Source organism: Pelophylax lessonae, assembly GCF_965119305.1.
Source record: "Pelophylax lessonae genome assembly, chromosome: 13".
In the NCBI taxonomy this organism is placed as follows: Eukaryota; Metazoa; Chordata; class Amphibia; order Anura; family Ranidae; genus Pelophylax; species Pelophylax lessonae.
The window spans coordinates 75568667-75638895 of NC_138780.1; positions in this window are offsets into that span (position 1 = coordinate 75568667).

Genomic DNA, 70229 nt, shown 5'->3' on the forward strand with positions numbered 1-70229 from the left:
CCGTCATTTTCTCTCTACCCACCCTTGCCTCCTTCTCCGCGCAGCTCTCGATTCCCTCCTCTCTCTCGCACCCTCCATATTACATCCAGCTCCAGGAGCTCCATCATAGCTCCTCGCTGTCGCTGGGAGGATGTTTTCTCCTCTGCTCGCCGCTTCCGCCGTCATTTTCTCTCCACCCACCCTTGCCTCCTTCTCCGCGCCGCTCTCGATTCCCCCCTCTCTCTCGCACCCACCATGTCATATCCCGCTCCAGGAGCTCCATCATAGCTCCTCGCTGTCGCTGGGAGGATGTTTTCTCCTCCGCTCGCCTCTTCCCACCGTCATTTTCTCTCTACCCACCCTTGCCTCCTCCGCGCAGCTCTCGATTCCCCCTCTCTTTCGCACCCTCCATGTCATATTCCGCTCCAGGAGTTCCATCATAGCTCCTCACTGTCGCTGGGAGGATGTTTTCTCCTCCGCTCGCCCCTTCCACCGTCATTTTCTCTCTACCCACCTTTGCCTCCTTCTCCGCGCAGCTCTCGATTCCCCCCTCTCTTTCGAACCCTCCATGTCATATTCCGCTCCAGGAGCTCCATCATAGCTCCTCGCTGTCGCTGGGAGGATGTTTTCTCCTCCGCTCGCCCCTTCCACCGTCATTTTCTCTCTACCCACCCTTTTCTCCTTTTCCGCGCAGCTCTCGATTCCCCCCTCTCTTTCGCACCCTCCATGTCATATTCCGCTCCAGGAGCTCCATCATAGCTCCTCGCTGTCGCTGGGAGGATGTTTTCTCCTCCGCTCGCCCCTTCCACCGTCATTTTCTCTCTACCCACCCTTGCCTCCTTTTCCGCGCAGCTCTCGATTCCCCCCTCTCTTTCGCACCCTCCATGTCATATTCCGCTCCAGGAGTTCCATCATAGCTCCTCACTGTCGCTGGGAGGATGTTTTCTCCTCCGCTCGCCCCTTTCACCGTCATTTTCTCTCTACCCACCCTTGCCTCCTTCTCTGCGCAGCTCTCGATTCCCCTCTCTCTTTCGCACCCTCCATGTCATATTCCGCTCCAGGAGCTCCATCATAGCTCCTCGCTGTCGCTGGGAGGATGTTTTCTCCTCCGCTCGCCCCTTCCACCGTCATTTTCTCTCTACCCACCCTTGCCTCCTTTTCCGCGCAGCTCTCGATTCCCCCATCTCTTTCGCACCCTCCATGTCATATTCCGCTCCAGGAGCTCCATCATAGCTCCTCGCTGTCGCTGGGAGGATGTTTACTCCTCCGCTCGCCCCTTCCACCGTCATTTTCTCTATACCCACCCTTGCCTCCTTCTCCGCGCCGCTCTCGATTCCCCCCTCTCTCTCGAACCCACCATGTCATATCCCGCTCCAGGAGCTCCATCATAGCTCTTCGCTGTCGCTGGGAGGATGTTTTCTCCTCCGCTCGCCCCTTCCACCGTCATTTTCTCTCTACCCACCCTTGCCTCCTTTTCCGCGCAGCTCTCGATTCCCCCATCTCTTTCGCACCCTCCATGTCATATTCCGCTCCAGGAGCTCCATCATAGCTCCTCGCTGTCGCTGGGAGGATGTTTTCTCCTCCGCTCGCCCCTTCCACCGTCATTTTCTCTCTACCCACCCTTGCCTCCTTTTCCGCGCAGCTCTCGATTCCCCCATCTCTTTCGCACCCTCCATGTCATATTCCGCTCCAGGAGCTCCATCATAGCTCCTCGCTGTCGCTGGGAGGATGTTTTCTCCTCCGCTCGCCCCTTCCACCGTCATTTTCTCTCTACCCACCCTTGCCTCCTTCTCCGCGCAGCTCACGATTCCCTCCTCTCTCTCGCCCCCTCCATATTACATCCAGCTCCAGGAGCTCCATCATAGCTCCTCGCTGTCGCTGGGAGGATGTTTTCTCCTCCGCTCGCCCCTTCCACCGTCATTTTCTCTCTACCCACCCTTGCCTCCTTCTCCGCGCAGATCTCGATTCCCCCCTCTCTTTCGCACCCTCCATGTCATATCCCGCTCCAGGAGTTCCATCATAGCTCCTCACTGTCGCTGGGAGGATGTTTTCTCCTCCGCTCGCCCCTTTCACCGTCATTTTCTCTCTACCCACCCTTGCCTCCTTCTCTGCGCAGCTCTCGATTCCCCCCTCTCTTTCGCACCCTCCATGTCATATTCCGCTCCAGGAGCTCCATCATAGCTCCTCGCTGTCGCTGGGAGGATGTTTTCTCCTCCGCTCGCCCCTTCCACCGTCATTTTCTCTCTACCCACCCTTGCCTCCTTCTCCGCGCAGCTCTCGATTCCCTCCTCTCTCTCGCACCCTCCATATTACATCCAGCTCCAGGAGCTCCATCATAGCTCCTCGCTGTCGCTGGGAGGATGTTTTCTCCTCTGCTCGCCGCTTCCGCCGTCATTTTCTCTCCACCCACCCTTGCCTCCTTCTCCGCGCCGCTCTCGATTCCCCCCTCTCTCTCGCACCCACCATGTCATATCCCGCTCCAGGAGCTCCATCATAGCTCCTCGCTGTCGCTGGGAGGATGTTTTCTCCTCCGCTCGCCCCTTCCACCGTCATTTTCTTTCTACCCACCCTTGCCTCCTTCTCCGCGCAGCTCTCGATTCCCTCCTCTCTCTCGCACCCTCCAAATTACATCCAGCTCCAGGAGCTCCATCATAGCTCCTCGCTGTCGCTGGGAGGATGTTTTCTCCTCTGCTCGCCGCTTCCGCCGTCATTTTCTCTCCACCCACCCTTGCCTCCTTCTCCGCGCCGCTCTCGATTCCCCCCTCTCTCTCGAACCCACCATGTCATATCCCGCTCCAGGAGCTCCATCATAGCTCCTCGCTGTCGCTGGGAGGATGTTTTCTCCTCCGCTCGCCCCTTCCACCGTCATTTTCTCTCTACCCACCCTTGCCTCCTTTTCCGCGCAGCTCTCGATTCCCCCCTCTCTTTCGCACCCTCCATGTCATATTCCGCTCCAGGAGTTCCATCATAGCTCCTCACTGTCGCTGGGAGGATGTTTTCTCCTCCGCTCGCCCCTTCCACCATCATTTTCTCTCTACCCATCCTTGCCTCCTTCTCCGCGCAGCTCTCGATTCCCCCTCTCTTTCGCACCCTCCATGTCATATTCCGCTCCAGGAGCTCCATCATAGCTCCTCGCTGTCGCTGGGAGGATGTTTTCTCCTCCGCTCGCCCCTTCCACCGTCATTTTCTCTCTACCCACCCTTGCCTCCTTTTCCGCGCAGCTCTCGATTCCCCCATCTCTTTCGCACCCTCCATGTCATATTCCGCTCCAGGAGCTCCATCATAGCTCCTCGCTGTCGCTGGGAGGATGTTTTCTCCTCCGCTCGCCCCTTCCACCGTCATTTTCTCTCTACCCACCCTTGCCTCCTTCTCCGCTCAGCTCTCGATTCCCCCCTCTCTTTCGCACCCTCTATGTCATATTCCGCTCCAGGAGCTCCATCATAGCTCCTCGCTGTCGCTGGGAGGATGTTTTCTCCTCCGCTCGCCCCTTCCACCGTCATTTTCTCTCTACCCACCCTTGCCTCCTTCCCCGCGCAGCTCTCGATTCCCTCCTCTCTCTCGCACCCTCCATATTACATCCAGCTCTAGGAGCTCCATCATAGCTCCTCGCTGTCGCTGGGAGGATGTTTTCTCCTCTGCTCGCTGCTTCCGCCGTCATTTTCTCTCCACCCACCCTTGCCTCCTTCTCCGCGCCGCTCTCGATTCCCCCCTCTCTTTCGCACCTTCCATGTCATATCCCACTCCAGGAGCTCCATCATAGCTCCTCGCTGTCGCTGGGAGGATGTTTTCTCCTCCGCTCGCCCCTTCCACCGTCATTTTCTCTCTACCCACCCTTGCCTCCTTCTCTGCGCAGCTCTCGATTCCCCCCTCTCTTTCGCACCCTCCATGTCATATTCCGCTGCAGGAGCTCCATCATAGCTCCTCGCTGTCGCTGGGATGATGTTTTCTCCTCCGCTCGCCCCTTCCACCGTCATTTTCTCTCTGCCCACCCTTGCCTCCTTCTCCGAGCAGCTCTCGATTCCCTCCACTCTCTCGCACCCTCCATATTACATCCAGCTCCAGGAGCTCCATCATAGCTCCTCGCTGTCGCTGGGAGGATGTTTTCTTCTCTGCTCGCCGCTTCCGCCGTCATTTTCTCTCCACCCACCCTTGCCTCCTTCTCCGCGCCGCTCTCGATTCCCCCCTCTCTTTCGCACCCACCATGTCATATCCCGCTCCAGGAGCTCCATTATAGCTCCTCACTGTCGCTGGGAGGATGTTTTCTCCTCCGCTCGCCCCTTCCACCGTCATTTTCTCTCTACCCACCCTTGCCTCCTTCTCCGCGCAGCTCTCGATTCCCTCCTCTCTCTCGCACCCTCCATATTACATCCAGCTTCAGGAGCTCCATCATAGCTCCTCGCTGTCGCTGGGAGGATGTTTTCTCCTCAGCTCGCCCCTTCCACCGTCATTTTCTCTCTACCCACCCTTGCCTCCTTCTCTGCGCAGCTCTCGATTCCCCCCTCTCTTTCGCACCCTCCATGTCATATTCCGCTCCAGGAGCTCCATCATAGCTCCTCGCTGTCACTTGGAGGATGTTTTCTCCTCCGCTCGCCCCTTCCACCTTCATTTTCTCTCTACCCACCCTTGCCTCCTTCTCCGCGCAGCTCTCGATTCCCTCCTCTCTCTCGCACCCTCCATATTACATCCAGCTCCAGGAGCTTCATCATAGCTCCTCGCTGTCGCTGGGAGGATGTTTTCTCCTCTGCTCGCCGCTTCCGCCGTCATTTTCTCTCCACCCACCCTTGCCTCCTTTTCCGCGCAGCTCTCGATTCCCCCCTCTCTTTCGCACCCTCCATGTAATATCCCGCTCCAGGAGCTCCATCATAGCTCCTCGCTGTCGCTGGGAGGATGTTTTCTCCTCCGCTCGCCTCTTCCCACCGTCATTTTCTCTCTACCCACCCTTGCCTCCTTCTCCGCGCAGCTCTCGATTCCCCCCTCTCTTTCGCACCCTCCATGTCATATTCCGCTCCAGGACTTCCATCATAGCTCCTCACTGTCGCTGGGAGGATGTTTTCTCCTCCGCTCGCCCCTTCCACCGTCATTTTCTCTCTACCCACCTTTGCCTCCTTCTCCGCGTAGCTCTCGATTCCCCCCTCTCTTTCGAACCCTCCATGTCATATTCCGCTCCAGGAGCTCCATCATAGCTCCTCGCTGTCGCTGGGAGGATGTTTTCTCCTCCGCTCGCCCCTTCCACCGTCATTTTCTCTCTACCCACCCTTTCCTCCTTTTCCGCGCAGCTCTCGATTCCCTCCTCTCTTTCGCACCCTCCATGTCATATTCCGCTCCAGGAGCTCCATCATAGCTCCTCGCTGTCGCTGGGAGGATGTTTTCTCCTCCGCTCGCCCCTTCCACCGTCATTTTCTCTCTACCCACCCTTGCCTCCTTTTCCGCGCAGCTCTCGATTCCCCCCTCTCTTTCGCACCCTCCATGTAATATTCCGCTCCAGGAGTTCCATCATAGCTCCTCACTGTCGCTGGGAGGATGTTTTCTCCTCCGCTCGCCCCTTCCACCATCATTTTCTCTCTACCCACCCTTGCCTCCTTCTCCGCGCAGCTCTCGATTCCCCCCTCTCTTTCGCACCCTCCGTGTCATATTCCGCTCCAGGAGCTCCATCATAGCTCCTCGCTGTCGCTGGGAGGATGTTTTCTCCTCCGCTCGCCCCTTCCACCGTCATTTTCTTTCTACCCACCCTTGCCTCCTTCTCCGCGCAGCTCTCGATTCCCTCCTCTCTCTCGCACCCTCCATATTACATCCAGCTCCAGGAGCTCCATCATAGCTCCTCGCTGTCACTGGGAGGATGTTTTCTCCTCTGCTCGCCGCTTCCGCCGTCATTTTCTCTCCACCCACCCTTGCCTCCTTCTCCGCGCAGCTCTCGATTCCCTCCTCTCTCTCGCACCCTCCATATTACATCCAGCTCCAGGAGCTCCATCATAGCTCCTCGCTGTCACTGGGAGGATGTTTTCTCCTCTGCTCGCCGCTTCCGCCGTCATTTTCTCTCCACCCACCCTTGCCTCCTTCTCCGCGCCGCTCTCGATTCCCCCCTCTCTCTCGCACCCACCATGTCATATCCCGCTCCAGGAGCTCCATCATAGCTCCTCGCTGTCGCTGGGAGGATGTTTTCTCCTCCGCTCGCCCCTTCCACCGTCATTTTCTCTCTACCCACCCTTGCCTCCTTTTCCGCGCAGCTCTCGATTCCCCCCTCTCTTTCGCACCCTCCATGTCATATTCCGCTCCAGGAGTTCCATCATAGCTCCTCACTGTCGCTGGGAGGATGTTTTCTCCTCCGCTCGCCCCTTCCACCATCATTTTCTCTCTACCCACCCTTGCCTCCTTCTCCGCGCAGCTCTCGATTCCCCCCTCTCTTTCGCACCCTCCATGTCATATTCCGCTCCAGGAGCTCCATCATAGCTCCTCGCTGTCGCTGGGAGGATGTTTTCTCCTCCGCTCGCCCCTTCCACCGTCATTTTCTCTCTACCCACCCTTGCCTCCTTTTCCGCGCAGCTCTCGATTCCCCCCTCTCTTTCGCACCCTCCATGTCATATCCCGCTCCAGGAGTTCCATCATAGCTCCTCGCTGTCGCTGGGAGGATGTTTTCTCCTCCGCTCGCCCCTTCCACCGTCATTTTCTCTATACCCACCCTTGCCTCCTTCTCCGCTCAGCTCTCGATTCCCCCCTCTCTTTCGCACCCTCTATGTCATATTCCGCTCCAGGAGCTCCATCATAGCTCCTCGCTGTCGCTGGGAGGATGTTTTCTCCTCCGCTCGCCCCTTCCACCGTCATTTTCTCTCTACCCACCCTTGCCTCCTTCCCCGCGCAGCTCTCGATTCCCTCCTCTCTCTCGCACCCTCCATATTACATCCAGCTCCAGGAGCTCCATCATAGCTCCTCGCTGTCACTGGGAGGATGTTTTCTCCTTTTCTCGCCGCTTCCGCCGTCATTTTCTCTCCACCCACCCTTGCCTCCTTCTCCGCGCCGCTCTCGATTCCCCCCTCTCTCTCGCACCCACCATGTCATATCCCGCTCCAGGAGCTCCATCATAGCTCCTCGCTGTCGCTGGGAGGATGTTTTCTCCTCCGCTCGCCCCTTCCACCGTCATTTTCTCTCTACCCACCCTTGCCTCCTTTTCCGCGCAGCTCTCGATTCCCCCCTCTCTTTCGCACCCTCCATGTCATATTCCGCTCCAGGAGTTCCATCATAGCTCCTCACTGTCGCTGGGAGGATGTTTTCTCCTCCGCTCGCCCCTTCCACCATCATTTTCTCTCTACCCACCCTTGCCTCCTTCTCCGCGCAGCTCTCGATTCCCCCCTCTCTTTCGCACCCTCCATGTCATATTCCGCTCCAGGAGCTCCATCATAGCTCCTCGCTTTCGCTGGGAGGATGTTTTCTCCTCCGCTCGCCCCTTCCACCGTCATTTTCTCTCTACCCACCCTTGCCTCCTTTTCCGCGCAGCTCTCGATTCCCCCATCTCTTTCGCACCCTCCATGTCATATTCCGCTCCAGGAGCTCCATCATAGCTCCTCGCTGTCGCTGGGAGGATGTTTTCTCCTCCGCTTGCCCCTTCCACCATCATTTTCTCTATACCCACCCTTGCCTCCTTCTCCGCTCAGCTCTCGATTCCCCCCTCTCTTTCGCACCCTCTATGTCATATTCCGCTCCAGGAGCTCCATCATAGCTCCTCGCTGTCGCTGGGAGGATGTTTTCTCCTCCGCTCGCCCCTTCCACCGTCATTTTCTCTCTACCCACCCTTGCCTCCTTCCCCGCGCAGCTCTCGATTCCCTCCTCTCTCTCGCACCCTCCATATTACATCCAGCTCTAGGAGCTCCATCATAGCTCCTCGCTTTCGCTGGGAGGATGTTTTCTCCTCTGCTCGCCGCTTCCGCCGTCATTTTCTCTCCACCCACCCTTGCCTCCTTCTCCGCGCCGCTCTCGATTCCCCCCTCTCTTTCGCACCTTCCATGTCATATCCCACTCCAGGAGCTCCATCATAGCTCCTCGCTGTCGCTGGGAGGATGTTTTCTCCTCCGCTCGCCCCTTCCACCGTCATTTTCTCTCTACCCACCCTTGCCTCCTTTTCCACGCAGCTCTCGATTCCCTCCTCTCTCTCGCACCCTCCATATTACATCCAGCTCCAGGAGCTCTATCATAGCTCCTCGCTGTTGCTGGGAGGATGTTTTCTCCTCCGCTCGCCCCTTCCACCGTCATTTTCTCTCTACCCACCCTTGCCTCCTTCTCCGCGCAGCTCTCGATTCCCTCCTCTCTCTCGCACCCTCCATATTACATCCAGCTCCAGGAGCTCCATCATAGCTCCTCGCTGTCGCTGGGAGGATGTTTTCTCCTCCGCTCGCCCCTTCCACCGTCATTTTCTCTCTACCCACCCTTGCCTCCTTCTCCGCGCAGATCTCGATTCCCCCCTCTCTTTCGCACCCTCCATGTCATATCCCGCTCCAGGAGTTCCATCATAGCTCCTCACTGTCACTGGGAGGATGTTTTCTCCTCCGCTCGCCCCTTCCACCGTCATTTTCTCTCTACCCACCCTTGCCTCCTTCTCCGCGCAGCTCTCGATTCCCTCCTCTCTCTCGCACCCTCCATATTACATCCAGCTCCAGGAGCTCCATCAAAGCTCCTCGCTGTCGCTGGGAGGATGTTTTCTCCTCCGCTCGCCCCTTCCACCGTCATTTTCTCTCTACCCACCCTTGCCTCCTTCTCCGTGCAGCTCTCGATTCCCCCCTCTCTTTCGCACCCTCCATGTCATATCCTGCTCCAGGAGCTAAAATCATAGCTCCTCACTGTCGCTGGGAGGATGTTTTCTCCTCCGCTCGCCCCTTCCACCATCATTTTCTCTCTACCCACCCTTGCCTCCTTCTCTGCGCAGCTCTCGATTCCACCCTCTCTTTCGCACCCTCCATGTCATATTCCGCTCCAGGAGCTCCATCATAGCTCCTCGCTGTCGCTGGGAGGATGTTTTCTCCTCCGCTCGCCCCTTCCACCGTCATTTTCTCTCTACCCACCCTTGCCTCCTTCTCCGCGCAGCTCTCGATTCCCTCCTCTCTCTCGCACCCTCCATATTACATCCAGCTCCAGGAGCTCCATCATAGCTCCTCGCTGTCGCTGGGAGGATGTTTTCTCCTCTGCTCGCCGCTTCCGCCGTCATTTTCTCTCCACCCACCCTTGCCTCCTTCTCCGCGCCGCTCTCGATTCCCCCCTCTCTCTCGCACCCACCATGTCATATCCCGCTCCAGGAGCTCCATCATAGCTCCTCGCTGTCGCTGGGAGGATGTTTTCTCCTCCGCTCGCCTCTTCCCACCGTCATTTTCTCTCTACCCACCCTTGCCTCCTCCGCGCAGCTCTCGATTCCCCCTCTCTTTCGCACCCTCCATGTCATATTCCGCTCCAGGAGTTCCATCATAGCTCCTCACTGTCGCTGGGAGGATGTTTTCTCCTCCGCTCGCCCCTTCCACCGTCATTTTCTCTCTACCCACCTTTGCCTCCTTCTCCGCGCAGCTCTCGATTCCCCCCTCTCTTTCGAACCCTCCATGTCATATTCCGCTCCAGGAGCTCCATCATAGCTCCTCGCTGTCGCTGGGAGGATGTTTTCTCCTCCGCTCGCCCCTTCCACCGTCATTTTCTCTCTACCCACCCTTTTCTCCTTTTCCGCGCAGCTCTCGATTCCCCCCTCTCTTTCGCACCCTCCATGTCATATTCCGCTCCAGGAGCTCCATCATAGCTCCTCGCTGTCGCTGGGAGGATGTTTTCTCCTCCGCTCGCCCCTTCCACCGTCATTTTCTCTCTACCCACCCTTGCCTCCTTTTCCGCGCAGCTCTCGATTCCCCCCTCTCTTTCGCACCCTCCATGTCATATTCCGCTCCAGGAGTTCCATCATAGCTCCTCACTGTCGCTGGGAGGATGTTTTCTCCTCCGCTCGCCCCTTTCACCGTCATTTTCTCTCTACCCACCCTTGCCTCCTTCTCTGCGCAGCTCTCGATTCCCCTCTCTCTTTCGCACCCTCCATGTCATATTCCGCTCCAGGAGCTCCATCATAGCTCCTCGCTGTCGCTGGGAGGATGTTTTCTCCTCCGCTCGCCCCTTCCACCGTCATTTTCTCTCTACCCACCCTTGCCTCCTTTTCCGCGCAGCTCTCGATTCCCCCATCTCTTTCGCACCCTCCATGTCATATTCCGCTCCAGGAGCTCCATCATAGCTCCTCGCTGTCGCTGGGAGGATGTTTACTCCTCCGCTCGCCCCTTCCACCGTCATTTTCTCTATACCCACCCTTGCCTCCTTCTCCGCGCCGCTCTCGATTCCCCCCTCTCTCTCGCACCCACCATGTCATATCCCGCTCCAGGAGCTCCATCATAGCTCCTCGCTGTCGCTGGGAGGATGTTTTCTCCTCCGCTCGCCCCTTCCACCGTCATTTTCTCTCTACCCACCCTTGCCTCCTTTTCCGCGCAGCTCTCGATTCCCCCCTCTCTTTCGCACCCTCCATGTCATATTCCGCTCCAGGAGTTCCATCATAGCTCCTCACTGTCGCTGGGAGGATGTTTTCTCCTCCGCTCGCCCCTTCCACCATCATTTTCTCTCTACCCACCCTTGCCTCCTTCTCCGCGCAGCTCTCGATTCCCCCCTCTCTTTCGCACCCTCTATGTCATATTCCGCTCCAGGAGCTCCATCATAGCTCCTCGCTGTCGCTGGGAGGATGTTTTCTCCTCTGCTCGCCGCTTCCGCCGTCATTTTCTCTCCACCCACCCTTGCCTCCTTCTCCGCGCCGCTCTCGATTCCCCCCTCTCTCTCGCACCCACCATGTCATATCCCGCTCCAGGAGCTCCATCATAGCTCCTCGCTGTCGCTGGGAGGATGTTTTCTCCTCCGCTCGCCCCTTCCACCGTCATTTTCTCTCTACCCACCCTTGCCTCCTTTTCCGCGCAGCTCTCGATTCCCCCCTCTCTTTCGCACCCTCCATGTCATATTCCGCTCCAGGAGTTCCATCATAGCTCCTCACTGTCGCTGGGAGGATGTTTTCTCCTCCGCTCGCCCCTTTCACCGTCATTTTCTCTCTACCCACCCTTGCCTCCTTCTCTGCGCAGCTCTCGATTCCCCCCTCTCTTTCGCACCCTCCATGTCATATTCCGCTCCAGGAGCTCCATCATAGCTCCTCGCTGTCGCTGGGAGGATGTTTTCTCCTCCGCTCGCCCCTTCCACCGTCATTTTCTCTCTACCCACCCTTGCCTCCTTTTCCGCGCAGCTCTCGATTCCCCCATCTCTTTCGCACCCTCCATGTCATATTCCGCTCCAGGAGCTCCATCATAGCTCCTCGCTGTCGCTGGGAGGATGTTTACTCCTCCGCTCGCCCCTTCCACCGTCATTTTCTCTATACCCACCCTTGCCTCCTTCTCCGCGCCGCTCTCGATTCCCCCCTCTCTCTCGCACCCACCATGTCATATCCCGCTCCAGGAGCTCCATCATAGCTCCTCGCTGTCGCTGGGAGGATGTTTTCTCCTCCGCTCGCCCCTTCCACCGTCATTTTCTCTCTACCCACCCTTGCCTCCTTTTCCGCGCAGCTCTCGATTCCCCCCTCTCTTTCGCACCCTCCATGTCATATTCCGCTCCAGGAGTTCCATCATAGCTCCTCACTGTCGCTGGGAGGATGTTTTCTCCTCCGCTCGCCCCTTCCACCATCATTTTCTCTCTACCCACCCTTGCCTCCTTCTCCGCGCAGCTCTCGATTCCCCCCTCTCTTTCGCACCCTCTATGTCATATTCCGCTCCAGGAGCTCCATCATAGCTCCTCGCTGTCGCTGGGATGATGTTTTCTCCTCTGCTCGCCGCTTCCGCCGTCATTTTCTCTCCACCCACCCTTGCCTCCTTCTCCGCGCCGCTCTCGATTCCCCCCTCTCTCTCGCACCCACCATGTGATATCCCGCTCCAGGAGCTCCATCATAGCTCCTCGCTGTTGCTGGGAGGATGTTTTCTCCTCCGCTCGCCTCTTCCCACCGTCATTTTCTCTCTACCCACCCTTGCCTCCTCCACGCAGCTCTCGATTCCCCCCTCTCTTTCGCACCCTCCATGTCATATTCCGCTCCAGGAGTTCCATCATAGCTCCTCACTGTCGCTGGGAGGATGTTTTCTCCTCCGCTCGCCCCTTCCACCGTCATTTTCTCTCTACCCACCTTTGCCTCCTTCTCCGCGCAGCTCTCGATTCCCCCCTCTCTTTCGAACCCTCCATGTCATATTCCGCTCCAGGAGCTCCATCATAGCTCCTCGCTGTCGCTGGGAGGATGTTTTCTCGTCCGCTCGCCCCTTCCACCGTCATTTTCTCTCTACCCACCCTTGCCTCCTTTTCCGCGCAGCTCTCGATTCCCCCCTCTCTTTCGCACCCTCCATGTCATATTCCGCTCCAGGAGTTCCATCATAGCTCCTCACTGTCGCTGGGAGGATGTTTTCTCCTACGCTCGCCCCTTCCACCATCATTTTCTCTCTACCCACCCTTGCCTCCTTCTCCGCGCAGCTCTCGATTCCCCCCTCTCTTTCGCACCCTCCATGTCATATTCCGCTCCAGGAGCTCCATCATAGCTCCTCGCTGTCGCTGGGAGGATGTTTTCTCCTCTGCTCGCTGCTTCCGCCGTCATTTTCTCTCCACCCACCCTTGCCTCCTTCTCCGCGCCGCTCTCGATTCCCCCCTCTCTCTCGCACCCACCATGTCATATCCCGCTCCAGGAGCTCCATCATAGCTCCTCGCTGTCGCTGGGAGGATGTTTTCTCCTCCGCTCGCCTCTTCCCACCGTCATTTTCTCTCTACCCACCCTTGCCTCCTCCGCGCAGCTCTCGATTCCCCCCTCTCTTTCGCACCCTCCATGTCATATTCCGCTCCAGGAGTTCCATCATAGCTCCTCACTGTCGCTGGGTGGATGTTTTCTCCTCCGCTCGCCCCTTCCACCATCATTTTCTCTCTACCCACCTTTGCCTCCTTCTCCGCGCAGCTCTCGATTCCCCCCTCTCTTTCGAACCCTCCATGTCATATTCCGCTCCAGGAGCTCCATCATAGCTCCTCGCTGTCGCTGGGAGGATGTTTTCTCCTCTGCTCGCCGCTTCCGCCGTCATTTTCTCTCCACCCACCCTTGCCTCCTTCTCCGCGCCGCTCTCGATTCCCCCCTCTCTCTCGCACCCACCATGTCATATCCCGCTCCAGGAGCTCCATCATAGCTCCTCGCTGTCGCTGGGAGGATGTTTTCTCCTCCGCTCGCCCCTTCCACCGTCATTTTCTCTCTACCCACCCTTGCCTCCTTTTCCGCGCAGCTCTCGATTCCCCCCTCTCTTTCGCACCCTCCATGTCATATTCCGCTCCAGGAGTTCCATCATAGCTCCTCACTGTCGCTGGGAGGATGTTTTCTCCTCCGCTCGCCCCTTTCACCGTCATTTTCTCTCTACCCACCCTTGCCTCCTTCTCTGCGCAGCTCTCGATTCCCCCCTCTCTTTCGCACCCTCCATGTCATATTCCGCTCCAGGAGCTCCATCATAGCTCCTCGCTGTCGCTGGGAGGATGTTTTCTCCTCCGCTCGCCCCTTCCACCGTCATTTTCTCTCTACCCACCCTTGCCTCCTTTTCCGCGCAGCTCTCGATTCCCCCATCTCTTTCGCACCCTCCATGTCATATTCCGCTCCAGGAGCTCCATCATAGCTCCTCGCTGTCGCTGGGAGGATGTTTACTCCTCCGCTCGCCCCTTCCACCGTCATTTTCTCTATACCCACCCTTGCCTCCTTCTCCGCGCCGCTCTCGATTCCCCCCTCTCTCTCGCACCCACCATGTCATATCCCGCTCCAGGAGCTCCATCATAGCTCCTCGCTGTCGCTGGGAGGATGTTTTCTCCTCCGCTCGCCCCTTCCACCGTCATTTTCTCTCTACCCACCCTTGCCTCCTTTTCCGCGCAGCTCTCGATTCCCCCCTCTCTTTCGCACCCTCCATGTCATATTCCGCTCCAGGAGTTCCATCATAGCTCCTCACTGTCGCTGGGAGGATGTTTTCTCCTCCGCTCGCCCCTTCCACCATCATTTTCTCTCTACCCACCCTTGCCTCCTTCTCCGCGCAGCTCTCGATTCCCCCCTCTCTTTCGCACCCTCTATGTCATATTCCGCTCCAGGAGCTCCATCATAGCTCCTCGCTGTCGCTGGGAGGATGTTTTCTCCTCTGCTCGCCGCTTCCGCCGTCATTTTCTCTCCACCCACCCTTGCCTCCTTCTCCGCGCCGCTCTCGATTCCCCCCTCTCTCTCGCACCCACCATGTCATATCCCGCTCCAGGAGCTCCATCATAGCTCCTCGCTGTCGCTGGGAGGATGTTTTCTCCTCCGCTCGCCTCTTCCCACCGTCATTTTCTCTCTACCCACCCTTGCCTCCTCCGCGCAGCTCTCGATTCCCCCCTCTCTTTCGCACCCTCCATGTCATATTCCGCTCCAGGAGTTCCATCATAGCTCCTCACTGTCGCTGGGAGGATGTTTTCTCCTCCGCTCGCCCCTTCCACCGTCATTTTCTCTCTACCCACCTTTGCCTCCTTCTCCGCGCAGCTCTCGATTCCCCCCTCTCTTTCGAACCCTCCATGTCATATTCCGCTCCAGGAGCTCCATCATAGCTCCTCGCTGTCGCTGGGAGGATGTTTTCTCCTCCGCTCGCCCCTTCCACCGTCATTTTCTCTCTACCCACCCTTGCCTCCTTTTCCGCGCAGCTCTCGATTCCCCCCTCTCTTTCGCACCCTCCATGTCATATTCCGCTCCAGGAGTTCCATCATAGCTCCTCACTGTCGCTGGGAGGATGTTTTCTCCTCCGCTCGCCCCTTTCACCGTCATTTTCTCTCTACCCACCCTTGCCTCCTTCTCTGCGCAGCTCTCGATTCCCCCCTCTCTTTCGCACCCTCCATGTCATATTCCGCTCCAGGAGCTCCATCATAGCTCCTCGCTGTCGCTGGGAGGATGTTTTCTCCTCCCCTCGCCCCTTCCACCGTCATTTTCTCTCTACCCACCCTTGCCTCCTTCTCCGCGCAGCTCTCGATTCCCTCCTCTCTCTCGCACCCTCCATATTACATCCAGCTCCAGGAGCTCCATCATAGCTCCTCGCTGTCGCTGGGAGGATGTTTTCTCCTCTGCTCGCCGCTTCCGCCGTCATTTTCTCTCCACCCACCCTTGCCTCCTTCTCCGCGCCGCTCTCGATTCCCCCCTCTCTCTCGCACCCACCATGTCATATCCCGCTCCAGGAGCTCCATCATAGCTCCTCGCTGTCGCTGGGAGGATGTTTTCTCGTCCGCTCGCCCCTTCCACCGTCATTTTCTCTCTACCCACCCTTGCCTCCTTTTCCGCGCAGCTCTCGATTCCCCCCTCTCTTTCGCACCCTCCATGTCATATTCCGCTCCAGGAGTTCCATCATAGCTCCTCACTGTCGCTGGGAGGATGTTTTCTCCTCCGCTCGCCCCTTCCACCATCATTTTCTCTCTACCCACCCTTGCCTCCTTCTCCGCGCAGCTCTCGATTCCCCCCTCTCTTTCGCACCCTCCATGTCATATTCCGCTCCAGGAGCTCCATCATAGCTCCTCGCTGTCGCTGGGAGGATGTTTTCTCCTCTGCTCGCTGCTTCCGCCGTCATTTTCTCTCCACCCACCCTTGCCTCCTTCTCCGCGCCGCTCTCGATTCCCCCCTCTCTCTCGCACCCACCATGTCATATCCCGCTCCAGGAGCTCCATCATAGCTCCTCGCTGTCGCTGGGAGGATGTTTTCTCCTCCGCTCGCCTCTTCCCACCGTCATTTTCTCTCTACCCACCCTTGCCTCCTCCGCGCAGCTCTCGATTCCCCCCTCTCTTTCGCACCCTCCATGTCATATTCCGCTCCAGGAGTTCCATCATAGCTCCTCACTGTCGCTGGGTGGATGTTTTCTCCTCCGCTCGCCCCTTCCACCGTCATTTTCTCTCTACCCACCTTTGCCTCCTTCTCCGCGCAGCTCTCGATTCCCCCCTCTCTTTCGAACCCTCCATGTCATATTCCGCTCCAGGAGCTCCATCATAGCTCCTCGCTGTCGCTGGGAGGATGTTTTCTCCTCCGCTCGCCCCTTCCACCGTCATTTTCTCTCTACCCACCCTTTCCTCCTTTTCCGCGCAGCTCTCGATTCCCCCCTCTCTTTCGCACCCTCCATGTCATATTCCGCTCCAGGAGCTCCATCATAGCTCCTCGCTGTCGCTGGGAGGATGTTTTCTCCTCCGCTCGCCCCTTCCACCGTCATTTTCTCTCTACCCACCCTTGCCTCCTTTTCCGCGCAGCTCTCGATTCCCCCCTCTCTTTCGCACCCTCCATGTCATATTCCGCTCCAGGAGTTCCATCATAGCTCCTCACTGTCGCTGGGAGGATGTTTTCTCCTCCGCTCGCCCCTTTCACCGTCATTTTCTCTCTACCCACCCTTGCCTCCTTCTCCGCGCAGCTCTCGATTCCCTCCTCTCTCTCGCACCCTCCATATTACATCCAGCTCCAGGAGCTCCATCATAGCTCCTCGCTGTCGCTGGGAGGATGTTTTCTCCTCTGCTCGCCGCTTCCGCCGTCATTTTCTCTCCACCCACCCTTGCCTCCTTCTCCGCGCCGCTCTCGATTCCCCCCTCTCTCTCGCACCCACCATGTCATATCCTGCTCCAGGAGCTCCATCATAGCTCCTCGCTGTCGCTGGGAGGATGTTTTCTCCTCCGCTCGCCCCTTCCACCGTCATTTTCTCTCTACCCACCCTTGCCTCCTTTTCCGCGCAGCTCTCGATTCCCCCCTCTCTTTCGCACCCTCCATGTCATATTCCGCTCCAGGAGTTCCATCATAGCTCCTCACTGTCGCTGGGAGGATGTTTTCTCCTCTGCTCGCCGCTTCCGCCGTCATTTTCTCTCCACCCACCCTTGCCTCCTTTTCCGCGCAGCTCTCGATTCCCCCCTCTCTTTCGCACCCTCCATGTCATATTCCACTCCAGGAGCTCCATCATAGCTCCTCGCTGTCGCTGGGAGGATGTTTTCTCCTCCGCTCGCCCCTTCCACCGTCATTTTCTCTCTACCCACCCTTGCCTCCTTTTCCGCGCAGCTCTCGATTCCCCCATCTCTTTCGCACCCTCCATGTCATATTCCGCTCCAGGACCTCCATCATAGCTACTCGCTGTCGCTGGGAGGATGTTTTCTCCTCCGCTCGCCCCTTCCACCGTCATTTTCTCTCTACCCACCCTTGCCTCCTTCTCCGCTCAGCTCTCGATTCCCCCCTCTCTTTCGCACCCTCTATGTCATATTCCGCTCCAGGAGCTCCATCATAGCTCCTCGCTGTCGCTGGGAGGATGTTTTCTCCTCCGCTCGCCCCTTCCACCGTCATTTTCTCTCTACCCACCCTTGCCTCCTTCCCCGCGCAGCTCTCGATTCCCTCCTCTCTCTCGCACCCTCCATATTACATCCAGCTCTAGGAGCTCCATCATAGCTCCTCGCTGTCGCTGGGAGGATGTTTTCTCCTCTGCTCGCCGCTTCCGCCGTCATTTTCTCTCCACCCACCCTTGCCTCCTTCTCCGCGCCGCTCTCGATTCCCCCCTCTCTTTCGCACCTTCCATGTCATATCCCGCTCCAGGAGCTCCATCATAGCTCCTCGCTGTCGCTGGGAGGATGTTTTCTCCTCCGCTCGCCCCTTCCACCGTCATTTTCTCTCTACCCACCCTTGCCTCCTTTTCCACGCAGCTCTCGATTCCCTCCTCTCTCTCGCACCCTCCATATTACATCCAGCTCCAGGAGCTCTATCATAGCTCCTCGCTGTCGCTGGGAGGATGTTTTCTCCTCCGCTCGCCCCTTCCACCGTCATTTTCTCTCTACCCACCCTTGCCTCCTTCTCCGCGCAGCTCACGATTCCCTCCTCTCTCTCGCCCCCTCCATATTACATCCAGCTCCAGGAGCTCCATCATAGCTCCTCGCTGTCGCTGGGAGGATGTTTTCTCCTCCGCTCGCCCCTTCCACCGTCATTTTCTCTCTACCCACCCTTGCCTCCTTCTCCGCGCAGATCTCGATTCCCCCCTCTCTTTCGCACCCTCCATGTCATATCCCGCTCCAGGAGTTCCATCATAGCTCCTCACTGTCGCTGGGAGGATGTTTTCTCCTCCGCTCGCCCCTTTCACCGTCATTTTCTCTCTACCCACCCTTGCCTCCTTCTCTGCGCAGCTCTCGATTCCCCCCTCTCTTTCGCACCCTCCATGTCATATTCCGCTCCAGGAGCTCCATCATAGCTCCTCGCTGTCGCTGGGAGGATGTTTTCTCCTCCGCTCGCCCCTTCCACCGTCATTTTCTCTCTACCCACCCTTGCCTCCTTCTCCGCGCAGCTCTCGATTCCCTCCTCTCTCTCGCACCCTCCATATTACATCCAGCTCCAGGAGCTCCATCATAGCTCCTCGCTGTCGCTGGGAGGATGTTTTCTCCTCTGCTCGCCGCTTCCGCCGTCATTTTCTCTCCACCCACCCTTGCCTCCTTCTCCGCGCCGCTCTCGATTCCCCCCTCTCTCTCGCACCCACCATGTCATATCCCGCTCCAGGAGCTCCATCATAGCTCCTCGCTGTCGCTGGGAGGATGTTTTCTCCTCCGCTCGCCCCTTCCACCGTCATTTTCTTTCTACCCACCCTTGCCTCCTTCTCCGCGCAGCTCTCGATTCCCTCCTCTCTCTCGCACCCTCCAAATTACATCCAGCTCCAGGAGCTCCATCATAGCTCCTCGCTGTCGCTGGGAGGATGTTTTCTCCTCTGCTCGCCGCTTCCGCCGTCATTTTCTCTCCACCCACCCTTGCCTCCTTCTCCGCGCCGCTCTCGATTCCCCCCTCTCTCTCGAACCCACCATGTCATATCCCGCTCCAGGAGCTCCATCATAGCTCCTCGCTGTCGCTGGGAGGATGTTTTCTCCTCCGCTCGCCCCTTCCACCGTCATTTTCTCTCTACCCACCCTTGCCTCCTTTTCCGCGCAGCTCTCGATTCCCCCCTCTCTTTCGCACCCTCCATGTCATATTCCGCTCCAGGAGTTCCATCATAGCTCCTCACTGTCGCTGGGAGGATGTTTTCTCCTCCGCTCGCCCCTTCCACCATCATTTTCTCTCTACCCATCCTTGCCTCCTTCTCCGCGCAGCTCTCGATTCCCCCTCTCTTTCGCACCCTCCATGTCATATTCCGCTCCAGGAGCTCCATCATAGCTCCTCGCTGTCGCTGGGAGGATGTTTTCTCCTCCGCTCGCCCCTTCCACCGTCATTTTCTCTCTACCCACCCTTGCCTCCTTTTCCGCGCAGCTCTCGATTCCCCCATCTCTTTCGCACCCTCCATGTCATATTCCGCTCCAGGAGCTCCATCATAGCTCCTCGCTGTCGCTGGGAGGATGTTTTCTCCTCCGCTCGCCCCTTCCACCGTCATTTTCTCTCTACCCACCCTTGCCTCCTTCTCCGCTCAGCTCTCGATTCCCCCCTCTCTTTCGCACCCTCTATGTCATATTCCGCTCCAGGAGCTCCATCATAGCTCCTCGCTGTCGCTGGGAGGATGTTTTCTCCTCCGCTCGCCCCTTCCACCGTCATTTTCTCTCTACCCACCCTTGCCTCCTTCCCCGCGCAGCTCTCGATTCCCTCCTCTCTCTCGCACCCTCCATATTACATCCAGCTCTAGGAGCTCCATCATAGCTCCTCGCTGTCGCTGGGAGGATGTTTTCTCCTCTGCTCGCTGCTTCCGCCGTCATTTTCTCTCCACCCACCCTTGCCTCCTTCTCCGCGCCGCTCTCGATTCCCCCCTCTCTTTCGCACCTTCCATGTCATATCCCACTCCAGGAGCTCCATCATAGCTCCTCGCTGTCGCTGGGAGGATGTTTTCTCCTCCGCTCGCCCCTTCCACCGTCATTTTCTCTCTACCCACCCTTGCCTCCTTCTCTGCGCAGCTCTCGATTCCCCCCTCTCTTTCGCACCCTCCATGTCATATTCCGCTGCAGGAGCTCCATCATAGCTCCTCGCTGTCGCTGGGATGATGTTTTCTCCTCCGCTCGCCCCTTCCACCGTCATTTTCTCTCTGCCCACCCTTGCCTCCTTCTCCGAGCAGCTCTCGATTCCCTCCACTCTCTCGCACCCTCCATATTACATCCAGCTCCAGGAGCTCCATCATAGCTCCTCGCTGTCGCTGGGAGGATGTTTTCTTCTCTGCTCGCCGCTTCCGCCGTCATTTTCTCTCCACCCACCCTTGCCTCCTTCTCCGCGCCGCTCTCGATTCCCCCCTCTCTTTCGCACCCACCATGTCATATCCCGCTCCAGGAGCTCCATTATAGCTCCTCACTGTCGCTGGGAGGATGTTTTCTCCTCCGCTCGCCCCTTCCACCGTCATTTTCTCTCTACCCACCCTTGCCTCCTTCTCCGCGCAGCTCTCGATTCCCTCCTCTCTCTCGCACCCTCCATATTACATCCAGCTTCAGGAGCTCCATCATAGCTCCTCGCTGTCGCTGGGAGGATGTTTTCTCCTCTGCTCGCCGCTTCCGCCGTCATTTTCTCTCCACCCACCCTTGCCTCCTTCTCCGCGCAGCTCTCAATTCCCTCCTCTCTCTCGCACCCTCCATATTACATCCATCTCCAGGAGCTCCATCATAGCTCCTCGCTGTCGCTGGGAGGATGTTTTCTCCTCTGCTCGCCGCTTCCGCCGTCATTTTCTCTCCACCCACCCTTGCCTCCTTCTCCGCGCCGCTCTCGATTCCCCCCTCTCTTTCGCACCCACCATGTCATATTCCGCTCCAGGAGCTCCATTATAGCTCCTCACTGTCGCTGGGAGGATGTTTTCTCCTCCGCTCGCCCCTTCCACCGTCATTTTCTCTCTACCCACCCTTGCCTCCTTCTCCGCGCCGCTCTCGATTCCCCCCTCTCTTTCGCACCCTCCATGTCATATTCCGCTCCAGGAGCTCCATCATAGCTCCTCGCTGTCGCTGGGAGGATGTTTTCTCCTCTGCTCGCCGCTTCCGCCGTCATTTTCTCTCTACCCACCCTCGCCTCCTTTTCCGCGCAGCTCTCGATTCCCCCCTCTCTTTCGCACCCTCCATGTCATATTCCGCTCCAGGAGCTCCATCATAGCTCCTCACTGTCGCTGGGAGGATGTTTTCTCCTCCGCTCACCCCTTCCACCGTCATTTTCTCTCTACCCACCCTTGCCTCCTTCTCCGCGCAGCTCTCGAGTCCCCCCTCTCTTTCGCACCCTCCATGTCATATTCCGCTCCAGGAGCTCCATCATAGCTCCTCGCTGTCGCTGGGAGGATGTTTTCTCCTCCGCTTGCCCCTTCCACCGTCATTTTCTCTCTACCCACCCTTGCCTCCTTCTCCGCGCAGCTCTCGATTCCCTCCTCTCTCTCGCACCCTCCATATTACATCCAGCTTCAGGAGCTCCATCATAGCTCCTCGCTTTCGCTGGGAGGATGTTTTCTCCTCCGCTCGCCCATTCCACCGTCATTTTCTCTCTACCCACCCTTGCCTCCTTTTCCGCTCAGCTCTCGATTCCCCCCTCTCTTTCGCACCCTCCATGTCATATTCTGCTCCAGGAGTTCCATCATAGCTCCTCACTGTCGCTGGGAGGATGTTTTCTCCTCCGCTCGCCCCTTCCACCGTTATTTTCTCTCTACCCACCCTTGCCTCCTTCTCCGCACAACTTTCGATTCCCCCCTCTCTTTCGCACCCTCCATGTCATATTCCGCTCCAGGAGCTCCATTATAGCTCCTCACTGTCGCTGGGAGGATGTTTTCTCCTCCGCTCGCCCCTTCCACCGTCATTTTCTCTCTACCCACCCTTGCCTCCTTCTCCGCGCCGCTCTCGATTCCCCCCTCTCTTTCGCACCCTCCATGTCATATTCCGCTCCAGGAGCTCCATCATAGCTCCTCGCTGTCGCTGGGAGGATGTTTTCTCCTCCGCTCGCCCCTTCCACCGTCATTTTCTCTCTACCCACCCTCGCCTCCTTTTCCGCGCAGCTCTCGATTCCCCCCTCTCTTTCGCACCCTCCATGTCATATTCCGCTCCAGGAGTTCCATCATAGCTCCTCACTGTCGCTGGGAGGATGTTTTCTCCTCCGCTCGCCCCTTCCACCGTCATTTTCTCTCTACCCACCCTTGCCTCCTTCTCCGCGCAGCTCTCGAGTCCCCCCTCTCTTTCGCACCCTCCATGTCATATTCCGCTCCAGGAGCTCCATCATAGCTCCTCGCTGTCGCTGGGAGGATGTTTTCTCCTCCGCTTGCCCCTTCCACCGTCATTTTCTCTCTACCCACCCTTGCCTCCTTCTCCGCGCAGCTCTCGATTCCCTCCTCTCTCTCGCACCCTCCATATTACATCCAGCTTCAGGAGCTCCATCATAGCTCCTCGCTGTCGCTGGGAGGATGTTTTCTCCTCTGCTCACCGCTTCCGCCGTCATTTTCTCTCCACCCACCCTTGCCTCCTTCTCCGCGCCGCTCTCGATTCCCCCCTCTCTCTCGCACCCACCATGTCATATCCCGCTCCAGGAGCTCCATCATAGCTCCTCGCTGTCGCTGGGAGGATGTTTTCTCCTCCGCTCGCCCCTTCCACCATCATTTTCTCTCTACCCACCCTTGCCTCCTTTTCCGCTCAGCTCTCGATTCCCCCCTCTCTTTCGCACCCTCCATGTCATATTCCGCTCCAGGAGTTCCATCATAGCTCCTCACTGTCGCTGGGAGGATGTTTTCTCCTCCGCTCGCCCCTTCCACCGTTATTTTCTCTCTACCCACCCTTGCCTCCTTCTCCGCGCAACTTTCGATTCCCCCCTCTCTTTCGCACCCTCCATGTCATATTCCGCTCCAGGAGCTCCATCATAGCTCCTCGCTGTCGCTGGGAGGATGTTTTCTCCTCCGCTCGCCCCTTCCACCGTCATTTTCTCTCTACCCACGCTTGCCTCCTTTTCCGCGCAGCTCTCGATTCCCTCCTCTCTCTAGCACCCTCCATATTACATCCAGCTCCAGGAGCTCCATCATAGCTCCTCGCTGTCGCTGGGAGGATGTTTTCTCCTCCGCTCGCCCCTTCCACCGTCATTTTCTCTCTACCCACCCTTGCCTCCTTCTCTGCGCAGCTCTCGATTCCCCCCTCTCTTTCGCACCCTCCATGTCATATTCCGCTCCAGGAGCTCCATCATAGCTCCTCGCTGTCGCTGGGAGGATGTTTTCTCCTCCGCTCGCCCCTTCCACCGTCATTTTCTCTCTACCCACCCTTGCCTCCTTCTCCGCGCAGCTCTCGATTCCCTCCTCTCTCTCGCACCCTCCATATTACATCCAGCTCCAGGAGCTCCATCATAGCTCCTCGCTGTCGCTGGGAGGATGTTTTCTCCTCTGCTCGCCGCTTCCGCCGTCATTTTCTCTCCACCCACCCTTGCCTCCTTCTCCGCGCCGCTCTCGATTCCCCCCTCTCTCTCGCACCCACCATGTCATATCCCGCTCCAGGAGCTCCATCATAGCTCCTCGCTGTCGCTGGGAGGATGTTTTCTCCTCCGCTCGCCTCTTCCCACCGTCATTTTCTCTCTACCCACCCTTGCCTCCTTCTCCGCGCAGCTCTCGATTCCCCCCTCTCTTTCGCACCCTCCATGTCATATTCCGCTCCAGGAGTTCCATCATAGCTCCTCACTGTCGCTGGGAGGATGTTTTCTCCTCCGCTCGCCCCTTCCACCGTCATTTTCTCTCTACCCACCTTTGCCTCCTTCTCCGCGCAGCTCTTGATTCCCCCCTCTCTTTCGAACCCTCCATGTCATATTCCGCTCCAGGAGCTCCATCATAGCTCCTCGCTGTCGCTGGGAGGATGTTTTCTCCTCCGCTCGCCCCTTCCACCGTCATTTTCTCTCTACCCACCCTTTCCTCCTTTTCCGCGCAGCTCTCGATTCCCCCCTCTCTTTCGCACCCTTCATGTCATATTCCGCTCCAGGAGCTCCATCATAGCTCCTCGCTGTCGCTGGGAGGATGTTTTCTCCTCCGCTCGCCCCTTCCACCGTCATTTTCTCTCTACCCACCCTTGCCTCCTTTTCCGCGCAGCTCTCGATTCCCCCCTCTCTTTCGCACCCTCCATGTCATATTCCGCTCCAGGAGTTCCATCATAGCTCCTCACTGTCGCTGGGAGGATGTTTTCTCCTCCGCTCGCCCCTTTCACCGTCATTTTCTCTCTACCCACCCTTGCCTCCTTCTCTGCGCAGCTTTCGATTCCCCCCTCTCTTTCGCACCCTCCATGTCATATTCCGCTCCAGGAGCTCCATCATAGCTCCTCGCTGTCGCTGGGAGGATGTTTTCTCCTCCGCTCGCCCCTTCCACCGTCATTTTCTCTCTACCCACCCTTGCCTCCTTCTCCGCGCAGCTCTCGATTCCCTCCTCTCTCTCGCACCCTCCATATTACATCCAGCTCCAGGAGCTCCATCATAGCTCCTCGCTGTCGCTGGGAGGATGTTTTCTCCTCCGCTCGCCCCTTCCACCATCATTTTCTCTCTACCCACCCTTGCCTCCTTCTCCGCACAGCTCTCGATTCCCCCCTCTCTTTCGCACCCTCCATGTCATATTCCGCTCCAGGAGCTCCATCATAGCTCCTCGCTGTCGCTGGAAGGATGTTTTCTCCTCCGCTCGCCCCTTCCACCGTCATTTTCTTTCTACCCACCCTTGCCTCCTTCTCCGCGCAGCTCTCGATTCCCTCCTCTCTCTCGCACCCTCCATATTACATCCAGCTCCAGGAGCTGCATCATAGCTCCTCGCTGTCACTGGGAGGATGTTTTCTCCTCTGCTCGCCGCTTCCGCCGTCATTTTCTCTCCACCCACCCTTGCCTCCTTCTCCGCGCCGCTCTCGATTCCCCCCTCTCTCTCGCACCCACCATGTCATATCCCGCTCCAGGAGCTCCATCATAGCTCCTCGCTGTCGCTGGGAGGATGTTTTCTCCTCCGCTCGCCTCTTCCCACCGTCATTTTCTCTCTACCCACCCTTGCCTCCTTCTCTGCGCAGCTCTCGATTCCCCCCTCTCTTTCGCACCCTCCATGTCATATTCCGCTCCAGGAGCTCCATCATAGCTCCTCGCTGTCGCTGGGAGGATGTTTTCTCCTCCGCTCGCCCCTTCCACCGTCATTTTCTCTCTACCCACCCTTGCCTCCTTCTCCGCGCAGCTCTCGATTCCCTCCTCTCTCTCGCACCCTCCATATTACATCCAGCTCCAGGAGCTCCATCATAGCTCCTCGCTGTCGCTGGGAGGATGTTTTCTCCTCTGCTCGCCGCTTCCGCCGTCATTTTCTCTCCACCCACCCTTGCCTCCTTCTCCGCGCCGCTCTCGATTCCCCCCTCTCTCTCGCACCCACCATGTCATATCCCGCTCCAGGAGCTCCATCATAGCTCCTCGCTGTCGCTGGGAGGATGTTTTCTCCTCCGCTCGCCTCTTCCCACCGTCATTTTCTCTCTACCCACCCTTGCCTCCTTCTCCGCGCAGCTCTCGATTCCCCCCTCTCTTTCGCACCCTCCATGTCATATTCCGCTCCAGGAGTTCCATCATAGCTCCTCACTGTCGCTGGGAGGATGTTTTCTCCTCCGCTCGCCCCTTCCACCGTCATTTTCTCTCTACCCACCTTTGCCTCCTTCTCCGCGCAGCTCTTGATTCCCCCCTCTCTTTCGAACCCTCCATGTCATATTCCGCTCCAGGAGCTCCATCATAGCTCCTCGCTGTCGCTGGGAGGATGTTTTCTCCTCCGCTCGCCCCTTCCACCGTCATTTTCTCTCTACCCACCCTTTCCTCCTTTTCCGCGCAGCTCTCGATTCCCCCCTCTCTTTCGCACCCTTCATGTCATATTCCGCTCCAGGAGCTCCATCATAGCTCCTCGCTGTCGCTGGGAGGATGTTTTCTCCTCCGCTCGCCCCTTCCACCGTCATTTTCTCTCTACCCACCCTTGCCTCCTTCTCTGCGCAGCTCTCGATTCCCCCCTCTCTTTCGCACCCTCCATGTCATATTCCGCTCCAGGAGCTCCATCATAGCTCCTCGCTGTCGCTGGGAGGATGTTTTCTCCTCCGCTCGCCCCTTCCACCGTCATTTTCTCTCTACCCACCCTTGCCTCCTTCTCCGCGCAGCTCTCGATTCCCTCCTCTCTCTCGCACCCTCCATATTACATCCAGCTCCAGGAGCTCCATCATAGCTCCTCGCTGTCGCTGGGAGGATGTTTTCTCCTCCGCTCGCCCCTTCCACCATCATTTTCTCTCTACCCACCCTTGCCTCCTTCTCCGCACAGCTCTCGATTCCCCCCTCTCTTTCGCACCCTCCATGTCATATTCCGCTCCAGGAGCTCCATCATAGCTCCTCGCTGTCGCTGGAAGGATGTTTTCTCCTCCGCTCGCCCCTTCCACCGTCATTTTCTTTCTACCCACCCTTGCCTCCTTCTCCGCGCAGCTCTCGATTCCCTCCTCTCTCTCGCACCCTCCATATTACATCCAGCTCCAGGAGCTCCATCATAGCTCCTCGCTGTCACTGGGAGGATGTTTTCTCCTCTGCTCGCCGCTTCCGCCGTCATTTTCTCTCCACCCACCCTTGCCTCCTTCTCCGCGCCGCTCTCGATTCCCCCCTCTCTCTCGCACCCACCATGTCATATCCCGCTCCAGGAGCTCCATCATAGCTCCTCGCTGTCGCTGGGAGGATGTTTTCTCCTCTGCTCGCCGCTTCCGCCGTCATTTTCTCTCCACCCACCCTTGCCTCCTTCTCCGCGCCGCTCTCGATTCCCCCCTCTCTCTCGCACCCACCATGTCATATCCCGCTCCAGGAGCTCCATCATAGCTCCTCGCTGTCGCTGGGAGGATGTTTTCTCCTCCGCTCGCCTCTTCCCACCGTCATTTTCTCTCTACCCACCCTTGCCTCCTTCTCCGCGCAGCTCTCGATTCCCCCCTCTCTTTCGCACCCTCCATGTCATATTCCGCTCCAGGAGTTCCATCATAGCTCCTCACTGTCGCTGGGAGGATGTTTTCTCCTCCGCTCGCCCCTTCCACCGTCATTTTCTCTCTACCCACCTTTGCCTCCTTCTCCGCGCAGCTCTTGATTCCCCCCTCTCTTTCGAACCCTCCATGTCATATTCCGCTCCAGGAGCTCCATCATAGCTCCTCGCTGTCGCTGGGAGGATGTTTTCTCCTCCGCTTGCCCCTTCCACCGTCATTTTCTCTCTACCCACCCTTGCCTCCTTCTCCGCGCAGCTCTCGATTCCCTCCTCTCTCTCGCACCCTCCATATTACATCCAGCTTCAGGAGCTCCATCATAGCTCCTCGCTGTCGCTGGGAGGATGTTTTCTCCTCTGCTCGCCGCTTCCGCCGTCATTTTCTCTCCACCCACCCTTGCCTCCTTCTCCGCGCAGCTCTCGATTCCCTCCTCTCTCTCGCACCCTCCATATTACATCCAGCTTCAGGAGCTCCATCATAGCTCCTCGCTGTCGCTGGGAGGATGTTTTCTCCTCCGCTCGCCCCTTCCACCGTCATTTTCTTTCTACCCACCCTTGCCTCCTTCTCCGCGCAGCTCTCGATTCCCTCCTCTCTCTCGCACCCTCCAAATTACATCCAGCTCCAGGAGCTCCATCATAGCTCCTCGCTGTCGCTGGGAGGATGTTTTCTCCTCTGCTCGCCGCTTCCGCCGTCATTTTCTCTCCACCCACCCTTGCCTCCTTCTCCGCGCCGCTCTCGATTCCCCCCTCTCTCTCGAACCCACCATGTCATATCCCGCTCCAGGAGCTCCATCATAGCTCCTCGCTGTCGCTGGGAGGATGTTTTCTCCTCCGCTCGCCCCTTCCACCGTCATTTTCTCTCTACCCACCCTTGCCTCCTTCTCTGCGCAGCTCTCGATTCCCCCCTCTCTTTCGCACCCTCCATGTCATATTCCGCTCCAGGAGCTCCATCATAGCTCCTCGCTGTCGCTGGGAGGATGTTTTCTCCTCCGCTCACCCCTTCCACCGTCATTTTCTCTCTACCCACCCTTGCCTCCTTCTCCGAGCAGCTCTCGCTTCCCTCCACTCTCTCGCACCCTCCATATTACATCCATCTCCAGGAGCTCCATCATAGCTCCTCGCTGTCGCTGGGAGGATGTTTTCTCCTCCGCTCACCCCTTCCACCGTCATTTTCTCTCTACCCACCCTTGCCTCCTTCTCCGCGCAGCTCTCGAGTCCCCCCTCTCTTTCGCACCCTCCATGTCATATTCCGCTCCAGGAGCTCCATCATAGCTCCTCGCTGTCGCTGGGAGGATGTTTTCTCCTCCGCTTGCCCCTTCCACCGTCATTTTCTCTCTAACCACACTTGCCTCCTTCTCCGCGCAGCTCTCGATTCCCTCCTCTCTCTCGCACCCTCCATATTACATCCAGCTTCAGGAGCTCCATCATAGCTCCTCGCTTTCGCTGGGAGGATGTTTTCTCCTCCGCTCGCCCCTTCCACCGTCATTTTCTCTCTACCCACCCTTGCCTCCTTTTCCGCTCAGCTCTCGATTCCCCCCTCTCTTTCGCACCCTCCATGTCATATTCTGCTCCAGGAGTTCCATCATAGCTCCTCACTGTCGCTGGGAGGATGTTTTCTCCTCCGCTCGCCCCTTCCACCGTTATTTTCTCTCTACCCACCCTTGCCTCCTTCTCCGCGCAACTTTCGATTCCCCCCTCTCTTTCGCACCCTCCATGTCATATTCCGCTCCAGGAGCTCCATTATAGCTCCTCACTGTCGCTGGGAGGATGTTTTCTCCTCCGCTCGCCCCTTCCACCGTCATTTTCTCTCTACCCACCCTTGCCTCCTTCTCCGCGCCGCTCTCGATTCCCCCCTCTCTTTCGCACCCTCCATGTCATATTCCGCTCCAGGAGCTCCATCATAGCTCCTCGCTGTCGCTGGGAGGATGTTTTCTCCTCCGCTCGCCCCTTCCACCGTCATTTTCTCTCTACCCACCCTCGCCTCCTTTTCCGCGCAGCTCTCGATTCCCCCCTCTCTTTCGCACCCTCCATGTCATATTCCGCTCCAGGAGTTCCATCATAGCTCCTCACTGTCGCTGGGAGGATGTTTTCTCCTCCGCTCGCCCCTTCCACCGTCATTTTCTCTCTACCCACCCTTGCCTCCTTCTCCGCGCAGCTCTCGAGTCCCCCCTCTCTTTCGCACCCTCCATGTCATATTCCGCTCCAGGAGCTCCATCATAGCTCCTCGCTGTCGCTGGGAGGATGTTTTCTCCTCCGCTTGCCCCTTCCACCGTCATTTTCTCTCTACCCACCCTTGCCTCCTTCTCCGCGCAGCTCTCGATTCCCTCCTCTCTCTCGCACCCTCCATATTACATCCAGCTTCAGGAGCTCCATCATAGCTCCTCGCTGTCGCTGGGAGGATGTTTTCTCCTCTGCTCACCGCTTCCGCCGTCATTTTCTCTCCACCCACCTTTGCCTCCTTCTCCGCGCCGCTCTCGATTCCCCCCTCTCTCTCGCACCCACCATGTCATATCCCGCTCCAGGAGCTCCATCATAGCTCCTCGCTGTCGCTGGGAGGATGTTTTCTCCTCCGCTCGCCCCTTCCACCATCATTTTCTCTCTACCCACCCTTGCCTCCTTTTCCGCTCAGCTCTCGATTCCCCCCTCTCTTTCGCACCCTCCATGTCATATTCCGCTCCAGGAGTTCCATCATAGCTCCTCACTGTCGCTGGGAGGATGTTTTCTCCTCCGCTCGCCCCTTCCACCGTTATTTTCTCTCTACCCACCCTTGCCTCCTTCTCCGCGCAACTTTCGATTCCCCCCTCTCTTTCGCACCCTCCATGTCATATTCCGCTCCAGGAGCTCCATCATAGCTCCTCGCTGTCGCTGGGAGGATGTTTTCTCCTCCGCTCGCCCCTTCCACCGTCATTTTCTCTCTACCCACCCTTGCCTCCTTTTCCGCGCAGCTCTCGATTCCCTCCTCTCTCTAGCACCCTCCATATTACATCCAGCTCCAGGAGCTCCATCATAGCTCCTCGCTGTCGCTGGGAGGATGTTTTCTCCTCCGCTCGCCCCTTCCACCGTCATTTTCTCTCTACCCACCCTTGCCTCCTTCTCTGCGCAGCTCTCGATTCCCCCCTCTCTTTCGCACCCTCCATGTCATATTCCGCTCCAGGAGCTCCATCATAGCTCCTCGCTGTCGCTGGGAGGATGTTTTCTCCTCCGCTCGCCCCTTCCACCGTCATTTTCTCTCTACCCACCCTTGCCTCCTTCTCCGCGCAGCTCTCGATTCCCTCCTCTCTCTCGCACCCTCCATATTACATCCAGCTCCAGGAGCTCCATCATAGCTCCTCGCTGTCGCTGGGAGGATGTTTTCTCCTCTGCTCGCCGCTTCCGCCGTCATTTTCTCTCCACCCACCCTTGCCTCCTTCTCCGCGCCGCTCTCGATTCCCCCCTCTCTCTCGCACCCACCATGTCATATCCCGCTCCAGGAGCTCCATCATAGCTCCTCGCTGTCGCTGGGAGGATGTTTTCTCCTCCGCTCGCCTCTTCCCACCGTCATTTTCTCTCTACCCACCCTTGCCTCCTTCTCCGCGCAGCTCTCGATTCCCCCCTCTCTTTCGCACCCTCCATGTCATATTCCGCTCCAGGAGTTCCATCATAGCTCCTCACTGTCGCTGGGAGGATGTTTTCTCCTCCGCTCGCCCCTTCCACCGTCATTTTCTCTCTACCCACCTTTGCCTCCTTCTCCGCGCAGCTCTTGATTCCCCCCTCTCTTTCGAACCCTCCATGTCATATTCCGCTCCAGGAGCTCCATCATAGCTCCTCGCTGTCGCTGGGAGGATGTTTTCTCCTCCGCTCGCCCCTTCCACCGTCATTTTCTCTCTACCCACCCTTTCCTCCTTTTCCGCGCAGCTCTCGATTCCCCCCTCTCTTTCGCACCCTTCATGTCATATTCCGCTCCAGGAGCTCCATCATAGCTCCTCGCTGTCGCTGGGAGGATGTTTTCTCCTCCGCTCGCCCCTTCCACCGTCATTTTCTCTCTACCCACCCTTGCCTCCTTTTCCGCGCAGCTCTCGATTCCCCCCTCTCTTTCGCACCCTCCATGTCATATTCCGCTCCAGGAGTTCCATCATAGCTCCTCACTGTCGCTGGGAGGATGTTTTCTCCTCCGCTCGCCCCTTTCACCGTCATTTTCTCTCTACCCACCCTTGCCTCCTTCTCTGCGCAGCTCTCGATTCCCCCCTCTCTTTCGCACCCTCCATGTCATATTCCGCTCCAGGAGCTCCATCATAGCTCCTCGCTGTCGCTGGGAGGATGTTTTCTCCTCCGCTCGCCCCTTCCACCGTCATTTTCTCTCTACCCACCCTTGCCTCCTTCTCCGCGCAGCTCTCGATTCCCTCCTCTCTCTCGCACCCTCCATATTACATCCAGCTCCAGGAGCTCCATCATAGCTCCTCGCTGTCGCTGGGAGGATGTTTTCTCCTCCGCTCGCCCCTTCCACCATCATTTTCTCTCTACCCACCCTTGCCTCCTTCTCCGCACAGCTCTCGATTCCCCCCTCTCTTTCGCACCCTCCATGTCATATTCCGCTCCAGGAGCTCCATCATAGCTCCTCGCTGTCGCTGGAAGGATGTTTTCTCCTCCGCTCGCCCCTTCCACCGTCATTTTCTTTCTACCCACCCTTGCCTCCTTCTCCGCGCAGCTCTCGATTCCCTCCTCTCTCTCGCACCCTCCATATTACATCCAGCTCCAGGAGCTCCATCATAGCTCCTCGCTGTCACTGGGAGGATGTTTTCTCCTCTGCTCGCCGCTTCCGCCGTCATTTTCTCTCCACCCACCCTTGCCTCCTTCTCCGCGCCGCTCTCGATTCCCCCCTCTCTCTCGCACCCACCATGTCATATCCCGCTCCAGGAGCTCCATTATAGCTCCTCGCTGTCGCTGGGAGGATGTTTTCTCCTCTGCTCGCCGCTTCCGCCGTCATTTTCTCTCCACCCACCCTTGCCTCCTTCTCCGCGCCGCTCTCGATTCCCCCCTCTCTCTCGCACCCACCATGTCATATCCCGCTCCAGGAGCTCCATCATAGCTCCTCGCTGTCGCTGGGAGGATGTTTTCTCCTCCGCTCGCCTCTTCCCACCGTCATTTTCTCTCTACCCACCCTTGCCTCCTTCTCTGCGCAGCTCTCGATTCCCCCCTCTCTTTCGCACCCTCCATGTCATATTCCGCTCCAGGAGCTCCATCATAGCTCCTCGCTGTCGCTGGGAGGATGTTTTCTCCTCCGCTCGCCCCTTCCACCGTCATTTTCTCTCTACCCACCCTTGCCTCCTTCTCCGCGCAGCTCTCGATTCCCTCCTCTCTCTCGCACCCTCCATATTACATCCAGCTCCAGGAGCTCCATCATAGCTCCTCGCTGTCGCTGGGAGGATGTTTTCTCCTCTGCTCGCCGCTTCCGCCGTCATTTTCTCTCCACCCACCCTTGCCTCCTTCTCCGCGCCGCTCTCGATTCCCCCCTCTCTCTCGCACCCACCATGTCATATCCCGCTCCAGGAGCTCCATCATAGCTCCTCGCTGTCGCTGGGAGGATGTTTTCTCCTCCGCTCGCCTCTTCCCACCGTCATTTTCTCTCTACCCACCCTTGCCTCCTTCTCCGCGCAGCTCTCGATTCCCCCCTCTCTTTCGCACCCTCCATGTCATATTCCGCTCCAGGAGTTCCATCATAGCTCCTCACTGTCGCTGGGAGGATGTTTTCTCCTCCGCTCGCCCCTTCCACCGTCATTTTCTCTCTACCCACCTTTGCCTCCTTCTCCGCGCAGCTCTTGATTCCCCCCTCTCTTTCGAACCCTCCATGTCATATTCCGCTCCAGGAGCTCCATCATAGCTCCTCGCTGTCGCTGGGAGGATGTTTTCTCCTCCGCTCGCCCCTTCCACCGTCATTTTCTCTCTACCCACCCTTTCCTCCTTTTCCGCGCAGCTCTCGATTCCCCCCTCTCTTTCGCACCCTTCATGTCATATTCCGCTCCAGGAGCTCCATCATAGCTCCTCGCTGTCGCTGGGAGGATGTTTTCTCCTCCGCTCGCCCCTTCCACCGTCATTTTCTCTCTACCCACCCTTGCCTCCTTCTCTGCGCAGCTCTCGATTCCCCCCTCTCTTTCGCACCCTCCATGTCATATTCCGCTCCAGGAGCTCCATCATAGCTCCTCGCTGTCGCTGGGAGTATGTTTTCTCCTCCGCTCGCCCCTTCCACCGTCATTTTCTCTCTACCCACCCTTGCCTCCTTCTCCGCGCAGCTCTCGATTCCCTCCTCTCTCTCGCACCCTCCATATTACATCCAGCTCCAGGAGCTCCATCATAGCTCCTCGCTGTCGCTGGGAGGATGTTTTCTCCTCCGCTCGCCCCTTCCACCATCATTTTCTCTCTACCCACCCTTGCCTCCTTCTCCGCACAGCTCTCGATTCCCCCCTCTCTTTCGCACCCTCCATGTCATATTCCGCTCCAGGAGCTCCATCATAGCTCCTCGCTGTCGCTGGAAGGATGTTTTCTCCTCCGCTCGCCCCTTCCACCGTCATTTTCTTTCTACCCACCCTTGCCTCCTTCTCCGCGCAGCTCTCGATTCCCTCCTCTCTCTCGCACCCTCCATATTACATCCAGCTCCAGGAGCTCCATCATAGCTCCTCGCTGTCACTGGGAGGATGTTTTCTCCTCTGCTCGCCGCTTCCGCCGTCATTTTCTCTCCACCCACCCTTGCCTCCTTCTCCGCGCCGCTCTCGATTCCCCCCTCTCTCTCGCACCCACCATGTCATATCCCGCTCCAGGAGCTCCATCATAGCTCCTCGCTGTCGCTGGGAGGATGTTTTCTCCTCTGCTCGCCGCTTCCGCCGTCATTTTCTCTCCACCCACCCTTGCCTCCTTCTCCGCGCCGCTCTCGATTCCCCCCTCTCTCTCGCACCCACCATGTCATATCCCGCTCCAGGAGCTCCATCATAGCTCCTCGCTGTCGCTGGGAGGATGTTTTCTCCTCCGCTCGCCTCTTCCCACCGTCATTTTCTCTCTACCCACCCTTGCCTCCTTCTCCGCGCAGCTCTCGATTCCCCCCTCTCTTTCGCACCCTCCATGTCATATTCCGCTCCAGGAGTTCCATCATAGCTCCTCACTGTCGCTGGGAGGATGTTTTCTCCTCCGCTCGCCCCTTCCACCGTCATTTTCTCTCTACCTACCTTTGCCTCCTTCTCCGCGCAGCTCTTGATTCCCCCCTCTCTTTCGAACCCTCCATGTCATATTCCGCTCCAGGAGCTCCATCATAGCTCCTCGCTGTCGCTGGGAGGATGTTTTCTCCTCCGCTTGCCCCTTCCACCGTCATTTTCTCTCTACCCACCCTTGCCTCCTTCTCCGCGCAGCTCTCGATTCCCTCCTCTCTCTCGCACCCTCCATATTACATCCAGCTTCAGGAGCTCCATCATAGCTCCTCGCTGTCGCTGGGAGGATGTTTTCTCCTCTGCTCGCCGCTTCCGCCGTCATTTTCTCTCCACCCACCCTTGCCTCCTTCTCCGCGCAGCTCTCGATTCCCTCCTCTCTCTCGCACCCTCCATATTACATCCAGCTTCAGGAGCTCCATCATAGCTCCTCGCTGTCGCTGGGAGGATGTTTTCTCCTCCGCTCGCCCCTTCCACCGTCATTTTCTTTCTACCCACCCTTGCCTCCTTCTCCGCGCAGCTCTCGATTCCCTCCTCTCTCTCGCACCCTCCAAATTACATCCAGCTCCAGGAGCTCCATCATAGCTCCTCGCTGTCGCTGGGAGGATGTTTTCTCCTCTGCTCGCCGCTTCCGCCGTCATTTTCTCTCCACCCACCCTTGCCTCCTTCTCCGCGCCGCTCTCGATTCCCCCCTCTCTCTCGAACCCACCATGTCATATCCCGCTCCAGGAGCTCCATCATAGCTCCTCGCTGTCGCTGGGAGGATGTTTTCTCCTCCGCTCGCCCCTTCCACCGTCATTTTCTCTCTACCCACCCTTGCCTCCTTCTCTGCGCAGCTCTCGATTCCCCCCTCTCTTTCGCACCCTCCATGTCATATTCCGCTCCAGGAGCTCCATCATAGCTCCTCGCTGTCGCTGGGAGGATGTTTTCTCCTCCGCTCACCCCTTCCACCGTCATTTTCTCTCTACCCACCCTTGCCTCCTTCTCCGAGCAGCTCTCGATTCCCTCCACTCTCTCGCACCCTCCATATTACATCCATCTCCAGGAGCTCCATCATAGCTCCTCGCTGTCACTGGGAGGATGTTTTCTCCTCTGCTCGCCGCTTCCGCCGTCATTTTCTCTCCACCCACCCTTGCCTCCTTCTCCGCGCCGCTCTCGATTCCCCCCTCTCTTTCGCACCCACCATGTCATATTCCGCTCCAGGAGCTCCATTATAGCTCCTCACTGTCGCTGGGAGGATGTTTTCTCCTCCGCTCGCCCCTTCCACCGTCATTTTCTCTCTACCCACCCTTGCCTCCTTCTCCGCGCCGCTCTCGATTCCCCCCTCTCTTTCGCACCCTCCATGTCATATTCCGCTCCAGGAGCTCCATCATAGCTCCTCGCTGTCGCTGGGAGGATGCTTTCTCCTCTGCTCGCCGCTTCCGCCGTCATTTTCTCTCTACCCACCCTCGCCTCCTTTTCCGCGCAGCTCTCGATTCCCCCCTCTCTTTCGCACCCTCCATGTCATATTCCGCTCCAGGAGCTCCATCATAGCTCCTCACTGTCGCTGGGAGGATGTTTTCTCCTCCGCTCGCCCCTTCCACCGTCATTTTCTCTCTACCCACCCTTGCCTCCTTCTCCGCGCAGCTCTCGAGTCCCCCCTCTCTTTCGCACCCTCCATGTCATATTCCGCTCCAGGAGCTCCATCATAGCTCCTCGCTGTCGCTGGGAGGATGTTTTCTCCTCCGCTTGCCCCTTCCACCGTCATTTTCTCTCTACCCACCCTTGCCTCCTTCTCCGCGCAGCTCTCGATTCCCTCCTCTCTCTCGCACCCTCCATATTACATCCAGCTTCAGGAGCTCCATCATAGCTCCTCGCTGTCGCTGGGAGGATGTTTTCTCCTCCGCTCGCCCCTTCCACCGTCATTTTCTCTCTACCCACCCTTGCCTCCTTTTCCGCTCAGCTCTCGATTCCCCCCTCTCTTTCGCACCCTCCATGTCATATTCTGCTCCAGGAGTTCCATCATAGCTCCTCACTGTCGCTGGGAGGATGTTTTCTCCTCCGCTCGCCCCTTCCACCGTTATTTTCTCTCTACCCACCCTTGCCTCCTTCTCCACGCAACTTTCGATTCCCCCCTCTCTTTCGCACCCTCCATGTCATATTCCGCTCCAGGAGCTCCATTATAGCTCCTCACTGTCGCTGGGAGGATGTTTTCTCCTCCGCTCGCCCCTTCCACCGTCATTTTCTCTCTACCCACCCTTGCCTCCTTCTCCGCGCCGCTCTCGATTCCCCCCTCTCTTTCGCACCCTCCATGTCATATTCCGCTCCAGGAGCTCCATCATAGCTCCTCGCTGTCGCTGGGAGGATGTTTTCTCCTCCGCTCGCCCCTTCCACCGTCATTTTCTCTCTACCCACCCTCGCCTCCTTTTCCGCGCAGCTCTCGATTCCCCCCTCTCTTTCGCACCCTCCATGTCATATTCCGCTCCAGGAGTTCCATCATAGCTCCTCACTGTCGCTGGGAGGATGTTTTCTCCTCCGCTCGCCCCTTCCACCGTCATTTTCTCTCTACCCACCCTTGCCTCCTTCTCCGCGCAGCTCTCGAGTCCCCCCTCTCTTTCGCACCCTCCATGTCATATTCCGCTCCAGGAGCTCCATCATAGCTCCTCGCTGTCGCTGGGAGGATGTTTTCTCCTCCGCTTGCCCCTTCCACCGTCATTTTCTCTCTACCCACCCTTGCCTCCTTCTCCGCGCAGCTCTCGATTCCCTCCTCTCTCTCGCACCCTCCATATTACATCCAGCTTCAGGAGCTCCATCATAGCTCCTCGCTGTCGCTGGGAGGATGTTTTCTCCTCTGCTCACCGCTTCCGCCGTCATTTTCTCTCCACCCACCCTTGCCTCCTTCTCCGCGCCGCTCTCGATTCCCCCCTCTCTCTCGCACCCACCATGTCATATCCCGCTCCAGGAGCTCCATCATAGCTCCTCGCTGTCGCTGGGAGGATGTTTTCTCCTCCGCTCGCCCCTTCCACCGTCATTTTCTCTCTACCCACCCTTGCCTCCTTTTCCGCTCAGCTCTCGATTCCCCCCTCTCTTTCGCACCCTCCATGTCATATTCCGCTCCAGGAGTTCCATCATAGCTCCTCACTGTCGCTGGGAGGATGTTTTCTCCTCCGCTCGCCCCTTCCACCGTTATTTTCTCTCTACCCACCCTTGCCTCCTTCTCCGCGCAACTTTCGATTCCCCCCTCTCTTTCGCACCCTCCATGTCATATTCCGCTCCAGGAGCTCCATCATAGCTCCTCGCTGTCGCTGGGAGGATGTTTTCTCCTCCGCTCGCCCCTTCCACCGTCATTTTCTCTCTACCCACCCTTGCCTCCTTTTCCGCGCAGCTCTCGATTCCCTCCTCTCTCTAGCACCCTCCATATTACATCCAGCTCCAGGAGCTCCATCATAGCTCCTCGCTGTCGCTGGGAGGATGTTTTCTCCTCCGCTCGCCCCTTCCACCGTCATTTTCTCTCTACCCACCCTTGCCTCCTTCTCTGCGCAGCTCTCGATTCCCCCCTCTCTTTCGCACCCTCCATGTCATATTCCGCTCCAGGAGCTCCATCATAGCTCCTCGCTGTCGCTGGGAGGATGTTTTCTCCTCCGCTCGCCCCTTCCACCGTCATTTTCTCTCTACCCACCCTTGCCTCCTTCTCCGCGCAGCTCTCGATTCCCTCCTCTCTCTCGCACCCTCCATATTACATCCAGCTCCAGGAGCTCCATCATAGCTCCTCGCTGTCGCTGGGAGGATGTTTTCTCCTCTGCTCGCCGCTTCCGCCGTCATTTTCTCTCCACCCACCCTTGCCTCCTTCTCCGCGCCGCTCTCGATTCCCCCCTCTCTCTCGCACCCACCATGTCATATCCCGCTCCAGGAGCTCCATCATAGCTCCTCGCTGTCGCTGGGAGGATGTTTTCTCCTCCACTCGCCTCTTCCCACCGTCATTTTCTCTCTACCCACCCTTGCCTCCTTCTCCGCGCAGCTCTCGATTCCCCCCTCTCTTTCGCACCCTCCATGTCATATTCCGCTCCAGGAGTTCCATCATAGCTCCTCACTGTCGCTGGGAGGATGTTTTCTCCTCCGCTCGCCCCTTCCACCGTCATTTTCTCTCTACCCACCTTTGCCTCCTTCTCCGCGCAGCTCTTGATTCCCCCCTCTCTTTCGAACCCTCCATGTCATATTCCGCTCCAGGAGCTCCATCATAGCTCCTCGCTGTCGCTGGGAGGATGTTTTCTCCTCCGCTCGCCCCTTCCACCGTCATTTTCTCTCTACCCACCCTTTCCTCCTTTTCCGCGCAGCTCTCGATTCCCCCCTCTCTTTCGCACCCTTCATGTCATATTCCGCTCCAGGAGCTCCATCATAGCTCCTCGCTGTCGCTGGGAGGATGTTTTCTCCTCCGCTCGCCCCTTCCACCGTCATTTTCTCTCTACCCACCCTTGCCTCCTTTTCCGCGCAGCTCTCGATTCCCCCCTCTCTTTCGCACCCTCCATGTCATATTCCGCTCCAGGAGTTCCATCATAGCTCCTCACTGTCGCTGGGAGGATGTTTTCTCCTCCGCTCGCCCCTTTCACCGTCATTTTCTCTCTACCCACCCTTGCCTCCTTCTCTGCGCAGCTCTCGATTCCCCCCTCTCTTTCGCACCCTCCATGTCATATTCCACTCCAGGAGCTCCATCATAGCTCCTCGCTGTCGCTGGGAGGATGTTTTCTCCTCCGCTCGCCCCTTCCACCGTCATTTTCTCTCTACCCACCCTTGCCTCCTTCTCCGCGCAGCTCTCGATTCCCTCCTCTCTCTCGCACCCTCCATATTACATCCAGCTCCAGGAGCTCCATCATAGCTCCTCGCTGTCGCTGGGAGGATGTTTTCTCCTCCGCTCGCCCCTTCCACCATCATTTTCTCTCTACCCACCCTTGCCTCCTTCTCCGCACAGCTCTCGATTCCCCCCTCTCTTTCGCACCCTCCATGTCATATTCCGCTCCAGGAGCTCCATCATAGCTCCTCGCTGTCGCTGGAAGGATGTTTTCTCCTCCGCTCGCCCCTTCCACCGTCATTTTCTTTCTACCCACCCTTGCCTCCTTCTCCGCGCAGCTCTCGATTCCCTCCTCTCTCTCGCACCCTCCATATTACATCCAGCTCCAGGAGCTCCATCATAGCTCCTCGCTGTCACTGGGAGGATGTTTTCTCCTCTGCTCGCCGCTTCCGCCGTCATTTTCTCTCCACCCACCCTTGCCTCCTTCTCCGCGCCGCTCTCGATTCCCCCCTCTCTCTCGCACCCACCATGTCATATCCCGCTCCAGGAGCTCCATCATAGCTCCTCGCTGTCGCTGGGAGGATGTTTTCTCCTCCGCTCGCCCCTTCCACCGTCATTTTCTCTCTACCCACCCTTGCCTCCTTTTCCGCGCAGCTCTGGATTCCCCCCTCTCTTTCGCACCCTCCATGTCATATTCCGCTCCAGGAGTTCCATCATAGCTCCTCACTGTCGCTGGGAGGATGTTTTCTCCTCCGCTCGCCCCTTCCACCATCATTTTCTCTCTACCCACCCTTGCCTCCTTCTCCGCGCAGCTCTCGATTCCCCCCTCTCTTTCGCACCCTCCATGTCATATTCCGCTCCAGGAGCTCCATCATAGCTCCTCGCTGTCGCTGGGAGGATGTTTTCTCCTCCGCTCGCCCCTTCCACCGTCATTTTCTCTCTACCCACCCTTGCCTCCTTTTCCGCGCAGCTCTCGATTCCCCCATCTCTTTCGCACCCTCCATGTCATATTCCGCTCCAGGAGCTCCATCATAGCTCCTCGCTGTCGCTGGGAGGATGTTTTCTCCTCTGCTCGCCCCTTCCACCGTCATTTTCTCTCTACCCACCCTTGCCTCCTTCTCCGCTCAGCTCTCGATTCCCCCCTCTCTTTTGCACCCTCTATGTCATATTCCGCTCCAGGAGCTCCATCATAGCTCCTCGCTGTCGCTGGGAGGATGTTTTCTCCTCCGCTCGCCCCTTCCACCGTCATTTTCTCTCTACCCACCCTTGCCTCCTTCCCCGCGCAGCTCTCGATTCCCTCCTCTCTCTCGCACCCTCCATATTACATCCAGCTCTAGGAGCTCCATCATAGCTCCTCGCTGTCGCTGGGAGGATGTTTTCTCCTCTGCTCGCCGCTTCCGCCGTCATTTTCTCTCCACCCACCCTTGCCTCCTTCTCCGCGCCGCTCTCGATTCCCCCCTCTCTTTCGCACCTTCCATGTCATATCCCGCTCCAGGAGCTCCATCATAGCTCCTCGCTGTCGCTGGGAGGATGTTTTCTCCTCCGCTCGCCCCTTCCACCGTCATTTTCTCTCTACCCACCCTTGCCTCCTTTTCCGCTCAGCTCTCGATTCCCCCCTCTCTTTCGCACCCTCCATGTCATATTCCGCTCCAGGAGTTCCATCATAGCTCCTCACTGTCGCTGGGAGGATGTTTTCTCCTCCGCTCGCCCCTTCCACCGTTATTTTCTCTCTACCCACCCTTGCCTCCTTCTCCGCGCAACTTTCGATTCCCCCCTCTCTTTCGCACCCTCCATGTCATATTCCGCTCCAGGAGCTCCATCATAGCTCCTCGCTGTCGCTGGGAGGATGTTTTCTCCTCCGCTCGCCCCTTCCACCGTCATTTTCTCTCTACCCACCCTTGCCTCCTTTTCCGCGCAGCTCTCGATTCCCTCCTCTCTCTAGCACCCTCCATATTACATCCAGCTCCAGGAGCTCCATCATAGCTCCTCGCTGTCGCTGGGAGGATGTTTTCTCCTCCGCTCGCCCCTTCCACCGTCATTTTCTCTCTACCCACCCTTGCCTCCTTCTCTGCGCAGCTCTCGATTCCCCCCTCTCTTTTGCACCCTCCATGTCATATTCCGCTCCAGGAGCTCCATCATAGCTCCTCGCTGTCGCTGGGAGGATGTTTTCTCCTCCGCTCGCCCCTTCCACCGTCATTTTCTTTCTACCCACCCTTGCCTCCTTCTCCGCGCAGCTCTCGATTCCCTCCTCTCTCTCGCACCCTCCATATTACATCCAGCTCCAGGAGCTCCATCATAGCTCCTCGCTGTCGCTGGGAGGATGTTTTCTCCTCTGCTCGCCGCTTCCGCCGTCATTTTCTCTCCACCCACCCTTGCCTCCTTCTCCGCGCCGCTCTCGATTCCCCCCTCTCTCTCGCACCCACCATGTCATATCCCGCTCCAGGAGCTCCATCATAGCTCCTCGCTGTCGCTGGGAGGATGTTTTCTCCTCCACTCGCCTCTTCCCACCGTCATTTTCTCTCTACCCACCCTTGCCTCCTTCTCCGCGCAGCTCTCGATTCCCCCCTCTCTTTCGCACCCTCCATGTCATATTCCGCTCCAGGAGTTCCATCATAGCTCCTCACTGTCGCTGGGAGGATGTTTTCTCCTCCGCTCGCCCCTTCCACCGTCATTTTCTCTCTACCCACCTTTGCCTCCTTCTCCGCGCAGCTCTTGATTCCCCCCTCTCTTTCGAACCCTCCATGTCATATTCCGCTCCAGGAGCGCCATCATAGCTCCTCGCTGTCGCTGGGAGGATGTTTTCTCCTCCGCTCGCCCCTTCCACCGTCATTTTCTCTCTACCCACCCTTTCCTCCTTTTCCGCGCAGCTCTCGATTCCCCCCTCTCTTTCGCACCCTTCATGTCATATTCCGCTCCAGGAGCTCCATCATAGCTCCTCGCTGTCGCTGGGAGGATGTTTTCTCCTCCGCTCGCCCCTTCCACCGTCATTTTCTCTCTACCCACCCTTGCCTCCTTTTCCGCGCAGCTCTCGATTCCCCCCTCTCTTTCGCACCCTCCATGTCATATTCCGCTCCAGGAGTTCCATCATAGCTCCTCACTGTCGCTGGGAGGATGTTTTCTCCTCCGCTCGCCCCTTTCACCGTCATTTTCTCTCTACCCACCCTTGCCTCCTTCTCTGCGCAGCTCTCGATTCCCCCCTCTCTTTCGCACCCTCCATGTCATATTCCGCTCCAGGAGCTCCATCATAGCTCCTCGCTGTCGCTGGGAGGATGTTTTCTCCTCCGCTCGCCCCTTCCACCGTCATTTTCTCTCTACCCACCCTTGCCTCCTTCTCCGCGCAGCTCTCGATTCCCTCCTCTCTCTCGCACCCTCCATATTACATCCAGCTCCAGGAGCTCCATCATAGCTCCTCGCTGTCACTGGGAGGATGTTTTCTCCTCTGCTCGCCGCTTCCGCCGTCATTTTCTCTCCACCCACCCTTGCCTCCTTCTCCGCGCCGCTCTCGATTCCCCCCTCTCTCTCGCACCCACCATGTCATATCCCGCTCCAGGAGCTCCATCATAGCTCCTCGCTGTCGCTGGGAGGATGTTTTCTCCTCCGCTCGCCCCTTCCACCGTCATTTTCTCTCTACCCACCCTTGCCTCCTTTTCCGCGCAGCTCTCGATTCCCCCCTCTCTTTCGCACCCTCCATGTCATATTCCGCTCCAGGAGTTCCATCATAGCTCCTCACTGTCGCTGGGAGGATGTTTTCTCCTCCGCTCGCCCCTTCCACCATCATTTTCTCTCTACCCACCCTTGCCTCCTTCTCCGCGCAGCTCTCGATTCCCCCCTCTCTTTCGCACCCTCCATGTCATATTCCGCTCCAGGAGCTCCATCATAGCTCCTCGCTGTCGCTGGGAGGATGTTTTCTCCTCCGCTCGCCCCTTCCACCGTCATTTTCTCTCTACCCACCCTTGCCTCCTTTTCCGCGCAGCTCTCGATTCCCCCATCTCTTTCGCACCCTCCATGTCATATTCCGCTCCAGGAGCTCCATCATAGCTCCTCGCTGTCGCTGGGAGGATGTTTTCTCCTCCGCTCGCCCCTTCCACCATCATTTTCTCTCTACCCACCCTTGCCTCCTTCTCCGCGCAGCTCTCGATTCCCCCCTCTCTTTCGCACCCTCCATGTCATATTCCGCTCCAGGAGTTCCATCATAGCTCCTCACTGTCGCTGGGAGGATGTTTTCTCCTCCGCTCGCCCCTTCCACCGTCATTTTCTCTCTACCCACCTTTGCCTCCTTCTCCGCGCAGCTCTTGATTCCCCCCTCTCTTTCGAACCCTCCATGTCATATTCCGCTCCAGGAGCTCCATCATAGCTCCTCGCTGTCGCTGGGAGGATGTTTTCTCCTCCGCTCGCCCCTTCCACCGTCATTTTCTCTCTACCCACCCTTTCCTCCTTTTCCGCGCAGCTCTCGATTCCCCCCTCTCTTTCGCACCCTTCATGTCATATTCCGCTCCAGGAGCTCCATCATAGCTCCTCGCTGTCGCTGGGAGGATGTTTTCTCCTCCGCTCGCCCCTTCCACCGTCATTTTCTCTCTACCCACCCTTGCCTCCTTTTCCGCGCAGCTCTCGATTCCCCCCTCTCTTTCGCACCCTCCATGTCATATTCCGCTCCAGGAGTTCCATCATAGCTCCTCACTGTCGCTGGGAGGATGTTTTCTCCTCCGCTCGCCCCTTTCACCGTCATTTTCTCTCTACCCACCCTTGCCTCCTTCTCTGCGCAGCTCTCGATTCCCCCCTCTCTTTCGCACCCTCCATGTCATATTCCGCTCCAGGAGCTCCATCATAGCTCCTCGCTGTCGCTGGGAGGATGTTTTCTCCTCCGCTCGCCCCTTCCACCGTCATTTTCTCTCTACCCACCCTTGCCTCCTTCTCCGCGCAGCTCTCGATTCCCTCCTCTCTCTCGCACCCTCCATATTACATCCAGCTCCAGGAGCTCCATCATAGCTCCTCGCTGTCACTGGGAGGATGTTTTCTCCTCTGCTCGCCGCTTCCGCCGTCATTTTCTCTCCACCCACCCTTGCCTCCTTCTCCGCGCCGCTCTCGATTCCCCCCTCTCTCTCGCACCCACCATGTCATATCCCGCTCCAGGAGCTCCATCATAGCTCCTCGCTGTCGCTGGGAGGATGTTTTCTCCTCCGCTCGCCCCTTCCACCGTCATTTTCTCTCTACCCACCCTTGCCTCCTTTTCCGCGCAGCTCTCGATTCCCCCCTCTCTTTCGCACCCTCCATGTCATATTCCGCTCCAGGAGTTCCATCATAGCTCCTCACTGTCGCTGGGAGGATGTTTTCTCCTCCGCTCGCCCCTTCCACCATCATTTTCTCTCTACCCACCCTTGCCTCCTTCTCCGCTCAGCTCTCGATTCCCCCCTCTCTTTCGCACCCTCTATGTCATATTCCGCTCCAGGAGCTCCATCATAGCTCCTCGCTGTCGCTGGGAGGATGTTTTCTCCTCCGCTCGCCCCTTCCACCGTCATTTTCTCTCTACCCACCCTTGCCTCCTTCCCCGCGCAGCTCTCGATTTCCTCCTCTCTCTCGCACCCTCCATATTACATCCAGCTCTAGGAGCTCCATCATAGCTCCTCGCTGTCGCTGGGAGGATGTTTTCTCCTCTGCTCGCCGCTTCCGCCGTCATTTTCTCTCCACCCACCCTTGCCTCCTTCTCCGCGCCGCTCTCGATTCCCCCCTCTCTTTCGCACCTTCCATGTCATATCCCGCTCCAGGAGCTCCATCATAGCTCCTCGCTGTCGCTGGGAGGATGTTTTCTCCTCCGCTCGCCCCTTCCACCGTCATTTTCTCTCTACCCACCCTTGCCTCCTTTTCCACGCAGCTCTCGATTCCCTCCTCTCTCTCGCACCCTCCATAATACATCCAGCTCCAGGAGCTCTATCATAGCTCCTCGCTGTCGCTGGGAGGATGTTTTCTCCTCCGCTCGCCCCTTCCACCGTCATTTTCTCTCTACCCACCCTTGCCTCCTTCTCCGCGCAGCTCTCGCTTCCCTCCTCTCTTTCGCACCCTCCATATTACATCCAGCTCCAGGAGCTCCATCATAGCTCCTCGCTGTCGCTGGGAGGATGTTTTCTCCTCCGCTCGCCCCTTCCACCGTCATTTTCTCTCTACCCACCCTTGCCTCCTTCTCCGTGCAGATCTCGATTCCCCCCTCTCTTTCGCACCCTCCATGTCATGTCCCGCTCCAGGAGTTCCATCATAGCTCCTCACTGTCACTGGGAGGATGTTTTCTCCTCCGCTCGCCCCTTCCACCGTCATTTTCTCTCTACCCACCCTTGCCTCCTTCTCCGCGCAGCTCTCGATTCCCTCCTCTCTCTCGCACCCTCCATATTACATCCAGCTCCAGGAGCTCCATCATAGCTCCTCGCTGTCGCTGGGAGGATGTTTTCTCCTCCGCTCGCCCCTTCCACCGTCATTTTCTCTCTACCCACCCTTGCCTCCTTTTCCACGCAGCTCTCGATTCCCCCCTCTCTTTCGCACCCTCCATGTCATATCCTGCTCCAGGAGCTAAAATCATAGCTCCTCACTGTCGCTGGGAGGATGTTTTCTCCTCCGCTCGCCCCTTCCACCGTCATTTTCTCTCTACCCACCCTTGCCTCCTTCTCCGCGCAGCTCTCGATTCCCTCCTCTCTCTCGCACCCTCCATATTACATCCAGCTCCAGGAGCTCCATCATAGCTCCTCGCTGTCGCTGGGAGGATGTTTTCTCCTCCGCTCGCCCCTTCCACCGTCATTTTCTCTCTACCCACCCTTGCCTCCATTTCCGCGCAGCTCTCAATTCCCCCCTCTCTTTCGCACCCTCCATGTCATATTCCGCTCCAGGAGTTCCATCATAGCTCCTCACTGTCGCTGGGAGGATGTTTTCTCCTCCGCTCACCCCTTCCACCGTCATTTTCTCTCTACCCACCCTTGCCTCCTTCTCCGCGCAGCTCTCGAGTCCCCACTCTCTTTCGCACCCTCCATGTCATATTCCGCTCCAGGAGCTCCATCATAGCTCCTCGCTGTCGCTGGGAGGATGTTTTCTCCTCCGCTCGCCCCTTCCACCGTCATTTTCTCTCTACCCACCCTTGCCTCCTTCTCCGCGCAGCTCTCGATTCCCTCCTCTCTCTCGCACCCTCCATATTACATCCAGCTTCAGGAGCTCCATCATAGCTCCTCGCTGTCGCTGGGAGGATGTTTTCTCCTCTGCTCGCCGCTTCCGCCGTCATTTTCTCTCCACCCACCCTTGCCTCCTTCTCCGCGCCGCTCTCGATTCCCCCCTCTCTCTCGCACCCACCATGTCATATCCCGCTCCAGGAGCTCCATCATAGCTCCTCGCTGTCGCTGGGAGGATGTTTTCTCCTCCGCTCGCCCCTTCCACCGTCATTTTCTATCTACCCACCCTTGCCTCCTTTTCCGCTCAGCTCTCGATTCCCCCCTCTCTTTCGCACCCTCCATGTCATATTCCGCTCCAGGAGTTCCATCATAGCTCCTCACTGTCGCAGGGAGGATGTTTTCTCCTCCGCTCGCCCCTTCCACCGTCATTTTCTCTCTACCCACCCTTGCCTCCTTCTCCGCGCAGCTCTCGATTCCCTCCTCTCTCTAGCACCCTCCATATTACATCCAGCTCCAGGAGCTCCATCATAGCTCCTCGCTGTCGCTGGGAGGATGTTTTCTCCTCCGCTCGCCCCTTCCACCATCATTTTCTCTCTACCCACCCTTGCCTCCTTCTCTGCGCAGCTCTCGATTCCCCCCTCTCTTTCGCACCCTCCATGTCATATTCCGCTCCAGGAGCTCCATCATAGCTCCTCGCTGTCGCTGGGAGGATGTTTTCTCCTCCGCTCGCCCCTTCCACCGTCATTTTCTCTCTACCCACCCTTGCCTCCTTCTCCGCGCAGCTCTCGATTCCCTCCTCTCTCTGGCACCCTCCATATTACATCCAGCTCCAGGAGCTCCATCATAGCTCCTCGCTGTCGCTGGGAGGATGTTTTCTCCTCTGCTCGCCGCTTCCGCCGTCATTTTCTCTCCACCCACCCTTGCCTCCTTCTCCGCGCCGCTCTCGATTCCCCCCTCTCTCTCGCACCCACCATGTCATATCCCGCTCCAGGAGCTCCATCATAGCTCCTCGCTGTCGCTGGGAGGATGTTTTCTCCTCCGCTCGCCTCTTCCCACCGTCATTTTCTCTCTACCCACCCTTGCCTCCTCCGCGCAGCTCTCGATTCCCCCCTCTCTTTCGCACCCTCCATGTCATATTCCGCTCCAGGAGTTCCATCATAGCTCCTCACTGTCGCTGGGAGGATGTTTTCTCCTCCGCTCGCCCCTTCCACCGTCATTTTCTCTCTACCCACCTTTGCCTCCTTCTCCGCGCAGCTCTCGATTCCCCCCTCTCTTTCGAACCCTCCATGTCATATTCCGCTCCAGGAGCTCCATCATAGCTCCTCGCTGTCGCTGGGAGGATGTTTTCTCCTCCGCTCGCCCCTTCCACCGTCATTTTCTCTCTACCCACCCTTTCCTCCTTTTCCGCGCAGCTCTCGATTCCCCCCTCTCTTTCGCACCCTCCATGTCATATTCCGCTCCAGGAGCTCCATCATAGCTCCTCGCTGTCGCTGGGAGGATGTTTTCTCCTCCGCTCGCCCCTTCCACCGTCATTTTCTCTCTACCCACCCTTGCCTCCTTTTCCGCGCAGCTCTCGATTCCCCCCTCTCTTTCGCACCCTCCATGTCATATTCCGCTCCAGGAGTTCCATCATAGCTCCTCACTGTCGCTGGGAGGATGTTTTCTCCTCCGCTCGCCCCTTTCACCGTCATTTTCTCTCTACCCACCCTTGCCTCCTTCTCTGCGCAGCTCTCGATTCCCCCCTCTCTTTCGCACCCTCCATGTCATATTCCGCTCCAGGAGCTCCATCATAGCTCCTCGCTGTCGCTGGGAGGATGTTTTCTCCTCCGCTCGCCCCTTCCACCGTCATTTTCTCTCTACCCACCCTTGCCTCCTTCTCCACGCAGCTCTCGATTCCCTCCTCTCTCTCGCACCCTCCATATTACATCCAGCTCCAGGAGCTCAATCATAGCTCCTCGCTGTCGCTGGGAGGATGTTTTCTCCTCTGCTCGCCGCTTCCGCCGTCATTTTCTCTCCACCCACCCTTGCCTCCTTCTCCGCGCCGCTCTCGATTCCCCCCTCTCTCTCGCACCCACCATGTCATATCCCGCTCCAGGAGCTCCATCATAGCTCCTCGCTGTCGCTGGGAGGATGTTTTCTCCTCCGCTCGCCCCTTCCACCGTCATTTTCTCTCTACCCACCCTTGCCTCCTTTTCCGCGCAGCTCTCGATTCCCCCCTCTCTTTCGCACCCTCCATTTCATATTCCGCTCCAGGAGTTCCATCATAGCTCCTCACTGTCGCTGGGAGGATGTTTTCTCCTCCGCTCGCCCCTTCCACCATCATTTTCTCTCTACCCACCCTTGCCTCCTTCTCCGCGCAGCTCTCGATTCCCCCCTCTCTTTCGCACCCTCCATGTCATATTCCGCTCCAGGAGCTCCATCATAGCTCCTCGCTGTCGCTGGGAGGATGTTTTCTCCTCCGCTCGCCCCTTCCACCGTCATTTTCTTTCTACCCACCCTTGCCTCCTTCTCCGCGCAGCTCTCGATTCCCTCCTCTCTCTCGCACCCTCCATATTACATCCAGCTCCAGGAGCTCCATCATAGCTCCTCGCTGTCGCTGGGAGGATGTTTTCTCCTCTGCTCGCCGCTTCCGTCGTCATTTTCTCTCCACCCACCCTTGCCTCCTTTTCCGCGCAGCTCTCGATTCCCCCCTCTCTTTCGCACCCTCCATGTCATATTCCACTCCAGGAGCTCCATCATAGCTCCTCGCTGTCGCTGGGAGGATGTTTTCTCCTCCGCTCGCCCCTTCCACCGTCATTTTCTCTCTACCCACCCTTGCCTCCTTTTCCGCGCAGCTCTCGATTCCCCCATCTCTTTCGCACCCTCCATGTCATATTCCGCTCCAGGAGCTCCATCATAGCTCCTCGCTGTCGCTGGGAGGATGTTTTCTCCTCCGCTCGCCCCTTCCACCGTCATTTTCTCTCTACCCACCCTTGCCTCCTTCTCCGCTCAGCTCTCGATTCCCCCCTCTCTTTCGCACCCTCCATGTCATATTCCGCTCCAGGAGCTCCATCATAGCTCCTCGCTGTCGCTGGGAGGATGTTTTCTCCTCCGCTCGCCCCTTCCACCGTCATTTTCTCTCTACCCACCCTTGCCTCCTTCTCCGCGCAGCTCTCGATTCCCTCCTCTCTCTCGCACCCTCCATATTACATCCAGCTCCAGGAGCTCCATCATAGCTCCTCGCTGTCGCTGGGAGGATGTTTTCTCCTCCGCTCGCCCCTTCCACCATCATTTTCTCTCTACCCACCCTTGCCTCCTTCTCCGCGCAGCTCTCGATTCCCCCCTCTCTTTCGCACCCTCCATGTCATATTCCGCTCCAGGAGCTCCATCATAGCTCCTCGCTGTCGCTGGAAGGATGTTTTCTCCTCCGCTCGCCCCTTCCACCATCATTTTCTTTCTACCCACCCTTGCCTCCTTCTCCGCGCAGCTCTCGATTCCCTCCTCTCTCTCGCACCCTCCATATTACATCCAGCTCCAGGAGCTCCATCATAGCTCCTCGCTGTCGCTGGGAGGATGTTTTCTCCTCCGCTCGCCCCTTCCACCATCATTTTCTCTCTACCCACCCTTGCCTCCTTCTCCGCGCAGCTCTCGATTCCCCCCTCTCTTTCGCACCCTCCATGTCATATTCCGCTCCAGGAGCTCCATCATAGCTCCTCGCTGTCGCTGGAAGGATGTTTTCTCCTCCGCTCGCCCCTTCCACCGTCATTTTCTTTCTACCCACCCTTGCCTCCTTCTCCGCGCAGCTCTCGATTCCCCCCTCTCTTTCGCACCCTCCATGTCATATTCCACTCCAGGAGCTCCATCATAGCTCCTCGCTGTCGCTGGGAGGATGTTTTCTCCTCTGCTCGCCGCTTCCGCCGTCATTTTCTCTCCACCCACCCTTGCCTCCTTTTCCGCGCAGCTCTCGATTCCCCCCTCTCTTTCGCACCCTCCATGTCATATTCCACTCCAGGAGTTCCATCATAGCTCCTCACTGTCGCTGGGAGGATGTTTTCTCCTCCGCTCGCCCCTTTCACCGTCATTTTCTCTCTACCCACCCTTGCCTCCTTCTCTGCGCAGCTCTCGATTCCCCCCTCTCTTTCGCACCCTCCATGTCATATTCCGCTCCAGGAGCTCCATCATAGCTCCTCGCTGTCGCTGGGAGGATGTTTTCTCCTCCGCTCGCCCCTTCCACCGTCATTTTCTCTCTACCCACCCTTGCCTCCTTCTCCGCGCAGCTCTCGATTCCCTCCTCTCTCTCGCACCCTCCATATTACATCCAGCTCCAGGAGCTCCATCATAGCTCCTCGCTGTCACTGGGAGGATGTTTTCTCCTCTGCTCGCCGCTTCCGCCGTCATTTTCTCTCCACCCACCCTTGCCTCCTTCTCCGCGCCGCTCTCGATTCCCCCCTCTCTCTCGCACCCACCATGTCATATCCCGCTCCAGGAGCTCCATCATAGCTCCTCGCTGTCGCTGGGAGGATGTTTTCTCCTCCGCTCGCCCCTTCCACCGTCATTTTCTCTCTACCCACCCTTGCCTCCTTTTCCGCGCAGCTCTCGATTCCCCCCTCTCTTTCGCACCCTCCATGTCATATTCCGCTCCAGGAGTTCCATCATAGCTCCTCACTGTCGCTGGGAGGATGTTTTCTCCTCCGCTCGCCCCTTCCACCATCATTTTCTCTCTACCCACCCTTGCCTCCTTCTCCGCGCAGCTCTCGATTCCCCCCTCTCTTTCGCACCCTCTATGTCATATTCCGCTCCAGGAGCTCCATCATAGCTCCTCGCTGTCGCTGGGAGGATGTTTTCTCCTCCGCTCTCCCCTTCCACCGTCATTTTCTCTCTACCCACCCTTGCCTCCTTCCCCGCGCAGCTCTCGATTTCCTCCTCTCTCTCGCACCCTCCATATTACATCCAGCTCTAGGAGCTCCATCATAGCTCCTCGCTGTCGCTGGGAGGATGTTTTCTCCTCTGCTCGCCGCTTCCGCCGTCATTTTCTCTCCACCCACCCTTGCCTCCTTCTCCGCGCCGCTCTCGATTCCCCCCTCTCTCTCGCACCCACCATGTCATATCCCGCTCCAGGAGCTCCATCATAGCTCCTCGCTGTCGCTGGGAGGATGTTTTCTCCTCCACTCGCCTCTTCCCACCGTCATTTTCTCTCTACCCACCCTTGCCTCCTTCTCCGCGCAGCTCTCGATTCCCCCCTCTCTTTCGCACCCTCCATGTCATATTCCGCTCCAGGAGTTCCATCATAGCTCCTCACTGTCGCTGGGAGGATGTTTTCTCCTCCGCTCGCCCCTTCCACCGTCATTTTCTCTCTACCCACCTTTGCCTCCTTCTCCGCGCAGCTCTTGATTCCCCCCTCTCTTTCGAACCCTCCATGTCATATTCCGCTCCAGGAGCTCCATCATAGCTCCTCGCTGTCGCTGGGAGGATGTTTTCTCCTCCGCTCGCCCCTTCCACCGTCATTTTCTCTCTACCCACCCTTTCCTCCTTTTCCGCGCAGCTCTCGATTCCCCCCTCTCTCTCGCACCCTTCATGTCATATTCCGCTCCAGGAGCTCCATCATAGCTCCTCGCTGTCGCTGGGAGGATGTTTTCTCCTCCGCTCGCCCCTTCCACCGTCATTTTCTCACTACCCACCCTTGCCTCCTTTTCCGCGCAGCTCTCGATTCCCCCCTCTCTTTCGCACCCTCCATGTCATATTCCGCTCCAGGAGTTCCATCATAGCTCCTCACTGTCGCTGGGAGGATGTTTTCTCCTCCGCTCGCCCCTTTCACCGTCATTTTCTCTCTACCCACCCTTGCCTCCTTCTCTGCGCAGCTCTCGATTCCCCCCTCTCTTTCGCACCCTCCATGTCATATTCCGCTCCAGGAGCTCCATCATAGCTCCTCGCTGTCGCTGGGAGGATGTTTTCTCCTCCGCTCGCCCCTTCCACCGTCATTTTCTCTCTACCCACCCTTGCCTCCTTCTCCGCGCAGCTCTCGATTCCCTCCTCTCTCTCGCACCCTCCATATTACATCCAGCTCCAGGAGCTCCATCATAGCTCCTCGCTGTCACTGGGAGGATGTTTTCTCCTCTGCTCGCCGCTTCCGCCGTCATTTTCTCTCCACCCACCCTTGCCTCCTTCTCCGCGCCGCTCTCGATTCCCCCCTCTCTCTCGCACCCACCATGTCATATCCCGCTCCAGGAGCTCCATCATAGCTCCTCGCTGTCGCTGGGAGGATGTTTTCTCCTCCGCTCGCCCCTTCCACCGTCATTTTCTCTCTACCCACCCTTGCCTCCTTTTCCGCGCAGCTCTCGATTCCCCCCTCTCTTTCGCACCCTCCATGTCATATTCCGCTCCAGGAGTTCCATCATAGCTCCTCACTGTCGCTGGGAGGATGTTTTCTCCTCCGCTCGCCCCTTCCACCATCATTTTCTCTCTACCCACCCTTGCCTCCTTCTCCGCGCAGCTCTCGATTCCCCCCTCTCTTTCGCACCCTCCATGTCATATTCCGCTCCAGGAGCTCCATCATAGCTCCTCGCTGTCGCTGGGAGGATGTTTTCTCCTCCGCTCGCCCCTTCCACCGTCATTTTCTCTCTACCCACCCTTGCCTCCTTTTCCGCGCAGCTCTCGATTCCCCCATCTCTTTCGCACCCTCCATGTCATATTCCGCTCCAGGAGCTCCATCATAGCTCCTCGCTGTCGCTGGGAGGATGTTTTCTCCTCCGCTCGCCCCTTCCACCGTCATTTTCTCTCTACCCACCCTTGCCTCCTTCTCCGCTCAGCTCTCGATTCCCCCCTCTCTTTCGCACCCTCTATGTCATATTCCGCTCCAGGAGCTCCATCATAGCTCCTCGCTGTCGCTGGGAGGATGTTTTCTCCTCCGCTCGCCCCTTCCACCGTCATTTTCTCTCTACCCACCCTTGCCTCCTTCCCCGCGCAGCTCTCGATTTCCTCCTCTCTCTCGCACCCTCCATATTACATCCAGCTCTAGGAGCTCCATCATAGCTCCTCGCTGTCGCTGGGAGGATGTTTTCTCCTCTGCTCGCCGCTTCCGCCGTCATTTTCTCTCCACCCACCCTTGCCTCCTTCTCCGCGCCGCTCTCGATTCCCCCCTCTCTTTCGCACCTTCCATGTCATATCCCGCTCCAGGAGCTCCATCATAGCTCCTCGCTGTCGCTGGGAGGATGTTTTCTCCTCCGCTCGCCCCTTCCACCGTCATTTTCTCTCTACCCACCCTTGCCTCCTTTTCCACGCAGCTCTCGATTCCCTCCTCTCTCTCGCACCCTCCATATTACATCCAGCTCCAGGAGCTCTATCATAGCTCCTCGCTGTCGCTGGGAGGATGTTTTCTCCTCCGCTCGCCCCTTCCACCGTCATTTTCTCTCTACCCACCCTTGCCTCCTTCTCCGCGCAGCTCTCGATTCCCTCCTCTCTTTCGCACCCTCCATATTACATCCAGCTCCAGGAGCTCCATCATAGCTCCTCGCTGTCGCTGGGAGGATGTTTTCTCCTCCGCTCGCCCCTTCCACCGTCATTTTCTCTCTACCCACCCTTGCCTCCTTCTCCGTGCAGATCTCGATTCCCCCCTCTCTTTCGCACCCTCCATGTCATGTCCCGCTCCAGGAGTTCCATCATAGCTCCTCACTGTCACTGGGAGGATGTTTTCTCCTCCGCTCGCCCCTTCCACCGTCATTTTCTCTCTACCCACCCTTGCCTCCTTCTCCGCGCAGCTCTCGATTCCCTCCTCTCTCTCGCACCCTCCATATTACATCCAGCTCCAGGAGCTCCATCATAGCTCCTCGCTGTCGCTGGGAGGATGTTTTCTCCTCCGCTCGCCCCTTCCACCGTCATTTTCTCTCTACCCACCCTTGCCTCCTTTTCCACGCAGCTCTCGATTCCCCCCTCTCTTTCGCACCCTCCATGTCATATCCTGCTCCAGGAGCTAAAATCATAGCTCCTCACTGTCGCTGGGAGGATGTTTTCTCCTCCGCTCGCCCCTTCCACCGTCATTTTCTCTCTACCCACCCTTGCCTCCTTCTCCGCGCAGCTCTCGATTCCCTCCTCTCTCTCGCACCCTCCATATTACATCCAGCTCCAGGAGCTCCATCATAGCTCCTCGCTGTCGCTGGGAGGATGTTTTCTCCTCCGCTCGCCCCTTCCACCGTCATTTTCTCTCTACCCACCCTTGCCTCCTTTTCCGCGCAGCTCTCAATTCCCCCCTCTCTTTCGCACCCTCCATGTCATATTCCGCTCCAGGAGTTCCATCATAGCTCCTCACTGTCGCTGGGAGGATGTTTTCTCCTCCGCTCACCCCTTCCACCGTCATTTTCTCTCTACCCACCCTTGCCTCCTTCTCCGCGCAGCTCTCGAGTCCCCACTCTCTTTCGCACCCTCCATGTCATATTCCGCTCCAGGAGCTCCATCATAGCTCCTCGCTGTCGCTGGGAGGATGTTTTCTCCTCCGCTCGCCCCTTCCACCGTCATTTTCTCTCTACCCACCCTTGCCTCCTTCTCCGCGCAGCTCTCGATTCCCTCCTCTCTCTCGCACCCTCCATATTACATCCAGCTTCAGGAGCTCCATCATAGCTCCTCGCTGTCGCTGGGAGGATGTTTTCTCCTCTGCTCGCCGCTTCCGCCGTCATTTTCTCTCCACCCACCCTTGCCTCCTTCTCCGCGCCGCTCTCGATTCCCCCCTCTCTCTCGCACCCACCATGTCATATCCCGCTCCAGGAGCTCCATCATAGCTCCTCGCTGTCGCTGGGAGGATGTTTTCTCCTCCGCTCGCCCCTTCCACCGTCATTTTCTATCTACCCACCCTTGCCTCCTTTTCCGCTCAGCTCTCGATTCCCCCCTCTCTTTCGCACCCTCCATGTCATATTCCGCTCCAGGAGTTCCATCATAGCTCCTCACTGTCGCAGGGAGGATGTTTTCTCCTCCGCTCGCCCCTTCCACCGTCATTTTCTCTCTACCCACCCTTGCCTCCTTCTCCGCGCAGCTCTCGATTCCCTCCTCTCTCTAGCACCCTCCATATTACATCCAGCTCCAGGAGCTCCATCATAGCTCCTCGCTGTCGCTGGGAGGATGTTTTCTCCTCCGCTCGCCCCTTCCACCATCATTTTCTCTCTACCCACCCTTGCCTCCTTCTCTGCGCAGCTCTCGATTCCCCCCTCTCTTTCGCACCCTCCATGTCATATTCCGCTCCAGGAGCTCCATCATAGCTCCTCGCTGTCGCTGGGAGGATGTTTTCTCCTCCGCTCGCCCCTTCCACCGTCATTTTCTCTCTACCCACCCTTGCCTCCTTCTCCGCGCAGCTCTCGATTCCCTCCTCTCTCTCGCACCCTCCATATTACATCCAGCTCCAGGAGCTCCATCATAGCTCCTCGCGGTCGCTGGGAGGATGTTTTCTCCTCTGCTCGCCGCTTCCGCCGTCATTTTCTCTCCACCCACCCTTGCCTCCTTCTCCGCGCCGCTCTCGATTCCCCCCTCTCTCTCGCACCCACCATGTCATATCCCGCTCCAGGAGCTCCATCATAGCTCCTCGCTGTCGCTGGGAGGATGTTTTCTCCTCCGCTCGCCTCTTCCCACCGTCATTTTCTCTCTACCCACCCTTGCCTCCTCCGCGCAGCTCTCGATTCCCCCCTCTCTTTCGCACCCTCCATGTCATATTCCGCTCCAGGAGTTCCATCATAGCTCCTCACTGTCGCTGGGAGGATGTTTTCTCCTCCGCTCGCCCCTTCCACCGTCATTTTCTCTCTACCCACCTTTGCCTCCTTCTCCGCGCAGCTCTCGATTCCCCCCTCTCTTTCGAACCCTCCATGTCATATTCCGCTCCAGGAGCTCCATCATAGCTCCTCGCTGTCGCTGGGAGGATGTTTTCTCCTCCGCTCGCCCCTTCCACCGTCATTTTCTCTCTACCCACCCTTTCCTCCTTTTCCGCGCAGCTCTCGATTCCCCCCTCTCTTTCGCACCCTCCATGTCATATTCCGCTCCAGGAGCTCCATCATAGCTCCTCGCTGTCGCTGGGAGGATGTTTTCTCCTCCGCTCGCCCCTTCCACCGTCATTTTCTCTCTACCCACCCTTGCCTCCTTTTCCGCGCAGCTCTCGATTCCCCCCTCTCTTTCGCACCCTCCATGTCATATTCCGCTCCAGGAGTTCCATCATAGCTCCTCACTGTCGCTGGGAGGATGTTTTCTCCTCCGCTCGCCCCTTTCACCGTCATTTTCTCTCTACCCACCCTTGCCTCCTTCTCTGCGCAGCTCTCGATTCCCCCCTCTCTTTCGCACCCTCCATGTCATATTCCGCTCCAGGAGCTCCATCATAGCTCCTCGCTGTCGCTGGGAGGATGTTTTCTCCTCCGCTCGCCCCTTCCACCGTCATTTTCTCTCTACCCACCCTTGCCTCCTTCTCCACGCAGCTCTCGATTCCCTCCTCTCTCTCGCACCCTCCATATTACATCCAGCTCCAGGAGCTCAATCATAGCTCCTCGCTGTCGCTGGGAGGATGTTTTCTCCTCTGCTCGCCGCTTCCGCCGTCATTTTCTCTCCACCCACCCTTGCCTCCTTCTCCGCGCCGCTCTCGATTCCCCCCTCTCTCTCGCACCCACCATGTCATATCCCGCTCCAGGAGCTCCATCATATCTACTTGCTGTCGCTGGGAGGATGTTTTCTCCTCCGCTCGCCCCTTCCACCGTCATTTTCTCTCTACCCACCCTTGCCTCCTTTTCCGCGCAGCTCTCGATTCCCCCCTCTCTTTCGCACCCTCTATGTCATATTCCGCTCCAGGAGTTCCATCATAGCTCCTCACTGTCGCTGGGAGGATGTTTTCTCCTCCGCTCGCCCCTTCCACCATCATTTTCTCTCTACCCACCCTTGCCTCCTTCTCCGCGCAGCTCTCGATTCCCCCCTCTCTTTCGCACCCTCCATGTCATATTCCGCTCCAGGAGCTCCATCATAGCTCCTCGCTGTCGCTGGGAGGATGTTTTCTCCTCCGCTCGCCCCTTCCACCGTCATTTTCTTTCTACCCACCCTTGCCTCCTTCTCCGCGCAGCTCTCGATTCCCTCCTCTCTCTCGCACCCTCCATATTACATCCAGCTCCAGGAGCTCCATCATAGCTCCTCGCTGTCGCTGGGAGGATGTTTTCTCCTCTGCTCGCCGCTTCCGTCGTCATTTTCTCTCCACCCACCCTTGCCTCCTTTTCCGCGCAGCTCTCGATTCCCCCCTCTCTTTCGCACCCTCCATGTCATATTCCACTCCAGGAGCTCCATCATAGCTCCTCGCTGTCGCTGGGAGGATGTTTTCTCCTCCGCTCGCCCCTTCCACCGTCATTTTCTCTCTACCCACCCTTGCCTCCTTTTCCGCGCAGCTCTCGATTCCCCCATCTCTTTCGCACCCTCCATGTCATATTCCGCTCCAGGAGCTCCATCATAGCTCCTCGCTGTCGCTGGGAGGATGTTTTCTCCTCCGCTCGCCCCTTCCACCGTCATTTTCTCTCTACCCACCCTTGCCTCATTCTCCGCTCAGCTCTCGATTCCCCCCTCTCTTTCGCACCCTCCATGTCATATTCCGCTCCAGGAGCTCCATCATAGCTCCTCGCTGTCGCTGGGAGGATGTTTTCTCCTCCGCTCGCCCCTTCCACCGTCATTTTCTCTCTACCCACCCTTGCCTCCTTCTCCGCGCAGCTCTCGATTCCCTCCTCTCTCTCGCACCCTCCATATTACATCCAGCTCCAGGAGCTCCATCATAGCTCCTCGCTGTCGCTGGGAGGATGTTTTCTCCTCCGCTCGCCCCTTCCACCATCATTTTCTCTCTACCCACCCTTGCCTCCTTCTCCGCGCAGCTCTCGATTCCCCCCTCTCTTTCGCACCCTCCATGTCATATTCCGCTCCAGGAGCTCCATCATAGCTCCTCGCTGTCGCTGGAAGGATGTTTTCTCCTCCGCTCGCCCCTTCCACCATCATTTTCTTTCTACCCACCCTTGCCTCCTTCTCCGCGCAGCTCTCGATTCCCTCCTCTCTCTCGCACCCTCCATATTACATCCAGCTCCAGGAGCTCCATCATAGCTCCTCGCTGTCGCTGGGAGGATGTTTTCTCCTCCGCTCGCCCCTTCCACCATCATTTTCTCTCTACCCACCCTTGCCTCCTTCTCCGCGCAGCTCTCGATTCCCCCCTCTCTTTCGCACCCTCCATGTCATATTCCGCTCCAGGAGCTCCATCATAGCTCCTCGCTGTCGCTGGAAGGATGTTTTCTCCTCCGCTCGCCCCTTCCACCGTCATTTTCTTTCTACCCACCCTTGCCTCCTTCTCCGCGCAGCTCTCGATTCCCCCCTCTCTTTCGCACCCTCCATGTCATATTCCACTCCAGGAGCTCCATCATAGCTCCTCGCTGTCGCTGGGAGGATGTTTTCTCCTCTGCTCGCTGCTTCCGCCGTCATTTTCTCTCCACCTACCCTTGCCTCCTTTTCCGCGCAGCTCTCGATTCCCCCCTCTCTTTCGCACCCTCCATGTCATATTCCACTCCAGGAGCTCCATCATAGCTCCTCGCTGTCGCTGGGAGGATGTTTTCTCCTCCGCTCGCCCCTTCCACCGTCATTTTCTCTCTACCCACCCTTGCCTCCTTTTCCGCGCAGCTCTCGATTCCCCCATCTCTTTCGCACCCTCCATGTCATATTCCGCTCCAGGAGCTCCATCATAGCTCCTCGCTGTCGCTGGGAGGATGTTTTCTCCTCCGCTCGCCCCTTCCACCGTCATTTTCTCTCTACCCACCCTTGCCTCCTTCTCCGCTCAGCTCTCGATTCCCCCCTCTCTTTCGCACCCTCCATGTCATATTCCGCTCCAGGAGCTCCATCATAGCTCCTCGCTGTCGCTGGGAGGATGTTTTCTCCTCCGCTCGCCCCTTCCACCGTCATTTTCTCTCTACCCACCCTTGCCTCCTTCTCCGCGCAGCTCTCGATTCCCTCCTCTCTCTCGCACCCTCCATATTACATCCAGCTCCAGGAGCTCCATCATAGCTCCTCGCTGTCGCTGGGAGGATGTTTTCTCCTCTGCTCGCCGCTTCCGCCGTCATTTTCTCTCCACCCACCCTTGCCTCCTTCTCCATGCCGCTCTCGATTCCCCCCTCTCTCTCGCACCCACCATGTCATATCCCGCTCCAGGAGCTCCATCATAGCTCCTCGCTGTCGCTGGGAGGATGTTTTCTCCTCCGCTCGCCTCTTCCCACCGTCATTTTCTCTCTACCCACCCTTGCCTCCTTCTCCGCGCAGCTCTCGATTCCCCCCTCTCTTTCGCACCCTCCATGTCATATTCCGCTCCAGGAGTTCCATCATAGCTCCTCACTGTCGCTGGGAGGATGTTTTCTCCTCCGCTCGCCCCTTCCACCGTCATTTTCTCTCTACCCACCTTTGCCTCCTTCTCCGCGCAGCTCTTGATTCCCCCCTCTCTTTCGAACCCTCCATGTCATATTCCGCTCCAGGAGCTCCATCATAGCTCCTCGCTGTCGCTGGGAGGATGTTTTCTCCTCCGCTCGCCCCTTCCACCGTCATTTTCTCTCTACCCACCCTTTCCTCCTTTTCCGCGCAGCTCTCGATTCCCCCCTCTCTTTCGCACCCTTCATGTCATATTCCGCTCCAGGAGCTCCATCATAGCTCCTCGCTGTCGCTGGGAGGATGTTTTCTCCTCCGCTCGCCCCTTCCACCGTCATTTTCTCTCTACCCACCCTTGCCTCCTTTTCCGCGCAGCTCTCGATTCCCCCCTCTCTTTCGCACCCTCCATGTCATATTCCGCTCCAGGAGTTCCATCATAGCTCCTCACTGTCGCTGGGAGGATGTTTTCTCCTCCGCTCGCCCCTTTCACCGTCATTTTCTCTCTACCCACCCTTGCCTCCTTCTCTGCGCAGCTCTCGATTCCCCCCTCTCTTTCGCACCCTCCATGTCATATTCCGCTCCAGGAGCTCCATCATAGCTCCTCGCTGTCGCTGGGAGGATGTTTTCTCCTCCGCTCGCCCCTTCCACCGTCATTTTCTCTCTACCCACCCTTGCCTCCTTCTCCGCGCAGCTCTCGATTCCCTCCTCTCTCTCGCACCCTCCATATTACATCCAGCTCCAGGAGCTCCATCATAGCTCCTCGCTGTCGCTGGGAGGATGTTTTCTCCTCCGCTCGCCCCTTCCACCATCATTTTCTCTCTACCCACCCTTGCCTCCTTCTCCGCGCAGCTCTCGATTCCCCCCTCTCTTTCGCACCCTCCATGTCATATTCCGCTCCAGGAGCTCCATCATAGCTCCTCGCTGTCGCTGGAAGGATGTTTTCTCCTCCGCTCGCCCCTTCCACCGTCATTTTCTTTCTACCCACCCTTGCCTCCTTCTCCGCGCAGCTCTCGATTCCCTCCTCTCTCTCGCACCCTCCATATTACATCCAGCTCCAGGAGCTCCATCATAGCTCCTCGCTGTCACTGGGAGGATGTTTTCTCCTCTGCTCGCCGCTTCCGCCGTCATTTTCTCTCCACCCACCCTTGCCTCCTTCTCCGCGCCGCTCTCGATTCCCCCCTCTCTCTCGCACCCACCATGTCATATCCCGCTCCAGGAGCTCCATCATAGCTCCTCGCTGTCGCTGGGAGGATGTTTTCTCCTCCGCTCGCCCCTTCCACCGTCATTTTCTCTCTACCCACCCTTGCCTCCTTTTCCGCGCAGCTCTCGATTCCCCCCTCTCTTTCGCACCCTCCATGTCATATTCCGCTCCAGGAGTTCCATCATAGCTCCTCACTGTTGCTGGGAGGATGTTTTCTCCTCCGCTCGCCCCTTCCACCATCATTTTCTCTCTACCCACCCTTGCCTCCTTCTCCGCGCAGCTCTCGATTCCCCCCTCTCTTTCGCACCCTCCATGTCATATTCCGCTCCAGGAGCTCCATCATAGCTCCTCGCTGTCGCTGGGAGGATGTTTTCTCCTCCGCTCGCCCCTTCCACCGTCATTTTCTCTCTACCCACCCTTGCCTCCTTTTCCGCGCAGCTCTCGATTCCCCCATCTCTTTCGCACCCTCCATGTCATATTCCGCTCCAGGAGCTCCATCATAGCTCCTCGCTGTCGCTGGGAGGATGTTTTCTCCTCCGCTCGCCCCTTCCACCGTCATTTTCTCTCTACCCACCCTTGCCTCCTTCTCCGCTCAGCTCTCGATTCCCCCCTCTCTTTCGCACCCTCTATGTCATATTCCGCTCCAGGAGCTCCATCATAGCTCCTCGCTGTCGCTGGGAGGATGTTTTCTCCTCCGCTCGCCCCTTCCACCGTCATTTTCTCTCTACCCACCCTTGCCTCCTTCCCCGCGCAGCTCTCGATTCCCTCCTCTCTCTCGCACCCTCCATATTACATCCAGCTCTAGGAGCTCCATCATAGCTCCTCGCTGTCGCTGGGAGGATGTTTTCTCCTCTGCTCGCCGCTTCCGCCGTCATTTTCTCTCCACCCACCCTTGCCTCCTTCTCCGCGCCGCTCTCGATTCCCCCCTCTCTTTCGCACCTTCCATGTCATATCCCGCTCCAGGAGCTCCATCATAGCTCCTCGCTGTCGCTGGGAGGATGTTTTCTCCTCCGCTCGCCCCTTCCACCGTCATTTTCTCTCTACCCACCCTTGCCTCCTTTTCCGCTCAGCTCTCGATTCCCCCCTCTCTTTCGCACCTTCCATGTCATATTCCGCTCCAGGAGTTCCATCATAGCTCCTCACTGTCGCTGGGAGGATGTTTTCTCCTCCGCTCGCCCCTTCCACCGTTATTTTCTCTCTACCCACCCTTGCCTCCTTCTCCGCGCAACTTTCGATTCCCCCCTCTCTTTCGCACCCTCCATGTCATATTCCGCTCCAGGAGCTCCATCATAGCTCCTCGCTGTCGCTGGGAGGATGTTTTCTCCTCCGCTCGCCCCTTCCACCGTCATTTTCTCTCTACCCACCCTTGCCTCCTTTTCCGCGCAGCTCTCGATTCCCTCCTCTCTCTAGCACCCTCCATATTACATCCAGCTCCAGGAGCTCCATCATAGCTCCTCGCTGTCACTGGGAGGATGTTTTCTCCTCTGCTCGCCGCTTCCGCCGTCATTTTCTCTCCACCCACCCTTGCCTCCTTCTCCGCGCCGCTCTCGATTCCCCCCTCTCTCTCGCACCCACCATGTCATATCCCGCTCCAGGAGCTCCATCATAGCTCCTCGCTGTCGCTGGGAGGATGTTTTCTCCTCCGCTCGCCCCTTCCACCGTCATTTTCTCTCTACCCACCCTTGCCTCCTTTTCCGCGCAGCTCTCGATTCCCCCCTCTCTTTCGCACCCTCCATGTCATATTCCGCTCCAGGAGTTCCATCATAGCTCCTCACTGTTGCTGGGAGGATGTTTTCTCCTCCGCTCGCCCCTTCCACCATCATTTTCTCTCTACCCACCCTTGCCTCCTTCTCCGCGCAGCTCTCGATTCCCCCCTCTCTTTCGCACCCTCCATGTCATATTCCGCTCCAGGAGCTCCATCATAGCTCCTCGCTGTCGCTGGGAGGATGTTTTCTCCTCCGCTCGCCCCTTCCACCGTCATTTTCTCTCTACCCACCCTTGCCTCCTTTTCCGCGCAGCTCTCGATTCCCCCATCTCTTTCGCACCCTCCATGTCATATTCCGCTCCAGGAGCTCCATCATAGCTCCTCGCTGTCGCTGGGAGGATGTTTTCTCCTCCGCTCGCCCCTTCCACCGTCATTTTCTCTCTACCCACCCTTGCCTCCTTCTCCGCTCAGCTCTCGATTCCCCCCTCTCTTTCGCACCCTCTATGTCATATTCCGCTCCAGGAGCTCCATCATAGCTCCTCGCTGTCGCTGGGAGGATGTTTTCTCCTCCGCTCGCCCCTTCCACCGTCATTTTCTCTCTACCCACCCTTGCCTCCTTCCCCGCGCAGCTCTCGATTCCCTCCTCTCTCTCGCACCCTCCATATTACATCCAGCTCTAGGAGCTCCATCATAGCTCCTCGCTGTCGCTGGGAGGATGTTTTCTCCTCTGCTCGCCGCTTCCGCCGTCATTTTCTCTCCACCCACCCTTGCCTCCTTCTCCGCGCCGCTCTCGATTCCCCCCTCTCTTTCGCACCTTCCATGTCATATCCCGCTCCAGGAGCTCCATCATAGCTCCTCGCTGTCGCTGGGAGGATGTTTTCTCCTCCGCTCGCCCCTTCCACCGTCATTTTCTCTCTACCCACCCTTGCCTCCTTTTCCGCTCAGCTCTCGATTCCCCCCTCTCTTTCGCACCTTCCATGTCATATTCCGCTCCAGGAGTTCCATCATAGCTCCTCACTGTCGCTGGGAGGATGTTTTCTCCTCCGCTCGCCCCTTCCACCGTTATTTTCTCTCTACCCACCCTTGCCTCCTTCTCCGCGCAACTTTCGATTCCCCCCTCTCTTTCGCACCCTCCATGTCATATTCCGCTCCAGGAGCTCCATCATAGCTCCTCGCTGTCGCTGGGAGGATGTTTTCTCCTCCGCTCGCCCCTTCCACCGTCATTTTCTCTCTACCCACCCTTGCCTCCTTTTCCGCGCAGCTCTCGATTCCCTCCTCTCTCTAGCACCCTCCATATTACATCCAGCTCCAGGAGCTCCATCATAGCTCCTCGCTGTCGCTGGGAGGATGTTTTCTCCTCCGCTCGCCCCTTCCACCGTCATTTTCTCTCTACCCACCCTTGCCTCCTTCTCTGCGCAGCTCTCGATTCCCCCCTCTCTTTCGCACCCTCCATGTCATATTCCGCTCCAGGAGCTCCATCATAGCTCCTCGCTGTCGCTGGGAGGATGTTTTCTCCTCCGCTCGCCCCTTCCACCGTCATTTTCTCTCTACCCACCCTTGCCTCCTTCTCCGCGCAGCTCTCGATTCCCTCCTCTCTCTCGCACCCTCCATATTACATCCAGCTCCAGGAGCTCCATCATAGCTCCTCGCTGTCGCTGGGAGGATGTTTTCTCCTCTGCTCGCCGCTTCCGCCGTCATTTTCTCTCCACCCACCCTTGCCTCCTTCTCCGCGCCGCTCTCGATTCCCCCTCTCTCTCGCACCCACCATGTCATATCCCGCTCCAGGAGCTCCATCATAGCTCCTCGCTGTCGCTGGGAGGATGTTTTCTCCTCCACTCGCCTCCTCCCACCGTCATTTTCTCTCTACCCACCCTTGCCTCCTTCTCCGCGCAGCTCTCGATTCCCCCCTCTCTTTCGCACCCTCCATGTCATATTCCGCTCCAGGAGTTCCATCATAGCTCCTCACTGTCGCTGGGAGGATGTTTTCTCCTCCGCTCGCCCCTTCCACCGTCATTTTCTCTCTACCCACCTTTGCCTCCTTCTCCGCGCAGCTCTTGATTCCCCCCTCTCTTTCGAACCCTCCATGTCATATTCCGCTCCAGGAGCTCCATCATAGCTCCTCGCTGTCGCTGGGAGGATGTTTTCTCCTCCGCTCGCCCCTTCCACCGTCATTTTCTCTCTACCCACCCTTGCCTCCTTCTCCGCGCAGCTCTCTCTCTCTCTCTCGCACCCTCCATATTACATCCAGCTCCAGGAGCTCCATCATAGCTCCTCGCTGTCGCTGGGAGGATGTTTTCTCCTCCGCTCGCCCCTTCCACCGTCATTTTCTCTCTACCCACCCTTGCCTCCTTTTCCGCGCAGCTCTCGATTCCCCCCTCTCTTTCGCACCCTCCATGTCATATTCCGCTCCAGGAGTTCCATCATAGCTCCTCACTGTCGCTGGGAGGATGTTTTCTCCTCCGCTCGCCCCTTCCACCGTCATTTTCTTTCTACCCACCCTTGCCTCCTTCTCCGCGCAGCTCTCGATTCCCTCCTCTCTCTCGCACCCTCCATATTACATCCAGCTCCAGGAGCTCCATCATAGCTCCTCGCTGTCACTGGGAGGATGTTTTCTCCTCTGCTCGCCGCTTCCGCCGTCAATTTCTCTCCACCCACCCTTGCCTCCTTCTCCGCGCCGCTCTCGATTCCCCCCTCTCTCTCGCACCCACCATGTCATATCCCGCTCCAGGAGCTCCATCATAGCTCCTCGCTGTCGCTGGGAGGATGTTTTCTCCTCCGCTCGCCCCTTCCACCGTCATTTTCTCTCTACCCACCCTTGCCTCCTTTTCCGCGCAGCTCTCGATTCCCCCCTCTCTTTCGCACCCTCCATGTCATATTCCGCTCCAGGAGTTCCATCATAGCTCCTCACTGTCGCTGGGAGGATGTTTTCTCCTCCGCTCGCCCCTTCCACCATCATTTTCTCTCTACCCACCCTTGCCTCCTTCTCCGCGCAGCTCTCGATTCCCCCCTCTCTTTCGCACCCTCCATGTCATATTCCGCTCCAGGAGCTCCATCATAGCTCCTCGCTGTCGCTGGGAGGATGTTTTCTCCTCCGCTCGCCCCTTCCACCGTCATTTTCTCTCTACCCACCCTTGCCTCCTTTTCCGCGCAGCTCTCGATTCCCCCATCTCTTTCGCACCCTCCATGTCATATTCCGCTCCAGGAGCTCCATCATAGCTCCTCGCTGTCGCTGGGAGGATGTTTTCTCCTCCGCTCGCCCCTTCCACCGTCATTTTCTCTCTACCCACCCTTGCCTCCTTCTCCGCTCAGCTCTCGATTCCCCCCTCTCTTTCGCACCCTCTATGTCATATTCCGCTCCAGGAGCTCCATCATAGCTCCTCGCTGTCGCTGGGAGGATGTTTTCTCCTCCGCTCGCCCCTTCCACCGTCATTTTCTCTCTACCCACCCTTGCCTCCTTCCCCGCGCAGCTCTCGATTCCCTCCTCTCTCTCGCACCCTCCATATTACATCCAGCTCTAGGAGCTCCATCATAGCTCCTCGTTGTCGCTGGGAGGATGTTTTCTCCTCTGCTCGCCGCTTCCGCCGTCATTTTCTCTCCACCCACCCTTGCCTCCTTCTCCGCGCCGCTCTCGATTCCCCCCTCTCTTTCGCACCTTCCATGTCATATCCCGCTCCAGGAGCTCCATCATAGCTCCTCGCTGTCGCTGGGAGGATGTTTTCTCCTCCGCTCGCCCCTTCCACCGTCATTTTCTCTCTACCCACCCTTGCCTCCTTTTCCACGCAGCTCTCGATTCCCTCCTCTCTCTCGCACCCTCCATATTACATCCAGCTCCAGGAGCTCTATCATAGCTCCTCGCTGTCGCTGGGAGGATGTTTTCTCCTCCGCTCGCCCCTTCCACCGTCATTTTCTCTCTACCCACCCTTGCCTCCTTCTCCGCGCAGCTCTCGATTCCCTCCTCTCTCTCGCACCCTCCATATTACATCCAGCTCCAGGAGCTCCATCATAGCTCCTCGCTGTCGCTGGGAGGATGTTTTCTCCTCCGCTCGCCCCTTCCACCGTCATTTTCTCTCTACCCACCCTTGCCTCCTTCTCCGTGCAGATCTCGATTCCCCCCTCTCTTTCGCACCCTCTATGTCATGTCCCGCTCCAGGAGTTCCATCATAGCTCCTCACTGTCACTGGGAGGATGTTTTCTCCTCCGCTCGCCCCTTCCACCGTCATTTTCTCTCTACCCACCCTTGCCTCCTTCTCCGCGCAGCTCTCGATTCCCTCCTCTCTCTCGCACCCTCCATATTACATCCAGCTCCAGGAGCTCCATCATAGCTCCTCGCTGTCGCTGGGAGGATGTTTTCTCCTCCGCTCGCCCCTTCCACCGTCATTTTCTCTCTACCCACCCTTGCCTCCTTTTCCACGCAGCTCTCGATTCCCCCCTCTCTTTCGCACCCTCCATGTCATATCCTGCTCCAGGAGCTAAAATCATAGCTCCTCACTGTCGCTGGGAGGATGTTTTCTCCTCCGCTCGCCCCTTCCACCGTCATTTTCTCTCTACCCACCCTTGCCTCCTTCTCCGCGCCGCTCTCGATTCCCCCCTCTCTTTCGCACCCTCCATGTCATATTCCGCTCCAGGAGCTCCATCATAGCTCCTCGCTGTCGCTGGGAGGATTTTTTCTCCTCCGCTCGCCCCTTCCACCGTCATTTTCTCTCTACCCACCCTTGCCTCCTTTTCCGCGCAGCTCTCGATTCCCCCCTCTCTTTCGCACCCTCCATGTCATATTCCGCTCCAGGAGTTCCATCATAGCTCCTCACTGTCGCTGGGAGGATGTTTTCTCCTCCGCTCACCCCTTCCACCGTCATTTTCTCTCTACCCACCCTTGCCTCCTTCTCCGCGCAGCTCTCGAGTCCCCCCTCTCTTTCGCACCCTCCATGTCATATTCCGCTCCAGGAGCTCCATCATAGCTCCTTGCTGTCGCTGGGAGGATGTTTTCTCCTCCGCTCGCCCCTTCCACCGTCATTTTCTCTCTACCCACCTTTGCCTCCTTCTCCGCGCAGCTCTCGATTCCCCCCTCTCTTTCGAACCCTCCATGTCATATTCCGCTCCAGGAGCTCCATCATAGCTCCTCGCTGTCGCTGGGAGGATGTTTTCTCCTCCGCTCGCCCCTTCCACCGTCATTTTCTCTCTACCCACCCTTTCCTCCTTTTCCGCGCAGCTCTCGATTCCCCCCTCTCTTTCGCACCCTCCATGTCATATTCCGCTCCAGGAGCTCCATCATAGCTCCTCGCTGTCGCTGGGAGGATGTTTTCTCCTCCGCTCGCCCCTTCCACCGTCATTTTCTCTCTACCCACCCTTGCCTCCTTTTCCGCGCAGCTCTCGATTCCCCCCTCTCTTTCGCACCCTCCATGTCATGTCCCGCTCCAGGAGTTCCATCATAGCTCCTCACTGTCACTGGGAGGATGTTTTCTCCTCCGCTCGCCCCTTCCACCGTCATTTTCTCTCTACCCACCCTTGCCTCCTTCTCCGCGCAGCTCTCGATTCCCTCCTCTCTCTCGCACCCTCCATATTACATCCAGCTCCAGGAGCTCCATCATAGCTCCTCGCTGTCGCTGGGAGGATGTTTTCTCCTCCGCTCGCCCCTTCCACCGTCATTTTCTCTCTACCCACCCTTGCCTCCTTTTCCACGCAGCTCTCGATTCCCCCCTCTCTTTCGCACCCTCCATGTCATATCCTGCTCCAGGAGCTAAAATCATAGCTCCTCACTGTCGCTGGGAGGATGTTTTCTCCTCCGCTCGCCCCTTCCACCGTCATTTTCTCTCTACCCACCCTTGCCTCCTTCTCCGCGCCGCTCTCGATTCCCCCCTCTCTTTCGCACCCTCCATGTCATATTCCGCTCCAGGAGCTCCATCATAGCTCCTCGCTGTCGCTGGGAGGATTTTTTCTCCTCCGCTCGCCCCTTCCACCGTCATTTTCTCTCTACCCACCCTTGCCTCCTTTTCCGCGCAGCTCTCGATTCCCCCCTCTCTTTCGCACCCTCCATGTCATATTCCGCTCCAGGAGTTCCATCATAGCTCCTCACTGTCGCTGGGAGGATGTTTTCTCCTCCGCTCACCCCTTCCACCGTCATTTTCTCTCTACCCACCCTTGCCTCCTTCTCCGCGCAGCTCTCGAGTCCCCCCTCTCTTTCGCACCCTCCATGTCATATTCCGCTCCAGGAGCTCCATCATAGCTCCTCGCTGTCGCTGGGAGGATGTTTTCTCCTCCGCTCGCCCCTTCCACCGTCATTTTCTCTCTACCCACCTTTGCCTCCTTCTCCGCGCAGCTCTCGATTCCCCCCTCTCTTTCGAACCCTCCATGTCATATTCCGCTCCAGGAGCTCCATCATAGCTCCTCGCTGTCGCTGGGAGGATGTTTTCTCCTCCGCTCGCCCCTTCCACCGTCATTTTCTCTCTACCCACCCTTTCCTCCTTTTCCGCGCAGCTCTCGATTCCCCCCTCTCTTTCGCACCCTCCATGTCATATTCCGCTCCAGGAGCTCCATCATAGCTCCTCGCTGTCGCTGGGAGGATGTTTTCTCCTCCGCTCGCCCCTTCCACCGTCATTTTCTCTCTACCCACCCTTGCCTCCTTTTCCGCGCAGCTCTCGATTCCCCCCTCTCTTTCGCACCCTCCATGTCATATTCCGCTCCAGGAGTTCCATCATAGCTCCTCACTGTCGCTGGGAGGATGTTTTCTCCTCCGCTCGCCCCTTTCACCGTCATTTTCTCTCTACCCACCCTTGCCTCCTTCTCTGCGCAGCTCTCGATTCCCCCCTCTCTTTCGCACCCTCCATGTCATATTCCGCTCCAGGAGCTCCATCATAGCTCCTCGCTGTCGCTGGGAGGATGTTTTCTCCTCCGCTCGCCCCTTCCACCGTCATTTTCTCTCTACCCACCCTTGCCTCCTTCTCCGCGCAGCTCTCGATTCCCTCCTCTCTCTCGCACCCTCCATATTACATCCAGCTCCAGGAGCTCAATCATAGCTCCTCGCTGTCGCTGGGAGGATGTTTTCTCCTCTGCTCGCCGCTTCCGCCGTCATTTTCTCTCCACCCACCCTTGCCTCCTTCTCCGCGCCGCTCTCGATTCCCCCCTCTCTTTCGCACCTTCCATGTCATATCCCGCTCCAGGAGCTCCATCATAGCTCCTCGCTGTCGCTGGGAGGATGTTTTCTCCTCCGCTCGCCCCTTCCACCGTCATTTTCTCTCTACCCACCCTTGCCTCCTTTTCCACGCAGCTCTCGATTCCCTCCTCTCTCTCGCACCCTCCATATTACATCCAGCTCCAGGAGCTCTATCATAGCTCCTCGCTGTCGCTGGGAGGATGTTTTCTCCTCCGCTCGCCCCTTCCACTGTCATTTTCTCTCTACCCACCCTTGCCTCCTTCTCCGCGCAGCTCTCGATTCCCTCCTCTCTCTCGCACCCTCCATATTACATCCAGCTCCAGGAGCTCCATCATAGCTCCTCGCTGTCGCTGGGAGGATGTTTTCTCCTCCGCTCGCCCCTTCCACCGTCATTTTCTCTCTACCCACCCTTGCCTCCTTCTCCGTGCAGATCTCGATTCCCCCCTCTCTTTCGCACCCTCCATGTCATGTCCCGCTCCAGGAGTTCCATCATAGCTCCTCACTGTCACTGGGAGGATGTTTTCTCCTCCGCTCGCCCCTTCCACCGTCATTTTCTCTCTACCCACCCTTGCCTCCTTCTCCGCGCAGCTCTCGATTCCCTCCTCTCTCTCGCACCCTCCATATTACATCCAGCTCCAGGAGCTCCATCATAGCTCCTCGCTGTCGCTGGGAGGATGTTTTCTCCTCCGCTCGCCCCTTCCACCGTCATTTTCTCTCTACCCACCCTTGCCTCCTTTTCCACGCAGCTCTCGATTCCCCCCTCTCTTTCGCACCCTCCATGTCATAT